This window comes from Dicentrarchus labrax, unplaced genomic scaffold, assembly GCF_905237075.1.
Source record: "Dicentrarchus labrax unplaced genomic scaffold, dlabrax2021, whole genome shotgun sequence".
In the NCBI taxonomy this organism is placed as follows: domain Eukaryota; kingdom Metazoa; phylum Chordata; class Actinopteri; family Moronidae; genus Dicentrarchus; species Dicentrarchus labrax.
This window is the reverse complement of record NW_026136767.1, coordinates 1-60954: the sequence shown is the minus strand read 5'-3', so window position 1 is coordinate 60954 and position 60954 is coordinate 1. Positions and strand designations below refer to the sequence as shown.

The following is a 60954-nucleotide window of genomic DNA, read 5'->3' as shown; positions in this document are numbered from 1 at the left end:
ACATATCTCAATACATTGTGACATCATGAAGAAGATAGTTTGATATCATTATTGTACAAATGAAAAGTGTTTCTGTTACTGACATTAAAATGTTTTTGAAATAAAGGTGAATATTAAAAGCTTGTTTTGCTGAACGCTTCAGTTATTTAATGATTGATAAAGTAGTTCTGTCAGTCTGTCTGTCTGAGGCTGCTTCATGCTGACACAAACCAACAGCTATAACAAATATGAGGAAACTGAACCTCCTCCTGTTTCCTCAGAAGTGATCTGTGGCAGTCGGACTTCATTCCAGAGAGCTGCTTTATCAAACTCTGAACCTGATCCTTCTCTGCCTCCTTTCAGTCCAGTGACTGCTGTCTGTGTCCGGTGGGAAGCCCTTTACTTATTTCAGCTTTTAAAGGTCCAGTGCGTAGGTCGATAAAAACGTCTCATTCTAAGGTAACGAACACACAACCATTCTTATTTTCAGCTGATTAAACACTAATGAAAACAAACCTATGGATATTATATTTCTGACAATAGATCCTCCTCAGTGTTACACATCAATAAAGTGTTTCTGATTTACATCCCATAACTTACTGATTTTACCCCAAAAATTACATAACCAAGTGCTCTTGTTGCTTCAACCAAATAGTGTGTTTGCTTTATTGTAAGCCACAGTTTTATGTTATAAATGAACAGTGAGGGTCCCCAGCTTTTACACAATACTGGAGGCTAACTTGCATATGTTTTGCATGATTAGCTAAATGAACCAGAAGTGGATCTGTTTATTCTAAAATGCAGGTCTAATGTATTAAGCACATAACCTCAAAATGGACTCAAAAATAATGAAACTCTATAACCACTTCCAGTTTAAAGGGCCAAGCAGCTGCTGGAATATTGTCCATATAGGTGATTATGCTAATGAATGCTTATTGCACAACATATGTAAGTTAGCAGTTTCTAAATGTTGGAGACCCTGACTGTACATTAATAACATCAAACATTTCTCTGTTCACATTATTGTCAACTGGACTAAAACTGAGCGTTTCACAACCCAAACCCAAATGTTTAACGTCCTTCAGGTCCAGTGTGTCTGTCACTGCTCTACTCTCCACCGCTCATATATGTCGTTTTGGGAGTTATTGGCAATCAACCAATAATGTTTGTGTGAAAGCTGCTCAGCCGGTTTCTTTCCATTCCAACGGCTGCTTCTCTGGAAACAGTTTAAAGTGAAACTAAAGTTTTCTCCTCACAGTGTCGGCAGATTATCAGGAGGAGGAAAGTGACAACTGGCTGTGAACTGAATGTGTTTTTCAAGTATTCGTTTAGTGAGAAGCAGGTTAATGAGGACTTTGTGGTTGTTGTAGTTTTTACAGGAAGATGAAGATGTTTGTGGTGTTTGTGATCCTCGTGCACGGTAAGATAACCTTCCTCCCTCTGATCTGATCATTAGTCCAACATCATGTCTTTAATCTGTATTTCTATCATCTTCACTTCATTAGTCTGTTTAAACTCCAATAAAAACATGAAGAACATATTAAAGGCAGCATATTTTCAATGTTTGTGTAAATCATGATGAATGTAGAAGACTGTACAGTCAGACTGTCCTCAGTTCTGTTCTTCAGGATTATATCTCTGGAGGTTGTTCACATTCTTATAGTTTATATTACCAATAGTATTAATGATCCTAACACACTCATTTAAACACCATGTTGGATCAATACAGTCTGTCTATCAGTTTGTTCTGTTATTGCTCCTGTTTGTGAGTCTGATCACAAACAGGAGCAGATTGTGCAGTGTGACCTCACAGTTTCCCAGAATGCCTCGGCTGTGGAGCTGTATGAGGGGGAGGAGTTTGTCCTGCTGCTCTGTGAGTTTCAAACTTTTGAACTGGACGACCCCACAGTGGTGTGGAGCCGCTACGATCTCAATCCTCCAACCGTCCACCAGCGTCAGCAGGAAGGTGATGAACTTAAAGACCAAAACCAGCTTTACAGCGGCCGAACATCCATGATGGCTGACGCTCTGGAAACTGGAGACCTCAGTCTCAATCTGACAAAACTCCGCCTCTCTGACAGCGGCACCTACACCTGCACCGTCAGATCGCTTTGGGAAGAACTGAGAGTGAGAGACATACAGCTGCAGGTCAAAGGTCAGCAAAAAAACTCTAAATCTCACTGTAGATACAGGTCAGAGGTCAGTACTGTAGATACAGGTCAGAGGTCAGGAAGTTATTTTCTTTATGTTTCTCTTTCCCACAGAACGATTTCCATCCTGGGCCAAAGCTCTCCTGGTTCTCCTGGTTCTCGGTCTTATTGTTGGGGGTCTTTTGGTGCATTTTCGGCAGTATTTCATGTCAGGTATGTCACTACTACATTACCCATAATGCCAATCGTCTTTACTCTTGTAGTTGTGTGAAGGTTGAGGCAGAGGTCTGGGATTATAAGAGTAGGATGGGGCAGTGAACTGCTGCTGTCTGTACAGATGATGTTGTGGTTTGTTGTTAGGGTTGCTCTGGGTCAAAGGTCAGTGTCTATATGATTCATATAATAATAATTCAGTCAGACAACTCACGTTTGAAATGTTTATTCCAGCAGTGTAGCAGAGTTAGAGTTTGGCGTCCAGGCTCCAACCTCATCACTCCCTGCAGATATGTTTTTTTAAATTAATGTTTTGATAACAACAACAACAACAACACATACACAGCAACAGAAAAACCAACAACAACAGAACAACACAAACAAGCCAACAAAAAGGGTAAAGGGGGGTGGGGTCGGTACAGTAGTATATCAGTTCTTCACAGCATGGGGATCCTCATGTTTCCTGCAGACAAGATTTAAAAAAGCTCCACAGTTCATCCGGCCTATTATCCTCTACCAGAGTGGAGGCGGCCTGTTCCATCGATAAAACCTCCATGAAGTCCTTGCTCCAGTTCTCCATACTAAAACAGTTTGGCCTAAGTTGTTTCCAGTTCATTAAAATGATCTGTTTAGCTGATAAAAAAGCCAGGACAATCATACTTTGTACAGTTTGGGGTTTTGCAGTGTTCATATTCGCACCTAATACACAGGTTATCAGGCAGGGTTTTATATCTATGTTAAGGACACGTGACAAGCTTTCAATAACATTCAACCAAAACCTCTTAACAGGAGGGCAGTACCACAGTAAGTGCATTAGTGTACCCTCCACCTCACAGCCATGCCAGCAGGATTTGGATAATGTGTTATCAAATGTATTCAGATTGCAAGGTGTAATGTAAGCTCTGTGTAATATTTTTATCTGTATCATTTGTATCTGACACACTTTGACACTTTTGTACAACTTGTAAGTGCTCTATCCCATTGTGGGGGGGAAATGGGTACACGCATATCACGTTCCCATTGTAATTTAGTTTGGGAGTTTCTGTCAGGAGCAGCAGAACATAATAATTTATACATTGCTGAGACTGTACCTTTCCTGACAACAATTCCTCTTCATTTATTTTCTAAATCTTTTTTATTCCCTATCTCTTTGGAGAGTAAAGGTTTCATGACAGATTTTATGTGTAGATATGACAGAAATTCTGTATCTATCAGTCCAAATTGTAATTTTAAGTCATTAAACGGGATCATTTTGCCATCACTAATTACTTGGCCCAACTAACTTATATTATGCTGTTGCCATATTTTCTTGTTAAGAGGTTTACCTCCTGCGGTAAACAAAGGATTATTCCACGGTGGACATGATGGTAAAGATGTTCCACTAAAGCTTCTGGAGAATTCTGACTACATCACATGAGAACTGTAAGGCTGGATTATTAATTCTGGAAATGGCTTTGGGATTATACCATAAAGCTGTTAAAGTTATGCCTCTGTTATAAGCTTTGAAAATGTTTTCCTCAAGCCACTCCCAACTGCCAATCTCTCTAACGCTGGCATAGGCCCACTGCAGGGGATATCTAGAGTTAAATGCTATATAATATTGGTATATATCTGGAAGCCCTAATCCTCTTTTAATTCTTGGGTTGATTCATTTTGTATTACTAATCCTAGGTTTTTTGTCCCTCCAAAGAAAACCAGAGAATAACTTATTTATTTCCTTAAACCAGCTGGGGGGATTTAAGCAGTATAGAAGACATGAGAAAAGCCAACCTTGGTAATATGTTCATTTTTATGACTTCTGATCTTCCCCAGAGGGATAGAGGTAAAACCGTCCACCTTTTAATATCTTCCCTGACAGTTTTAAGAAGTTCTGGCGCATTTATATCAACAATTTTGCTAATTGGAGATTGTATTTTAATTCCTCGATATTTCATACCTTGAAGGGTCCACTTAAAAGGGGTTGTGCCCAAATGTGTTTGTTAAGTGAGATGGTTAAGTGGGATGGCCTCACTCTTACTCAGGGCCAGATTAACACTTCACTGTATCCTGGGCAACAATATTCAAGGGCCCCATCATCACGACCCCAGGATCGCCATAATCTGGCAAAATACAGAATAAATTACAGTAATATACAGTAAATATACTCAATACTTCAATAACTAACTGTCATCAAGTGCATTTTGATGTACAGATGTGCAAATGCTCATAGAACTACAAATGCACCGCTATGTTCTCTTGTCAAGACCACTCACTCACAAATGTTATGAAAACAAACACATCGTCATCAGTTTAATCTGGCAAAACTGACCCACTACATTGAGAGGGAAGGAAGTGTCCTCCATTTTCACAAAAAAATAAATAAGCAACCGCTTTCAAAGCATCCAATATTTATTTAACAACACCTACTCCCAACACAAATGTATTGAACTGATAGAGCCATCACAGAAAAGTTGTTTTTTTTGAGTTTATAAATTAATTCAATAATAAAAACTATGAGTGGCGAGAACCAGAAGGCATTACAGCACACAGGAGGTGCTTGAAATAATCATGGGCTACAAGAGCGAAGATGGCTCCTCATCCTCCTCCTCCTCCGAGTACTCTGATTACTCCACGGAGGAGGCCTCAGAGGTAGAGACAGACGATCCGGTGTTTAGCCCTGACTCATCTGAAGACTCATCTGAAGATGAAATTGATGAAGCAGCAGCAAAATGGACTTAAAAAATTGGAAGAATAACTGGTCTCAAACAAACTCTGAGACTTTCCACAACAGCAGAGTTGTGTAAACATATTGGCCTTTAAAGGGTTAAAATCCCCCAAATATAATAAATGTTTGATATGTATATTTCAAGCTGGAGTAGTTCTAAAAGCTTGACTCATTTAAAGTAGAAAAAAATATTGATTTATAAGATTTTTACAGCAGTTTTTGCGAAGGTGGCAGTTTTCTGCCTTAGGAACTGATGTGTGATTTTTTTAAAGGAACCTCTAAGCAATCTGTTAGGATGATTTAACAGAGCTGGGACGTTCACTGGAGATGAAGGATGCTTCATGTTATTTCCCCACTTTTACAGGATGTAAACAACTACACACATGCAAACAGTTAGAGAATGATACTAATAATAAATAAAGATTTGAGTCCAATGCAAGAAAATGTCACTAAAATGTTCTTTTGACTATCTGCCTTTGCCTCTCTGGCTCACAGCGTAACGTTAGCGGAGCCAAACGATTCTACCATGTCAGAAATCTTGATGTAGTTCTGGACCTAAAAACCAAAACAACAAGATCCTCCTAATACCACCTGAAAAACCCAGACTGAAAGGATTCAGAGCGCTGCTGCCAGAGTCCTCACTGACACTAAGTGGAACACATGAGTCCAGGTTTTAGACACTGGCTTCATACACATCAAATAATTGATCTCAAATACTGTTATTGACTTCCAAACACTGAACGGTTCAGGAAATATTCAGTTTGAAGATAAAGTGTAAAATATAATATCACAGAAGCCAAAAGACTAAAAGTTGAAATAAGATGTTTTTGTGTTGAAAGTTCAGATCTTAAAGTGTCAAAGCATACTGGAGCTCCTGTAGCTAATTCAATTCAATTCAATTCAATTCAATTTTATTTGTATAGCGCCAATTCATAACAGAAGTTATCTCAGGACACTTTTCAAATAGAGCAGGTCTAGACCGAACTCTTTAACATTAATTACAGAGACCCAACAGTACCACCATGAGGAAGCACTTGGCGACAAGGGCAAGGAAAAACTGCCTGTTAAAAGGCAGAAACCTAGGACAGATCCTCCGGCTCTAGGTGGGTGGTCGTCTGTCTCGACCAGTTGGGGTGAGAGAGAGAGAGAGAGAGAGAGAGAGAGAGAGAGAGAGAGAGAGAGAAGAGAGAGAGGCAGAGAGAGAGAGAGCGAGAGGGAGAGGCAGAGAGAGCGAGAGACAGACAGACAGACAGGTGCACAGCAACAACAGTATTGGCAATGGCAGTCAAGCAGGACCATGGCAGGAGGCTCCACCAGGATCCATGAGAACCTGCGAGACGAGAAAGCACAAGAACTCCGGGGAAGAAGTGAAGTTAGTAACATGCATTAATGGAACATGAATGAGTGCAGAAAGAGAGAGGAAGAGAGGAGCTCAGTGCACCATTGGAAATCCCCCGATAGTCTAGGCCTATAGCAGCATAACTAAGGGATGGTTCAGGACTCACCTGATCCAGCCCTAACTATAAGCTTTATCAAAGAGGAATGTCTTAAGCCTACTCTTGAATGTGGTGAGGGTGTCTGCCTCCCGAACCACAACTGGAAGCTGGTTCCACAGGAGAGGAGCTTGGTAACTGAAGGCTCTGGCTCCTGTTCTACTTTTAGAGACTATAGGAACCACAAGTAGCCCAGCATTCAGAGAACGTAGTGTTCTAGTGGGGTAATAGGGTACTATGAGCTCTTTAAGATATGAAGGGGCCTGACCATGAAGAGCTTTATAGGTGAAGAGGAGGATTTTAAATTCAATTCTACATTTTACAGGGAGCCAATGCAGAGAAGCTAGTACAGGAGAGATGTGATCTCTTTTTCTAGTTCCTGTCAGTACTCGTGCTGCAGCGTTCTGAATTAATTGGAGCGTTTTTAATGGACTTATTGGGGCAACCTGATAATAAAGAGTTGCAGTAATCCAGCCTTGAAGTAACAAATGCATGGATTAGTTTTTCTGCATCTGTCTGTGATAGTATGTGTCTAATTTTTATAATATTACGTAATGAAAGAAGGCAGTCCTAGAGGTCTGCTTTATGTGGGAGTTAAATGACAAATCCTGATCAAAGATAACTCCAAGATTCCTGACAGTGGTGCTAGAGGCCAAGTTAATGCCATCTAGAGTGACTATATCTTTAGACAATGAGTCTCTAAGGTTTTTGGGGCCAAGAACAAGAATTTCAGTTTTTTTTAGTTTAACATCAGAAAATTGGAGCTCATCCAGGATTTTATGTCCGTAAGACATGTTTGTAATTTAGATAATTGATTAATTTCATTGGGTTTGATTGATAGATATAACTGCGTATCATCTGCATAACAGTGAAAGTTAATGGAGAGATTCCTAATAATGTTGCCTAAAGGGAGCATATATAAAGCAAATAGTATTGGTCCAAGTACAGAACCTTGTGGAACTCCATGACTAACTGTAGTATTTATTGAAGATTCATCGTTAACATGTACAAACTGCGAGCGATCTGATAAATATGACTTAAACCAGCTTAGTGCGGTTCCTTTAATGCAAATTTGATGCTCAAGTCTCCCCAAAAGAATATTATGGTCAATGGTGTCAAATGCAGCACTAAGATCTAATAATACAAGTACAGAGACAAGTCCATTGTCAGAAGCAGTCAGAAGGTCATTATTAACTTTAACCAGAGCTGTCTCTGTGCTATGATGAACTCTAAATCCTGACTGAAAATCCTCAAATAAACTATTGTTATGTAGAAAGTCACACAACTCTTTGGCGACTACTTTCTCCAGAATCTTAGAGAGGAAGGGGAGGTCTAATGTGTCCCTGTAGCTAAAAATAACTCCAAATAAGATCAAACTGCTCATTAAGACAAGTGACATTTACTTAAATTCAGTCAAACAGCCTTCCATAGTGAGCACTAGATCATCAGTTCACACTCAAAACAAATCCCACTAGATTTTAAATCTAAATATCAGATTATCTAACTGACTTAGAAATAGATTTTCTGCAGTGCAGCTGATGTTGTGGTTTGTTGTCCTCTCAGTCTACCAGGTGGAGGTGTATTCAGGGGTGGAGTCTGTCCTGCTGCCCTGCAAAACCACAGTTCACCTGCCTGAGGACGTCACAGTGGAGTGGAGGGACAGTGACAACATGAAGGTCCATGTGTATCAGAACGGTTCTGATCAGCCTGAAGAACAGAACCAGTATTACAGAGACCGAACAGAGATGAAGAGAAACCTGCTGGAACCTGGAGACCTCAGTCTGACCCTGAAATACCCCACAGACAGAGACATTGACATTTACACCTGCACCGTCTACAACAGGGAGGGAAAGATCCTGATGAAGAAACAAGTGCTGGTCAAGGTCAAAGGTCAGTGCTGTAGATACAGGTCAAAGGTCAGTGCTTTGAATATTGTATCATTGTTAGCATAGCATTAGCTCTCTGGCTCGTAGCATAGCGTTAGCTCTCTGGCTTGTAGCATAAAGTTAGCTCTCTGGCTCGTAGCATAGCGTTAGCTCTCTGGCTCGTAGCATAGCATTAGCTCTCTGGCTCGTAGCATAGCGTTAGCTCTCTGGCTCGTAGCATAGCATTAGCTCTCTGGCTCGTAGCATAAAGTTAGCTCGTAGCATAGCATTAGCTCTCTGGCTCGTAGCATAAAGTTAGCTCTCTGTAACGTTAGTTTGTAATCAGTCAATAAAGTTATTACAAACTGCTGCTGCTGTCTGTACAGCTGATGTTGGGGTTTGTTGTTCTCTCAGTCTGTCAGGTGGAGGTGGAGGAGGGGGCGGAGTCTGTCCAACTGCCCTTCAAGACCACAGCTGACATGCCTGAGGATGCTGGAGTGAGGTGGAGACGCATTGAACCTGAACCCATAATAAATGTCCATGTGTATCAGAACAGTTCTGATCAGCCTGAAATACAGAACCAAGATTACAAAGACCGAACAGAGATGAATGAAGACCTGCTGAAAACTGGAGACCTCAGTCTGACCCTGAAATCCCCCAAAGAGAGAGACACAGGAACATACTACTGCTACGTCTACAACAAGAACATCTGGAGAGAGAAAATAGTGAAGCTCACAGTCAGAGGTCAGTACTGTAGATACAGGTCAGAGGTCAGCACTGTAGATACAGGTCAGAGATCAGTACTGTAGATACAGGTCAGAGGTCAGATGTCTCTGTGTCTGTCTGTGTCTGACTGTCCTCTGTCTCCTCTGCAGGGAGAACCAGGAACAGAAGCAGCTCCATTGATCCAACTCCTCTGATGGCTGATCAATCTGTTTGATTGGTCTGTTGATCAATCTTTGATTATTGATCTTGTTGAAGGGGCTCAAAGGAAGAGAATGTCAACGTTCAGCTTTCAGTGTTTCCTTTCTTCATCGTCTGAATGAACCTGCAGTCCATACTGTGACTGACTGATTGATAGATTGATTGATTGATTGATTGATTGGTCTCATGTAGCTCTATAATGTTTCTCTGATGTTTGTGTATTCAGCTTCTATACATATATATCTGGCTGTGTCTCAGGAGGTAGAGCGGGTCGTCCACTGATCAGAAGGTTGCTGGTTCGATCCCCGGCTCCTCCAGCTGCATGTCGAAGTGTCCTTGAGCAAAATACTGAACCCCAAACTGTTCCTGATGCTGAATCACTGTATGAATGTGTGAATGAGAGAATGTGTGAATGAGTGAATGTGTGAATGAATGTGTGAATGTGTGAATGAGTGAATGTGTGAATGTGTGAATGTGGCCTGCTGTGGAGACGCTGGCCTCACTCGTCTCCTCCTCCTGAGTCAGGTTGGCGAGTGGTGATGTATCCTCAGTTCCCACATTACAATCTGTGACAATAACTTACAATGTGTAACTGAGTCCACTGGGACCAGTTTGCCTTAATCCAATATATATTTTAATCTTTTTGTATTACAGTTCTGCACAAAGGTGCTTTATAAATAAAGTTCTGATTGAATTCAGTCTGCTCTCAATAAAAAGTCTTCTTAGAAATCAATGAACCACTTTGTGTTTTGTCTTCAGACCAGTCAGAGATCCTAGTGAAGCCTGGAGATGATGCTCCTCTTCAGTGTCGGGTTCTGTTGGACTGGATCATCTCTTAATTTATGCCTTAATTATTTATATTTGTGTCCTGCACTGAGCCAAAATACTGTAAAATCACAGGAAATATCTGCCAGCAGCGTGTACAATGTGCAACCTACTGCTTATTTCTAAAGAATACACCTAACTTAAGTTTAAGTTTTTGATTTGATCCCCAGTTATTGTGCTAATATTAAGACTCAGGATTGTTTTATTTGGGATCTATTCTGCCCTCTAAACTTATAAATGTTTTATCTTGTGACAGAATTCAGTGTCGCTCTAACTTAAAGATTATACAACCATAAACTGTTACAATGCACACCCTGTAGCTACGTCATCATTTATGTAACTTCAACTTGTAACAGCAATTTTAACATTTTATAACCGAGATTTGATTGATTATCATTTATTTATAAAACAAGAATCTTATTCTAAGAACAAGTTTCCATAAATGTTACAATTTAAACACATTTAATTGGTTAAACATCTAAAAATCATATTTGAGGATTGCTTTATTCTTAATGACTCTTCAGTTGCAAACAATCAGAAATACAGAATATGTATTATATGTAATATATATGTGATAAATGAGTCTGTAGTTACTGCACTACCTATATATCTGTTTATATCTGTTTATATCGGTTTATATCTGTTTATATTGGTTTATATCTGTTTATATCAGTTTATATCTGTTTATATTGGTTTATGCTAATACAAAGACATTTACATTCTGTATGGTGGGGTAGAAATTACAGACAAAAATATATAAAATACTACACATTATTCATTCAATTAAAATTATTTCTTTATTTCTTTTTATTTACTTCTATTAGAGATTAATATCAGGGGCGGTCCTAGACCATTTGGTGCCCAGGCGAGCTTTACTGATAGCGCCCCATCCCCACGAGAAAAGAACTCCAAAGAATTGCACATTTATTTAAACAATGATAATACAAACAATATAACAATATGTGCAAAAGAATAAACCTGTTCAATAATAAATATACAAAAAATAAACTTTTAAACATATTTTTAAACAGTGGAGCAACATCTGAGAACAAAAAGTTCACACTAAAGAATCAAAACAAAAAATAAACTAACAATAAAACATTGTGTGATAAAGCATAACCTGATATTTTTTTAAAGAGATTAAAGATGAATAAAACAGGACAGTTAAGTTATTGCTAAAATTCTTCACATTCATCAGGCACACACCTGAGACACACTAAGTGTGGAATCAGTGGTGCAGTCAAGATGAGCAGCTTGCACTCACCTGAACATCCAGGCTCAGTGGTTAGAGGCAGGGTGAGGTTGGCAGGAAGAGTCTTCTGGTGGCTCTAGGTCAGAAACATAGAGAGAACACACACCTGAAAAAAATGTTGTGCCATGTCTCATCCAGTCAATGTATTTGCTCTTGCGTGTTCTCTCTATATTTATGGACCTAGAAGAAGAATATTAATTGATATTAATGTCTAATAGAAGTAAATAAAAATAAATAGTGAGGAAGAGTTGGACACAGACACAATCTTCAATTTAACATTTAAAAGCCAAATAAAGATTTTACATAAATACAGTTAAAAACTGTATTTATATTATAGTAAATTACTGTATTTTTACGAGTCAGTTATTCATATTATTATATTATTTACAGTATTTTTTGCGCTCCAGCTGCAGGAATATTACTGTTTTTTTAACTTCTTTAAATGTGATCCTAAAGGTTAACAAGGAATTGTAATCGTTATTATTATTATTAATGTTTGACTCCTCGTGGACGAAGGCTGAAATCAGCTCCTATCAGATATGAATCATAAACACTTTAATGACTAATTATTTGTACAGTGACAGTGGATGTATTAATGAGGAGGCTTCACCACAGACCAGCAGTAATCTGATTTCTTCTCAAACTTATTCAGCAAAGTAAATGAGTAGAAACACCTCTGGCTGTAAACAAGTGTTGCTCCACTGTTTATGATTTGAATAAACTCAGCTCATTTGAATTCTGTCTGATGGAAATGAAGCATGGAAATCTCCACCACCACTCAGACACTTAAAATTAATCAACTTATTGCACATTAACTGATATCAGCCTCACTCTCCTGCAGTCCTATCAGAGCTGCATTCAACGCTTCAACCTTGTTTTCAACCAACTGTTCAGGTTCCCAACCGATTTATTTTTGGTCCAACGCTCCGAACAGTTCCCTGTTGGTGGAAGAGGCCTGTCAGTGCTGTAGTGCAGGTTATACCCACTCCTAAATCCCCCATGATGCTCCTCATTCACTACTGTTCTTTTAGAAGCCATGATGTAGTTCAGTTTTCATGTGGATGTAGTCAGGAATAAGGAATACTTCAGTCAATAAGCATAATGAAGTAGTGGTCTGAGCCTGTAGTCTGTGGGTCAGTATGGATTCTTCTGTTGCTAATGTTCATTTCATAATGATCCTCAGTTAGTGACAATATGAAAATACTAGCAGCACATTTTAGAGTGAGCTAAATATGCAACAGTGGTTTTAATGTGTCACTCTTTATAACACACTGTAAAACTATTTACATGACTAATGTAAAATAAACACTGTGACTGGAAATAATCAGAACATTACTGCTTATTTAATGAACATTTCCTTTTTTTATTTAATAGATTAAATTAATAATTAATAGGTTAAATTCATTCATCATTAATACATTTCTAAAGTTATGTAAAATTAGTGACATTAACAATAGAAATGTTTTATAATTAGTCAGTGTAATCAGTGAGGCCCCGCCCCCAGAAACAGTCTGTTTTCAACCTAATTCTTGTCTCATCTGTGGTCTGATAAACAGTAAATGAAGTCATTGAAGTGTCCATATCACTATTGTCCTGGGTTCATCTACAGTAGGTTAAACAATGATAGATACAGCTACTGAGGCACACACACACACACATCTCTCCTCACACTGCAGATCTGCCACAGCAGAAGCTAAAGTCAGGTGGAGAAAGAGCGAGTTGAGTCCTGCCTGAGTTGGAACTGATGAACTGTCTGTATTTGCAGCTCTTGGAGCAAATACTGAGACTGCTTCATTATATGTATGTACACACTGACATATCTCAATACATTGTGACATCATGAAGAAGATAGTTTGATATCATTATTGTACAAATGAAAAGTGTTTCTGTTACTGACATTAAAATGTTTTTGAAATGAATGAAGGTGAATATTAAAAGCTTGTTTTGCTGAACGCTTCAGTTATTTAATGATTGATAAAGTAGTTCTGTCAGTCTGTCTGTCTGAGGCTGCTTCATGCTGACACAAACCAACAGCTATGACAAATATGAGGAAACTGAACCTCCTCCTGTTTCCTCAGAAGTGATCTGTGGCAGTCGGACTTCATTCCAGAGAGCTGCTTTATCAAACTCTGAACCTGATCCTTCTCTGCCTCCTTTCAGTCCAGTGACTGCTGTCTGTGTCCGGTGGGAAGCCCTTTACTTATTTCAGCTTTTAAAGGTCCAGTGCGTAGGTCGATAAAAACGTCTCATTCTAAGGTAACGAACACACAACCATTCTTATTTTCAGCTGATTAAACTAATGAAAACAAACCTATGGATATTATATTTCTGACAATAGATCCTCCTCAGTGTTACACATCAATAAAGTGTTTCTGATTCTGATTTACATCCCATAACTTACTGATTTTACCCCAAAAATTACATAACCAAGTGCTCTTGTTGCCTCAACCAAATAGTGTGTTTGCTTTATTGTAAGCCACAGTTTTATGTTATAAATGAACAGTGAGGGTCCCCAGCTTTTACACAATACTGGAGGCTAACTTGCATATGTTTTGCATAATTAGCTAAATGAACCAGAAGTGGATCTGTTTATTCTAAAATGCAGGTCTAATGTATTAAGCACATAACCTCAAAATGGACTCAAAAATAATGAAACTCAGAGTTGAAATATAACCACTTCCAGTTTAAAGGGCCAAGCAGCTGCTTGAATATTGTCCATATAGGTGATTATGCTAATGAATGCTAATTGCACAACATATGTAAGTTAGCAGTTTCTAAATGTTGGAGACCCTGACTGTACATTTATAACATCAAACATTTCTCTGTTCACATTATTGTCAACTGGACTAAAACTGAGCGTTTCACAACCCAAATGTTTAACGTCCGTCAGGTCCAGTGTGTCTGTCACTGCTCTACTCTCCACCGCTCATATATGTCGTTTTGGGAGTTATTGGCAATCAATCAATAATGTTTGTGTGAAAGCTGCTCAGCCGGTTTCTTTCCATTCCAACGGCTGCTTCTCTGGAAACAGTTTAAAGTGAAACTAAAGTTTTCTCCTCACAGTGTCGGCAGATTATCAGGAGGAGGAAAGTGACAACTGGCTGTGAACTGAATGTGTTTTTCAAGTGTTCGTTGAGTGAGAAGCAGATTAATGAGGACTTTGTGGTTGTTGTAGTTTTTACAGGAAGATGAAGATGTTTGTGGTGTTTGTGATCCTCGTGCACGGTAAGATAACCTTCCTCCCTCTGATCTGATCATTAGTCCAACATCATGTCTTTAATCTGTATTTCTTTCATCTTCACTTCATTAGTCTGTTTAAACTCCAATAAAAACATGAAGAACATATTAAAGGCAGCATATTTTCAATGTTTGTGTAAATCATGATGAATGTAGAAGACTGTACAGTCAGACTGTCCTCAGTTCGGTTCTTCAGGATTATATCTCTGGAGGTTGTTCACATTCTTATAGCTTATATTACCAATAGTATTAATGATCCTAACACACTCATTTAAACACCATGTTGAATCAATAAAGTCAGTCTATCAGTTTGTTGTGTTATTGCTCCTGTTTGTGAGTCCGATCACAAACAGGAGCAGATTGAGGATCCAGGAGCAATAAGACCTGAAATAAGGCTGATTGAATCTCTCTGACCTCACAGTTTCCCAGCATGCCTCAGCTGTGGAGCTGTATGAGGGGGAGGAGTTTGTCCTGCTGCCCTGTGAGTTTCAAACTTTTGAACTGGACGACCCCACAGTGGTGTGGAGCCGCTACGATCTCAATCCTCCAACCGTCCACCAGCGTCAGCAGGAAGGTGATGAACTTAAAGACCAAAACCAGCTTTACAGCGGCCGAACATCCATGATGGCTGACGCTCTGGAAACTGGAGACCTCAGCCTCAATCTGACAAAACTCCGCCTCTCTGACAGCGGCACCTACACCTGCACCGCCAGATCATTAGGAGGACAACGGAGAGTGACAGACATACAGCTGCAGGTCAAAGGTCAGCAACAAACCCTAAAACTCACTGTAGATACAGGTCAGAAGTCAGTACTGTAGATACAGATCAGAGGTCATGATCTTTATGTTTCTGTTTCCCACAGAACGATTTCCATCCTGGGCCAAAGCTCTCCTGGTTCTCCTGGTTCTTGGTCTTATTGTTGGGGGTCTTTTGGTGCATTTTCGGCAGTATTTCATGTCAGGTATGTCACTACTACATTACCCATAATGCCAATCGTCTTTACTCTTGTAGTTGTGTAACTGTTGAGGCAGAGGTCTGGGATTATACGAGAAGGATGGGGCAGTGAACTGCTGCTGTCTGTACAGCTGGTGTTGTGGTTTGTTGTTAGGGTTGCTCTGGGTCAAAGGTCAGTGCTTTCTATATGATTCATATAATAATAATTCAGTCAGACAACTCACGTTTATAATGTTTATTCCTCCAGTGTAGCATATTTAGATTTTGGCATCCAGGCTAAACCCTGAAAACCGCACAGACTGGAGCCTGACGCTGCTAGTGGGAGGATCTTCTATGTGTGGACTTTGGCACCAGTCGCCATGTGGCCATTCCCCATGAGTACCTCAAACCATCAGGGAATATAATACTTAGTGAAACCTCATGCAGGAACATTTCCCATATAGCAAAGATATAAAAACTCTAAACCCAACAACCACCTGATATGTAAATATATAATTAGGCAGCAGATACAAATATTTAAATGCATTAAGGGGAGCAGGAGCTCATGAGCTTTTGTGTGGTCATGATTCCTTCTTGTGGAGCCTGACCTTGGTAGATTGGTTGATGTGGGCAGATGAAGAGCTGCAGTTGTAGTTGCACCAATCTTAGGTAGTAAAGGAATAGTGTTCACGTTAGGCAGCAGCTCAGCAGAGATCACACAGCTTAAGTAGAACCAGGATCTCATCATGGATTGCAACCATCGACCATGAACAAGGGAGACAACCGATGGGTTGGAGCGATGATACAGGGATTTCATCATAGAAGAGAAAGGACAAATCAGATTGTGAGTGCTTCAAGAATATTGAGTACATGTGATGTGATCTTCTAAGGTTAAATTAGAGAAGGGAAGATCATGCTGAGGATTAAATGTGCGAATTCACACCTGAGAAACACGTAAAACCATTAACAGAACTTCTTCCAACTTTACATCAATATAAGTGAAAAACAATGAATGAACCAGTGAATTATGTGAGGAGTCTTATCGTTACCTTGAGGATGAGCCGTTTAAAGCCATTGAGGAGCAGCTGAAGGGAAGGATTTCCCAGAAGACTCTGGGATGCTGGATCTTTACATTGAATGTGAAACTGAATCCCTCCTAGCATAGCTTTGATACTTTTAATACATTTGAAGATGATAGGATTCAAGTAAAAACAATAATTATTTTCACTGTAGCAGCTCACAAAACACCATCATTTGTTTCTGGGACCATCTGCTGCCCCACAGCAAGCAAACAACGACAATGCGTAGAGTTCATAAAGAGCAATGATTTAGAACTGGTTTTAAGGGATTGAGTTTCAGTAGGCCAGACGTCTGCAAACCTCATTATGAGAACTCTCCAAAACCAACAGAGGCCCTGCATCAGTCAAAACTGGAGGAAATACACAGATTCCACATAGTCATTGAAAAGAAAAATGCTGGTCCATCATCACAGAACAAAGACTAGAACTGAATATCTGAGCAACAGCCTTTGTCTAAAAACACAGCATCTTAAGATTTTAACAGATTTAGCCAAAACCAGCTAGTGTCATATGGATGACCTTGAGGGATAATGCACATAGTGAAGTTACAGAGAATCTTTTAGAGAGAATGGAGGCGGCAGATCAGATTTGATAGCTGTGTTGATGTGAGACAGCTTGTCTTGTTGCAGAGACGCTTGCATGAGCACACTATCAAGGCTTATACCAAGAAATCCCAAACGTGTAGAAGGTCCTACAGTTTCTCTTCTGAAAGCGGTTCCGAACTCCTGGAAAAGCTTCTGACTGCAGAGATACTGTGAGCTGGACGAGGGAAAGTCACCCACTAGAAAATCATCTAAAAGATGGGAGAGGAAACAGAGTTTGCAGGTAGAGAATCCAACATAATGCTTCTGTCAAGAAGGGCTACTGCTGCAACCGAATGTCAGTTTAACAGAAAAGTACAATTTAGAACATTTACACTGAAAAGATGTCATTGAGAAGGGTGAAGTGGTTTGACTTGAAGACATCTGTAATGTCTGTTTTTCCCAGCCATACACCAACCTCTGGGTACTTTTTTTAATTCTACACAAGCATAGTACAAGAAAACAGCTCTTGAGAATTTAAGTTATTTATGCTCGTAATGGAAGAATGGTGAGGAGCTATGGGTTGACTCTAAAGATGAAGAAGGGTGATTTTAACAATGACCTAACATGTATTCCTTTAATAACCTCTTTCAGAAAGTAGATCCTCTACTACTTCTGGCTCTCTAGTATCCGACTGCAGGGTTTTACAGACATGGGTCACTTTTGGGAGCCATCATAGACCTGCTAGGAATCTTTGAACTGAGCCGATGATAACTTAATTAACAATCTGTTAGGATGATTTAACAGAGCTGGGACGTTCACTGGAGTTGAAAGATGCTTCATGTTATTTCCCCACTTTTACAGGATGTAAACAACTACACACAGGCATACAGTTAGAGAATGTATAAATACTCATTGAGACTGATGCAGATAGGAGACCTTTATCCTGAGGAAAGGACCTGTCCCTTTGGAGGCTGGCTGACAGAATTGAGCACAGATAGTTTAATATCTGTGCTCAATTCTGCTGAGATTTGACAGTTGGAGAAGGAACTGCAGATAGAGCAGACTAGGGTTTTAGGACCTATAAAATATCTGCTGATTGGGGGCAGTACGTCTTTAGACCAATCTATTTCTGATAAAAATAACTCCAAATAAGATCAAACTGCTCATTAAAACAAGTGACATTTACTTAAATTCAGTCAAACAGCCTTCCATAGTGAGCACTAGATCATCAGTTCACACTCAAAACAAGTTCCACTAGATTTTAAATCTAAATATCAGATTATCTGACTAACTTAGAAATAGATTTTCTGCAGTGCAGCTGATATGGTTTGTTGTCCTCTCAGTCCCCCAGGTAAAGGTGTATTCAGGGGGAGGAGTCTGTCTTGCTGCCCTGTAAAACTGTTCACCTGCCTGAGGACGTCACAGTGGAATGGACAGACAGATACAGGAAGGTCCATGTGTATCAGAACGGCTCTGATCAGCGTGAAGAACAGAACCAGTATTACAGAGACCGAACAGAGATGAAGAGAAACCTGCTGGAAACTGGAGACCTCAGTCTGACCCTGAAATATCCCACAGACAGAGACAGTAAGACCTACACCTGCACCGTCTACAACAGGGAGAGAGAGATCCTGATGAAGAAACAAGTGCTGCTCAAGGTCAAAGGTCAGTGCTGTAGGTATATTGTATCATTTCTGGTTTCTGGTTCGTAGCATAGCATAGGCTAATAGCGATATTGTTATTAAGCTAGTAGCATTAGCTCTGTAGCTCGTAGCATAGCATTAGCTCTCTGTAACGTTAGCTTGTAATCAGTCAATAAAGTTATTGCAAACTGCTGCTGCTGTCTGTACAGCTGATGTTGGGGTTTGTTGTTCTCTCAGTCTGTCAGGTGGAGGTGGAGGAGGGGGCGGAGCCTGTCCAACTGCCCTTCAAGACCACAGCTGACCTGCCTGAGAGGGTTAATGTGTAGTTGGTGAAAGGTTACAGGACGGTCCATGTGTATGAGAATGGTTCTGACCGATCTGGACAACAGAACCAGGATTACAGAGACCGAACTGAGATGAATAAAGACCTGCTGGAAACTGGAGACCTCAGTCTGACCCTGAAATCCCCCAAAGAGAGAGACACAGGAACATACTGCTGCAACGTCTACAACAAGGAGGGAAACTTACTGAGAGGGGGAAAAGTGCAGCTCACAGTCAAAGGTCAGTACTGTAGATACAGGTCAGAGGTCAGTACTGTAGATACAGGTCAGACGTCAGATGTCTCTGTGTCTGTCTGTGTCTGACTGTCCTCTGTCTCCTCAGCAGGGAGAACCAGGAACAGACCCACTGATGGAACTCCTCTTATGGCTGATCAATAATCTGTTGATCTTGTTGAAGGGGCTCAAAGGAAGAGAATGTCAACGTTCAGCTTTCAGTGTTTCCTCTCTTCATCGTCTGAATGAACCTGCAGTCCATACTGTGATTGATTGATTGACTGATTTACTGATTGATTGATTGATTGATTAATTGATTGATTGATTGATTGATTGTTTGACTGATTGATTGGTCTCATGTAGCTCTATATTGTTTCTCTGATGTTTGTGTATTCAGCTTCTATACATATATATCTGGCTGTGTCTCAGGAGGTAGAGCGGGTCGTCCACTGATCAGAAGGTTGCTGGTTCGATCCCCGGCTCCTCCCGCTGCATGTCGAAGTGTCCTTGAGCAAAATACTGAACCCCAAACTGCTCCTGATGCTGAATCACTGTATGAAGGTGTGAATGAGTGAATGAATGAATGAATGAATGTGTGAATGTGTGTGTGAATGAATGAGTGAATGTGTGAATGAGTGAATGTGTGAATGAGTGAATGAATGAATGTGGCCTGCTGTGGAGACACTGGCCTCACTCGTCTCCTCCTCCTGAGTCAGGTTGGCGAGTGGTGATGTATCCTCAGTTCCCACATTACAATCTGTGACAGTAACTTACAATGTGTAACTGAGTCCACTGGGACCAGTTTGCCTTAATCCAATATATATTTTAATCTTTTTGTATTACAGTTCTGCACAAAGGTGCTTTATAAATAAAGTTCTGATTGAATTCAGTCTGCTCTCAATAAAAAGTCTTCTTAGAAATCAATGAACCACTTTGTGTTTTGTCTTCAGACCAGTCAGAGATCCTAGTGAAGCCTGGAGATGATGCTCCTACGTCATCATTTATGTAACTTCAACTTGTAACAGCAATTTTAACATTTTATAACAGAGATTTGATTGATTATCATTTATTTATAAAACAAGAATCTTATTCTAAGAACAAGTTTCCATAAATGTTACAATTTAAATTAAAAAAATTAATTGGTTAAACATCTAAAAATTATATTTGAGGATTTATTTTTCTTAATGACCCTTCAGTTGCAAACAAGCAGAAATACAGAATATGTATTATATATAATATATATGTGATAAATGAGTCTGTAGTTACTGCACTACCTATATATCGGTTTATATCTGTTTATATCAGTTTATATCGGTTTATATCAGTTTATATTGGTTTATGCTATTACAGAGACATTTACATTCTGTATGGTGAGGTAGAAATTACAGACAAAAATATATAAAATACTACACATTATTCATTCAATTAAAATGGACATTTAACTATATTTTCTATTTTCTATTAAAATTATATCAATATTAAATTCAAAATTAAACAAGGTTGAATGTCGCACACTTAAAAAGGCATTTTTAATAAATCATAAATCATTTATTCTTTATATTCCTCTTGGTGTCAATCAACAATAAAAATAAATGTGTTTTTATTTCTCTAATTTCTGCCAGAGACACAAAAACGTTTTTTCACTTTTATTTTGAAAGTCCGTAAAGAAGGCGGTATCAAACCCCAAACTGCTCCTGATGCTGAATCACTGTATGAATGAGTGAATGAGTGAATGAGTGAATGTGTGAATGAGTGAATGTATGAATGAGTGAATGTGTGAATGTGGCTGTAGTGTAAATGGCTTTGAGTGGTCAGAACACTAGACAGACACTAAGTTCAGTCACTCTCTGTGATTGAATGAAGTTATTGTTTGAGTGTCAGTCAGCTGAACTGTTCTCATGTGTTTGAATCCATAAAGTGTTGTGAGCAGATGAGTTATGGATTCGATCATTTCACACTCTGTTTAGAGAATGATGAATATTGAGGAGAACAACTGTAAATAAAGCTCAAATGTACAGAAATCATTTCTCCACTCTGACAGCATCATGAAAATGGATCTAAAGCTGTGAGAATGATGGATTCAGGAGGCATCAAAACTTTGATTACAGCGCCCCCATGTGGCAGAGCGGGAGCAGATTTCTCTTATTGTATCTAGGTGTGATGATGGAGGCCATGTGTCTCAGATTGATGATTTCCTTTAATAACATAATGAGTGTAAACTGTGTCTGTAGTGACAGCATCCATAAAGCGTTATCAGCAGTGAAATATCTGCAGCTTCCACAATCTAATATTGATTCTCACTAATTACAGTTGCTCAATCACATCAACTGTTAGTTGCCGCCTGTACGGCCTGTTGCTCTGCTCCATGGGGACGGCACACTCGTCACACTCCAGGAACTGTCTGAGTTGATTCTGGCGCCCCCTGTGGACAACAGCGGTAGTGTTTCTACTGCCTGGTTTCATTGATTTCAAGGGGAATCCGACCCGGTGGCAGACATTAACAATAACTATATAGAAATATCCAATCTTCTCTCTGATTGTTTATGTACAATAACTCACTGTAGGACATTTAAAGTAGTAACTCTATGATTCAACAGGTGAAGGTCCCATTGCGTCAAGCCCCGCCCCCTTTTAAGTGAAAGCACTGCCTCTAATTTGACTGGTGGTAAATGTAAATTCTGAGCTCGTAAAATAACATTACTGTATTGTTTGTATCTATTAGGAGCATAAATCCTATATCCAGCAAACAATGCTGTTGTGTTGTTGTTCTATATAAAATACACAAATAGTTATTGATGAGTGTCCTGACATATACAGCGACCTTATTCAATCTCATATTTCTGCTGTCTGTCACTGTTTCTGTGCTTCACACTCTTTATTAACTGTTTGTGTCCAATGTGACGTTACTGTAAACTAATTCCAGGGTTTGTGTTTATTAATCCACCTTTTACTACGAGACCACAGAAGAAGAAAACAGGAGGGTTTATCTCCACTTCCTGTTACTCTCTGCTGTTTCCAAGGTTCATTATTAGAAGGTAGGTCAGCTCAGTTTATGGGAATTATTAAGGTTCAAATCCCCTCTGCTCCACACTGTCACACCAAACTCCGGCTGTTTTAAGGAAGTAAAACCTTTATTTCCACCATCAGTGAGACTCTGATTCTCTTCAGTCTACAGACACAATCTGCTCACATTGACTCAGTAACATCATTAACTAACCTGTGAGGAAGAGTTGGACACAGACACACTCACTGACTGTCTGTCATTAACTAACCTGTGAGGAAGAGTTGGACACAGACGCACTCACTGACTGTCTGTCATTAACTAACCTGTGAGGAAGAGTTGGACACACACACACTCACTGACTGTCTGTCATTAACTAACCTGTGAGGAAGAGTTGGACACACACACACTCACTGACTGTCTGTCATTAACTAACCTGTGAGGAAGAGTTGGACACACACACACTCACTGACTGTCTGTCATTAACTAACCTGTGAGGAAGAGTTGGACACAGACACACTCACTGACTGTCTGTCATTAACTAACCTGTGAGGAAGAGTTGGACACAGACACACTGACTGACTGGTTTTAGTATGTCACTCTTTATAACACACTGTAAAACTATTTACATGACTAATAAATAAACACTGTAACTGGAAATAATAATAGATTAAATTAATAATTAATAGGTTAAATTCATCATTAATACATTTCTAAAATTATGTAAAATTAGTGACATTAACAATAGAAATGTTTTATAATTAGTCAGTGTAATCAGTGAGGCCCCGCCCCCAGAAACTGTCTGTATTTGCAGCTCTTGGAGCAAATACAGAGACTGCTTCATTATATGTATGTACACATTGACATATCTCAATACATTGTGACATCATGAAGAAGATAGTTTGATATCATTATTGTACAAATGAAAAGTGTTTCTGTTACTGACATTAAAATGTTTTTGAAATAAAGGTGAATATTAAAAGCTTGTTTTGCTGAACGCTTCAGTTATTTAATGATTGATAAAGTAGTTCTGTCAGTCTGTCTGTCTGAGGCTGCTTCATGCTGACACAAACCAACAGCTATAATAAATATGAGGAAACTGAACCTCCTCCTGTTTCCTCAGAAGTGATCTGTGGCAGTCGGACTTCATTCCAGAGAGCTGCTTTATCAAACTCTGAACCTGATCCTTCTCTGCCTCCTTTCAGTCCAGTGACTGCTGTCTGTGTCCGGTGGGAAGCCCTTTACTTATTTCAGCTTTTAAAGGTCCAGTGCGTAGGTCGATAAAAACGTCTCATTCTAAGGTAACGAACACACAACCATTCTTATTTTCAGCTGATTAAACACTAATGAAAACAAACCTATGGATATTATATTTCTGACAATAGATCCTCCTCAGTGTTACACATCAATAAAGTGTTTCTGATTTACATCCCATAACTTACTGATTTTACCCCAAAAATGACATAACCAAGTGCTCTTGTTGCCTCAACCAAATAGTGTGTTTGCTTTATTGTAAGCCACAGTTTTATGTTATAAATGAACAGTGAGGGTCCCCAGCTTTTACACAATACTGGAGGCTAACTTGCATATGTTTTGCATAATTAGCTAAATGAACCAGAAGTGGATCTGTTTATTCTAAAATGCAGGTCTAATGTATTAAGCACATTATTGTCAACTGGACTAAAACTGAGCGTTTCACAACCCAAATGTTAAACGTCCTTCAGGTCCAGTGTGTCTGTCACTGCTCTACTCTCCACCGCTCATATATGTCGTTTTGGGAGTTATTGGCAATCAACCAATAATGTTTGTGTGAAAGCTGCTCAGCCGGTTTCTTTCCATTCCAACGGCTGCTTCTCTGGAAACAGTTTAAAGTGAAACTAAAGTTTTCTCCTCACAGTGTCGGCAGATTATCAGGAGGAGGAAAGTGACAACTGGCTGTGAACTGAATGTGTTTTTCAAGTGTTCGTTTAGTGAGAAGCAGATTAATGAGGACTTTGTGGTTGTTGTAGTTTTTACAGGAAGATGAAGATGTTTGTGGTGTTTGTGATCCTCGTGCACGGTAAGATAACCTTCCTCCCTCTGATCTGATCATTAGTCCAACATCATGTCTTTAATCTGTATTTGTATCATCTTCACTTCATTAGTCTGTTTAAACTCCAATAAAAACATGAAGAACATATTAAAGGCAGCATATTTTCAATGTTTGTGTAAATCATGATGAATGTAGAAGACTGTACAGTCAGACTGTCCTCAGTTCTGTTCTTCAGGATAATATCTCTGGAGGTTGCTCACATTCTTATAGTTTATATTACCAATAGTATTAATGATCCTAACACACTCATTTAAACACCATGTTGAATCAATACAGTCTGTCTATCAGTTTGTTCTGTTATTGCTCCTGTTTGTGAGTCCGATCACAAACAGGAGCAGATTGAGGATCCAGGAGCAATAAGACCTGAAATAAGGCTGCTGTGATTGAACCTCTCTGTCTGTGTGACCTCACAGTTTCCCAGCATGCCTCAGCTTTGGAGCTGTATGAGGGGGAGGAGTTTGTCCTGCTGCCCTGTGAGTTTCAAACTTTTGAGATGAACAACCCCACAGTGGTGTGGAGCCGCTACGATCTCAATCCTCCAACCATCCACCAGCGTCAGCAGGAAGGTGATGAACTTAAAGACCAAAACCAGCTTTACAGCGGCCGAACATCCATGATCGCTGACGCTCTGGAAACTGGAGACCTCAGCCTCAATCTGACAAAACTCCACCTCTCTGACAGCGGCACCTACACCTGCACCGTGAGAGTGTTTTGGGAAGAACTGAGAGTGAGAGACATACAGCTGCAGGTCAAAGGTCAGCAACAAACTCTAAAAGTCACTGTAGATACAGGTCAGAGGTCAGTACTGTAGATACAGGTCAGAGGTCAGGAAGTAATGTTCTTTATGTTTCTGTTTCCCACAGAACGATTTCCATCATGGGCCAAAGCTCTCCTGGTTCTCCTGGTTCTCCTGGTTCTTGTTCTTATTGTTTCTGGGGGTCTTTTCGTGCATTTTCGGCAGTATTTCATGTCAGGTATGTCACTACTACATTACTCATAATGCCAATCGTCTGTACTCTCTTAGCTGTGTAACTGTTGAGGCAGAGGTCTGGGATTATAAGAGTAGGATGGGGCAGTGAACTGCTGCTGTCTGTACAGCTGATGTTGTGGTTTGTTGTTAGGGTTGCTCTGGGTCAAAGGTCAGTGCTTTCTATTTGATTCATATAATAATAATTCAGTCAGACAACTCACGTTTATAATGTTTATTCCAGCAGTGTAGCAGAGTTAGATTTTGGCGTCCAGGCTCCGACCTCATCACTCCCTGCAGATATGATAACATAGAGATATTGGGGAGTGATGAGCAAATACCTTAAACCCCCCAAAACCGCACAGACTGGAGCCTGACAGTGCTAGTGGGAGGATCTTCTATGTGTGGACTTTGGCGCCAGCCGCCATGTGGCCATTCCCCATGAGCACCTCAAGCCATGAGGGAATATAATACTTAGTGAAACCTCATGCAGGAACATTTCCCATATAGCAAAGATATAAATACTCTAAACCCAGCAACCACCTGATATGTAAATATATAATTAGGCAGCAGATATAAGCTCATGAGCTTTTGTGTCATCAAGATTCCTTTTTGTGGAGTCTGACCTTGGTAGATTGGTTGATGTGGGCAGATGAAGAGCTGCAGTTGTAGCTGCACCAATCTTGGGTAGTAAAGGGAATAGTGTTCAGATTAGGCCGCAGTTCAGCAGAGATCACACATCTTAAGAAGAACCAGGATCTCGTCATGGGTTGCAACCATCAACGATGAACAATGGAGACAACCGATGGGTTGGACCGATGATGCAGGGATTTCATTATAGAAGAGAAAGGACCAAATGTAGTGTTAGTCTTGGGAATAAAGTTTGAGTGCCTTAGTGAGATCTATCAGATTGTGAGTGCTTCAAGAATATTGAGTACATGTGATGTGATCTTCTAAGGTTAAATCAGAGAAGGGAAGATCATGCTGAGGATTAAGATGAGATCTCAATGAATATTCACACCTGAGAAACCCATAAAAGCCATTAACAGAACGTCTTCCAACATTACATCAATATAAGTGAAAAACAATTAATGCACCAGTGAATGTGTGAGGAGTCTTATTGTTGCCTTGAGGATGAAACTTTTAAAGCCATTGAGGAGCAGATGAATGTAAGGATTTCCCAGAAGACTCTGGGATGCTGGATCTTTACATCGAATGTGAAACTGAATCCCTGCTAGCATAGCTTTGATACTTTGCATTTGAAGATGACAGGATTCAAATAAAAACAATAAATGTACAGACAATGATTATTTCCACTGTAGCAGCTCATAAAACACCATCATTTGTTTCTGGGACCATCTGCTGCCCCACAGCAAGCAAACAACGACAATGGGTAGAGTTCATAAAGAGCAATGATTTAGAACTGGTTTTAAGTGACTGAGTTTCAGTAGGCCAGACGTCTGCAAACCTCATTATGAGAACCCTCCAAAACCAACAGAGGCCCTGCATCAGTCAAAACTGGAGGGAATCCACAGATTCAACATAGTCATTATAAAGAGAAATGCTGGTCCATCATCACAGAACAAAGACTAGAACCGAATATCAGCCTTTGTCTAAGAACAAAGCATCTTAAGATTTTAACCAGCAAGCGTGATATGGATGACCTTGAGGGATAATGTACATAGTGAAGTTACAGAGAATCTTCTAGAGAGAATGGAGGCAGCAGACCAGATTTGATAGCTGTTCTGATGTGAGACAGCTTGTCTTGTTACAGAGACGCTTGCATGAGCACACTATCAAGGCTTATACCAAGAAATCCCAACTGTGTAGAAGGTCCTACAGTTTCTCTTCTGAAAGTGGTACTCCGAACTCCTGGAAAAGCTTCTGACTGCAGAGATACTGTGAGCTGGATGAGGGAAAGTCACCCACTAGAAAATCATCTAAAAGATGGGAGAGGAAACAAAGTTTGCAGGTAGAGAATCCAACATAATGTTCTGTCAAGAAGGGCTACTGCTGCAATGTCAGTTTAACAGAAAAGTACAATTTAGAACATTTACATTGAAAAGATGCCATTGTGAAGGGTGAAGTGGTTTGACTTGAAGACATCTGTAATGTCTGTTTTTCCCAGCCATACACCAACCTCTGGGTACTGTGTATTTTACACAAGCATAGTACAAGAAAACAGCTCTTGAGAATTTAAGTTATTTATGCTCAGAATGGAAGAATGGTGAGGAGCTATGGGCTAACTCTAAAGATGAAGAAGGGTGATTTTAACAATGACATAACATGTATTCCTTTAATAACCTCTCTCAGAGAGAAGATCCTCTACTACTACTGGCTCTCTACATGGGTCACTTTTAGGAGCCAGCATAGACCTGCTAGGAATCTTTAAACTGAGCCGATGATAACTTAATTAACAATCTGTTAGGATGATTTAACAGAGCTGGGACGTTCACTGGAGTTGAAAGATGCTTCATGTTATTTCCCCACTTTTACAGGATGTAAATAACTACACACAGGCATACAGTGAGAGAATGTATAAATACTCATTGAGACTGATGCAGATAGGAGACCTTTATCCTGAAGAAAGGACCTGTCCCTTTGGAGGCTGGCTGACAGAATTTAGCACAGATTATAAACTGCGGCTTAGATTTGACAGTTCTTGGACAGAGGGAGGTTGTGTGGGGGAAGGAACTGCAGATAGAGCAGACTAGGGTTTTAGGACCTATAAAATATCTGCTGATTAGGGGCAGGACGACTATAGACCAATCTAGTTCTGATTGAATTCTGAATGTACATTGCAGCTTTGGCAGAGAAGGACTTATGATACTCATAAATAGAGAGCCACCATAGGAGAGCAAGGTCTGATATTACAGCCATAGTATCAAGCTCTTCTCTACGTTGCAGATAACTTCACATATGGAGTTTCTAAAGATGCCAAAAGCAACGCTGAGTCTCTGACAATCTGGATTACTCTCTTTCTGAAGTACAGAAAATCTCCACAATCCACAAATATTGTGTCAGAAGATCAGAACCACATTACAGAATAATAATAATTATTATACTTATTATTTTATTGATTGATTGATTCCTCATCTATTACTCTGTATTACTTCCTTAAGCCTGTCAATATAGATTGTAAAATGTATTATTTTAATAACTGCAGAGTGAGATTACCTGTTAGAATTTGACTCCTGAGGAATCAGGACTTGCAACTGCAGGGATGCAGGAACCGAGAGCCCATTGTTGGAGCTGGGACTGCAGTTCCCAGAATCCTGTGGGGTGTGATGTCAGCAGGCAGCGGGACAGGTTGAGCAGTCTCACAGGTAGCAGAGGATGGCCCTGTGTTTCTATTACAGATCAAGGAAAACGTGTTGTTTTCCAGGGAATGAACTGATGACAGTCGGATTTCACATCAGGACACAGACAGAATGGAACCTTCAGTATCGGGACCAGGATCGGATCTCCTCGATCTTTCTGAGTTAACATGGTCAGCAGGTGTAGGCGATACTAATGAGAACAGTACACCTCTATGCCACTTTACCTTCACTTTTGATAGTTGATTGTCTGAACTAGCTCCATTAATTGTACTAATAATTATTAATATTCACTTTATTTCATAAGTTTCAGTCCAAGTCCAATAATTTGATATTAATTGTCTTTCAGAGACAGTTAATAAATATTTGAGTCCAATGCAAGAAAATGTCACTAAAATTTTCTTTTGGATATCTGCCTTTACCTTTCTGGCTCTCAGTGTAACGTTAGCTGAGCCAAAGGATTCTACCATGTCAGAAATCTTGGTGAAGTTCTGGACACATCAACAGAATCACAAGATCCTCTTAATACCACCTTAAAAACCCAGACTGAAAGGATTCAGAGCGCTGCTGCCAGAGTCCTCACTGACACTAAGTGGAACACATGAGTCCAGGTCTTAGAGCTCTGCACTGGCTTCATACACATCAAAGAACTGATCTCAAATACTGTTATTGACTTCCAAACACTGAATGGTTAAGGAAATATTTAGTTTGAAGGTAAAGTGTAAAATATAATATCACAGAAGCCAAAAGACTAAAAGTTGAAATAAGATGTTTTTGTGCTGAAAGTTCAGATCTTAAAGTGTCAAAGCATACTGGAGCTCCTGTAGCTAATGTGTCCCTGTAGCTAAAATAACTCCAAATAAGATCAAACTGCTCATTAAGACAAGTGACATTTACTTAAATTCAGTCAAACAGCCTTCCATAGTGAGCACTAGATCATCAGTTCACACTCAAAACAAGTCCCACTAGATTTTAAATCTAAATATCAGATTATCTGACTGATTTAGAAATAGATTTTCTGCAGTGCAGCTGATGTTGTGGTTTGTTGTCCTCTCAGTCTACCAGGTAGAGGTGGATTCAGGGGAGGAGTCTGTCCTGCTGCCCTGCAAAACCACAGTTCACCTGCCTGAGGACGTCACAGTGGAGTGGAGGGACAGATACAGGAAGGTCCATGTGTATCAGAACGGCTCTGATCAGCCTGAAGAACAGAACCAGGATTACAGAGACCGAACAGAGATGAAGAGAAACCTGCTGGAACCTGGAGACCTCAGTCTGACCCTGAAATACCCCACAGACAGAGACAGAGACACCTTCACCTGCACCGTCTACAACAGGGAGAGAAAGATCCTGATGGAGAAACAAGTGAAGCTCTGGGTCAAAGGTCAGTGCTGTAGATACAGGTCAAAGGTCAGTGCTTTGAATATTGTATCATTGTTAGCTCTCTGGCTCGTAGCATAACATTAGCTCGTAGCATAACGTTAGCTCTCTGACTTGTTGCATGACGTTAACGGTTGTGTTGTAATTAAGCTAGTAGTAGCTGTGTTGTAATGTGGTATCTGACATACAACAACTGTTGATAAAATATGAGGATTATATAATATGCTTCTTCACAGGAATGTCAGGGGCCCTCGATGGCCTTTGACCTCCCCCTCGAAACCCTCCTTGATCTCACTTCACATTCAGCATTCTAGTATATTATTTATTAGAACAGGTGTTTTTTTTCTGGAAAAACAACCAACATATATAAAGCCTATGTTCGATGCAAATAGGACAGGGTTGTCCATTTGGCTGGATGCTCTCCAAGCTCCGCAGCGCTTGTATTGATGCTGGACTTTTTGTAATAAACCTATATATACAATCAAGACAGTGTCAGCGAACTTCTCTTCAATACATCTTTACATCATCGCTACTTAATATACAACAAGAATTAAGCCAACGGTTGTGTTGTAAGTAAGATAGTAACTATATTGTAATTAAACTAGTAGCTGTGTTGTAAGTGAGAGGCAGGAGAGGAGCTTGGTAACTGAAGGCTCTGGCTCCTGTTCTACTTTTAGAGACTATAGGAACCACAAGTAGCCCAGCATTCAGAGAACGTAGTGTTCTAGTGGGGTAATAGGGTACTATGAGCTCTTTAAGATATGAAGGGGCCTGACCATGAAGAGCTTTATAGGTGAGGAGGAGGATTTTAAATTCTATTCTACATTTTACAGGGAGCCAGAGCAGAGAAGCTAGTACAGGAGAGATGTGATCTCTTTTCTTTGATTGTGTTCAATGTAAGAAAATGTCACTAAAATGATTCTTTTGAATATCTGTCTCCTGTTGATCTTTGTTCTTACAGGCCACCATATATATTCACTGTCGATTATCTGCACTGAGTTTGACTGCATACTTATGGTTGGTGACAACCCCCAGGATATTACTGCCATTGAATTAACTTACATTGTTTACAGTTATGGACTGACTCAACATGTGACAGACACATAATGAGGATCACACTCTGACCTAGTTGTTACAAAACCTGTGAATATTTCCAGTGTTGTGGTTACAGATGTTTTCTTTGAAATCAATAATCAAAGTTACAGACGGTGAAAAACTTAAAAACCAAAACCCACATCAACAGAATCACAAGATCCTCCTAATACCACCTTAAAAACCCAGACTGAAAGGATTCAGAGCGCTGCTGCCAGAGTCCTCACTGACACTAAGTGGAACACATGAGTCCAGGTCTTAGAGCTCTGCACTGGCTTCATACACATCAAAGAATTGATCTCAAATACTGTTATTGACTTCCAAACACTGAATGGTTCAGGAAATATTTAGTTTGAAGATAAAGTGTAAAATATAATATCAGAGAAGCCAAAAGACTAAAAGTTGAAATAAGATGTTTTTGTGTTGAAAGTTCAGATCTTAAAGTGTCAAAGCATAGTGGAGCTCCTGTAGCTAATGTGTCCCTGTAGCTAAAAATAACTCCAAATAAGATCAAACTGCTCATTAAGACAAGTGACATTTACTTAAATTCAGTCAAACAGCTTCCATAGTGAGCACTAGATCATCAGTTCACACTCAAAACAAGTCCCACTAGATTTTAAATCTAAATATCAGATTATCTGACTGACTTAGAAATAGATTTTCTGCAGTGCAGCTGATGTTGTGGTTTGTTGTCCTCTCAGTCTACCAGGTGGAGGTGGATTCAGGGGTGGAGTCTGTCCTGCTGCCCTGCAAAACCACAGTTCACCTGCCTGAGGACGTCAGAGTGGAGTGGACGGACAGTTACATATTCAACAGGAAGGTCCATACATATCAGAACGGTTCTGATCAGCCTGAAGAACAGAACCGGTATTACAGAGACCGAACAGAGATGAAGAGAAACCTGCTGGAACCTGGAGACCTCAGTCTGACCCTGAAATACCCCACATACAGTAACACCTTCACCTGCACTGTCTACAACAGGGAGGGAAAGATCCTGATGAAGAAACAAGTGAAGCTCAAGGTCAAAGGTCAGTGCTGTAGATACAGGTCAAAGGTCAGTGCCTTGAATATTGTATCATTATTAGCTCTCTGGCTCGTAGCCTAACGTTAGCTCTCAGGACAGAAGAGGTTGTCTTCATTCACTCTGCAACATTAAACAGGAGAGCACGTATACACAGAATAATAAAGTTCATTAAAGTAATAATTAAACACAATATGAAAGCTGTGTGTGTGTGAGTGTGTGTGAGTGATCTTAAAGCTAACTGTCGACCTAAGATTCATTCACTGTTACATTTGAGCAACAGACAGCAGTTCAACACTGAGATGAGACATTACTGTGAAGCAGCACATGGACAGAAAATCACAACATGTCCAACAGCTTGAAAACCTGCTTTTAGTTCCTATATTTCTGTCCCCTGTTACCTGCTGCTCTCATCTGGTTCTGTCCTTCAGGGTTCTCTACAACTTTGTAATCAGTCAATAAAGTTATTACAAACTGCTGCTGCTGTCTGTACAGCTGATGTTGGGGTTTGTTGTTCTCTCAGAGCATAAGGTGGAGGTGGAGGAGGGGGCGGAGTCTGTCCAACTGCCCTTCAAGACAACAGCTGACCTGCCTGAGGACGCTAAAGTGGAGTGGAGCCGCTATGAACCTGAACCCATAATGACAGTGAGGTGGGAACTCCATAAACCCAAATACAGGAAGGTCCATGTGTATCAGAACGGTTCTGATCAGCCTGAAGAACAGAACCAGTATTACAGAGACCGAACAGAGATGAAGAGAAACCTGCTGGAAACTGGAGACCTCAGTCTGACTCTGAAATACCCCACAGAAAGTGACAGTAACACCTTCACCTGCATCGTCTACAACAAGGAGGAAAACTTACTGAGAGGGAAAACAGTGCAGCTCACAGTCAGAGGTCAGTACTGTAGAAACAGGTCAGAGGTCAGATGTCAAAGATCTCTGTGTCTGTCTGTGTCTGACTGTCCTTTGTCTCCTCTGCAGAGAGAACCAGGAACAGAAGCAGCTCCATTGATCCAACTCCTCTGATGGCTGATCAATCTGTTTGATTGGTCTGTTGATCAATCTTTGATTATTGATCTTGTTGAAGGGGCTCAAAGGAAGAGAATGTCAACGTTCAGCTTTCAGTGTTTCCTCTCTTCATCGTCTGAATGAACCTGCAGTCCATACTGTGATTGATTGATTGACTGATTTACTGATTGATTGATTGATTGATTAATTGATTGATTGATTGATTGATTGTTTGACTGATTGATTGGTCTCATGTAGCTCTATATTGTTTCTCTGATGTTTGTGTATTCAGCTTCTATACATATATATCTGACTGTGTCTCAGGAGGTAGAGCGGGTCGTCCACTGATCAGAAGGTCGCTGATTCGATCCCCGGCTCCTCCCGCTGCATGTCGAGGTGTCCTTGAGCAAAATACTGAACCCCAAACTGCTCCTGATGCTGAATCACTGTATGAATGAGTGAATGTGTGAATGAGTGAATGAGTGAATGTGTGAATGAGTGAATGAGTGAATGTGTGAATGAGTGAATGTGTGAATCAGTGAATGAATGAATGAATGAATGAGTGAATGTGGCCTGCTGTGGAGATGCTGGCCTCACTCGTCTCCTGCTCCTGAGTCAGGTTGGCGAGTGGTGATGTATCCTCAGTTCCCACATTACAATCTGTGACAATAACTTACAATGTGTAACTGAGTCCACTGGGACCAGTTTGCCTTAATCCAATATATATTTTAATCTTTTTGTATTACAGTTCTGCACAAAGGTGCTTTATAAATAAAGTTCTGATTGAATTCAGTCTGCTCTCAATAAAAAGTCTTCTTAGAAATCAATGAACCACTTTGTGTTTTGTCTTCAGACCAGTCAGAGATCCTAGTGAAGCCTGGAGATGATGCTCCTCTTCAGTGTCGGGTTCTGTTGGACTGGATCATCTCTTAATTTATGCCTTAATTATTTATATTTGTGTCCTGCACTGAGCCAAAATACTGTAAAATCACAGGAAATATCTGCCAGCAGCGTGTACAATGTGCAACCTACTGCTTATTTCTAAAGAATACACCTAACTTAAGTTTAAGTTTTTGATTTGATCCCCAGTTATTGTGCTAATATTAAGACTCAGGATTGTTTTATTTGGGATCTATTCTGCCCTCTAAACTTATAAATGTTTTATCTTGTGACAGAATTCAGTGTCGCTCTAACTTAAAGATTATACAACCATAAACTGTTACAATGCACACCCTGTAGCTATGTCATCATTTATGTAACTTCAACTTGTAACAGCAATTTTAACATTTTATAACAGAGATTTGATTGATTATCATTTATTTATAAAACAAGAATCTTATTCTAAACACAAGTTTCCATAAATGTTACAATTTAAACACATTTAATTGGTTAAACATCTAAAAATTATATTTAAGGATTGCTTTATTCTCAATGACTCTTCAGTTGCAAACAATCAGAAATACAGAATATGTATTATATATAATATATATGTGATAAATGAGTCTGTAGTTACTGCACTACCTATATATTTGTTTATATCTGTTTATATCTGTTTATATTGGTTTATGCTATTACAAAGACATTTACATTCTGTATGGTGAGGTAGAAATTACAGACAAAAATATATAAAATACTACACATTATTCATTCAATTAAAATGGACATTTAACTATATTTTCTATTTTCTAATAAAATGATATCAATATTAAATTCAAAATTAAACAACGTTGAATGTCGCACACTTAAAAAGGCATTTTTAATAAATCATAAATCATTTATTCTTTATATTCCTCTTGGTGTCAATCAACAATAAAAATAAATGTGTTTTTATTTCTCTAATTTCTGCCAGAGACACAAAAACGTTTTTTCACTTTTATTTTGAAAATCCGTAAAGAAGGCGGTATCAAACCCCAAACTGCTCCTGATGCTGAATCACTGTATGAATGAGTGAATGAGTGAATGTGTGAATGAATGAATGAGTGAATGTGTGAATGAGTGAATGAGTGAATGTGTGAATGAGTGAATGAGTGAACGTGTGAATGAGTAAATGAGTGAATGTGTGAATGAGTGAATGAGTGAATGTGTGAATGAATGAATGAGTGAATGAGTGAATGTGTGAATGAGTGAATGTGTGAATGAGTGAATGAGTGAATGTGGCTGTAGTGTAAATGGCTTTGAGTGGTCAGAACACTAGACAGACACTAAGTTCAGTCACTTTCTGTGATTGAATGAAGTTATTGTTTGAGTGTCAGTCAGCTGAACTGTTCTCATGTGTTTGAATCCATAAAGTGTTGTGAGCAGATGAGTTATGGATTCGATCCTTTCACACTCTGTTTAGAGAATGATGAATATTGAGGAGAACAACTGTAAATAAAGCTCAAATGTACAGAAATCTCCACTCTGACAGCATCATGAAAATGGATCTAAAGCTGTGAGAATGATGGATTCAGGAGGCATCCAAACTTTGATTACAGCGCCCCATGTGGCAGAGCGGGAGCAGATTTCTCTTATTGTATCTACGTGTGATGATGGAGGCCATGTGTCTCAGATTGATGATTTCCTTTAATAACATAATGAGTGTAAACTGTGTCTGTAGTGACAGCGTCCATAAAGCGTTATCAGCAGTGAAATATCTGCAGCTTCCACAATCTAATATTGATTCTCACTAATTACAGTTGCTCAATCACATCAACTGTTAGTTGCCGCCTGTACGGCCTGTTGCTCTGCTCCATGGGGACGGCACACTCGTCACACTCCAGGAACTGTCTGAGTTGATTCTGGCGCCCCCTGTGGACAACAGTGGTAGTGTTTCTACTGCCTGGTTTCATTGATTTCAAGGGGAATCCGACCCGGTGGCAGACATTAACAATAACTATATAGAAATATCCAATCTTCTCTCTGATTGTTTATGTACAATAACTCACTGTAGGACATTTAAAGTAGTAACTCTATGATTCAACAGGTGAAGGTCCCATTGCGTCAAGCCCCGCCCCCTTTTAAGTGAAAGCACTGCCTCTAATTTGACTGGTGGTAAATGTAAATTCTGAGCTCGTAAAATAACATTACTGTATTGTTTGTATCTATTAGGAGCATAAATCCTATATCCAGCAAACAATGCTGTTGTGTTGTTGTTCTATATAAAATACACAAATAGTTATTGATGAGTGTCCTGACATATACAGCGACCTTATTCAATCTCATATTTCTGCTGTCTGTCACTGTTTCTGTGCTTCACACTCTTTATTAACTGTTTGTGTCCAATGTGACGTTACTGTAAACTAATTCCAGGGTTTGTGTTTATTAATCTACCTTTTACTACGAAACCACAGAAGAAGAAAACAGGAGGGTTTATCTCCACTTCCTGTTACTCTCTGCTGTTTCCAAGGTTCATTATTAGAAGGTAGGTCAGCTCAGTTTATGGGAATTATTAAGGTTCAAATCCCCTCTGCTCCACACTGTCACACCAAACTCCATTCAAAAAACGGCTGTTTTAAGGAAGTAAAACCTTTATTTCCACCATCAGTGAGACTCTGATTCTCTTCAGTCTACAGACACAATCTGCTCACATTGACTCAGTAACATCATTAACTAACCTGTGAGGAAGAGTTGGACACACACACACTCACTGACTGTCTGTCATTAACTAACCTGTGAGGAAGAGTTGGACACAGACACACTCACTGACTGTCTGTCATTAACTAACATGTGAGGAAGAGTTGGACACAGACACACTCACTGACTGTCCCTCAGCAGATGCATTTATTTTATTCCACAGGAAACATATTCAGTCTTTGACACACATAGATTATATATATATAAATATATATATATATATATATATATATAAGATAATATATATTAACAGTCAGTAACTTTGTGGAGGTTTGTTCACACAGTTTTGGGTTGTGAGGTCTTGTGGCTCATGGATGTCATTGTGGAGTAGGTTGTGATGGAGCAGCCGGTCTTTATCCTTCATATAATTCAGAGAGGAGCTAAACCCCCCAAACACTCTGTATATGGGTGTATAGTAGTGTGGCTGACTGATTCAGGCAGATCTTGACATTGTAGTGCAAACTATTAGAATTCTAGATATCTAGCTATAAAAGTGCACAGCGACGCCCTCTGCTGGTTGAAAGCTGCTTTTACAGTTGAATAGAAAAAGCTGTGAATGGCTTTGTTCACTTTTTCAGTCCAAACATTTGAGGAAACGTTGCTCGTTGTGTTGAAAACAGGAAGTGGGACAGTTTGCTCTTCCTGTGAATGTCTCTTATTTTGATGTTGTCCAGGTTTTATTGTCAGCGTGTCCTTGCTCAATCAGTTTATATTGTTAGAAGAACACAGAACCAGTATTCCTACTAGAGACTGTATTCTACTGGATGGGTTACAGCAGTGTAGTTAACATGTGCTGCCAGCATTATTGTGTGTGTTTTTGGGTGGCTGGTTGACTTTATTTGAGTCTGTTGGTTAGTGAGTTGCTGTTGTTCACATTTTAAAGCTAAAGCTTACTATTGCTTTTTTCTCCTTCCTTCTCCTCAGGCCCACATCCATGTCAGTGTGGGTTCTTCACAGTCCAACGATGAAATCCACACAGTTCTCGTGGATGCTGATCCTAACAGCAAACTAACCTGAGTAGTCTGTCTAGTTAGTCTGTTTTAAGGCTCTATAATGTGACATTTGTATAACATATAAAACGTGTCTAAAGTGCCCTCTACAGTGGTGAGGAAGCGCTATATGTGCCCTTTTATTTCTTTCCGCCCCTGCCCTTCAAAAAGTCTGTGCACGCCACTGCACACACACACACACACACACACAGTTTATGAGAGTTTATGGGCTGTCTTGTTCTAGTTCTGCCTGCAGAGCCTGGTAAAAAAGTATAAAGGTTTGGAAATTTGTGTTACTTATTTATTTTATATTTATTATTATTTTATTGATTTTATTTTTTTAAGTACTTGAATTTACCTGGATTATTTTAATTTAAGCTATTTTGTAATTAATTAATTTATTTTAATTTATTTTATTGATTGGATGAATTATAATTTGCCTAAAGATGATTATTTTGTATTTTTTTCTGATTGAATGCTTGTGTTTAAAAATAAATCAGACATTACTCAACAGTTACTCAGTACTTTAGTAGTTTTTCCACCAAGCACTTTTTTTTTACTCTTACTCAAGTAATTATTTGGATGACTACTTTTTACTTTTACTTGAGTCATATTATTCTGAAGTAACAGTACTTTTACTTGAGTACAATTTTTGGCTACTCTACCCACCTCTGGTTATTAAGAAGGCCAAGGTACTGTTATCTGTGTATGTTTAGGTTCAGTTGGAGAACAGATCTAGTTGGTATCACTTATTCTATACGTTGTAAAGAAAACTATAAAGTGGCCTGAGCCCCATGAAGTCTAGGAGTTTGATATAGAGTATAGCAGAAGAGAGAGAGGAGGTGCTCTGGAAACTCCACAGGTTGGAGCTCTTGGGATGGGAAAGGGAATATGTTGGGTTCTATGTGTTATGCTTTTGTTGTCTTGTCAGTGTGTTTGTATTGTGGTTCACATCATCACCTTCCCTCTGAGCTTCTATTAGTCATAAAAAAGACTGTGTAGGCCAGGTGTATTCTCCATCTTACTCCACTGGAAGTAGAGGCGTGGCTCTTCTCATTAGGAAACAGTTAGTTGTTCCCATTGAGACAGTCTGACCCAAACGGATGCTATGTGTTGATCCAAGATTATTTACAGAGAGAAAATATTGAATATATATGCCCCCCCAAACTGTCCAAATACAGTCTTTATCAGTGTAAACAGCAATAATTACTGTAATCTCACGGATAATGACTTTTATTACAGTTCTATAACTTTTAATATCCAAACCAAAATTTTAAATGAATAAATAAAATAGCACAATAATTTGTTTTATAGCAGTGTTCACCTGTATTTATAGCTCATTACATTGTTTTTACATGTAATATTTATGTAAAATTCAATCTAAAATCTGTATTTTAATTACAGACTGTGTTTTTAAGAGTCTGAACCATCTTGAGGAGGTGTTTCAGGCCCTCGGTGGTTACGGCCTCAAGCTTCAGAAGGAAGTTCCTGGGACACAAAGTCAGCAGCTGAGGAGTCGCTCCTGACCCAGAGAAAGTGACAGCTGTATAAAACTGGTTGGAGAGGTCAAATAATTGATTTTTAAACAATGCAAATGACTTAGAGAATACATATTTAATAAGCACAGAACTGCAGTTCTACCTAAAACATTCGACTGGACAGGTAAAAACAATGGATGCTTTCAGTTTCATTTTGTCTCAGTAGTTACCACAATCAGCCTCTAGAGGGCAGTATAGGGGTCGCATGTGGAACAGCAGACTTTAAACCTGTAAATATAAAGCTAAAACTCAAAGCTACAAGCAGCAATGGTCGGACCCTCGCTGCCCACACACATCAGGGTTTGCTGCACCAGTGTATCATGTGTGGACCACACCATGAACATCTCATGTAAATCAGATCAAGATCACCACACAAAGCTTACTTCCTGTTTAGTATGTGGCACTATGAGTATCACTCAATATGTGCATGTGTGTGTGTGTGTTCAGGGTGGGATTCTTATCAAACATTGACAGTTTCACTGAGGTTAGACAACTCCCTGTTTCTTGGCAATACGTCAAAGTTCAACACCACGGACCCGCCGTTTAACGTCCTTCAGGTCCAGTGTGTCTGTCACTGCTCTACTCTCCACCGCTCATATATGTCGTTTTGGGAGTTATTGGCAATCAACCAATAATGTTTGTGTGAAAGCTGCTCAGTCGATTTCTTTCCATTCCAACGGCTGCTTCTCTGGAAACAGTTTAAAGTGAAACTAAAGTTTTCTCCTCACAGTGTCGGCAGATTATCAGGAGGAGGAAAGTGACAAGTGGCTGTGAACTGAATGTGTTTTTCAAGTGTTCGTTTAGTGAGAAGCAGATTAATGAGGACTTTGTGGTTGTTGTAGTTTTTACAGAAGATGAAGATGTTTGTGGTGTTTGTGATCCTCGTGCACGGTAAGATAACCTTCCCCCCTCTGATCTGATCATTAGTCCAACTTCATGTCTTTAATCTGTATTTCTATCATTTTCACTTCATTAGTCTGTTTAAACTCCAATAAAAACATGAAGAACATATTAAAGGCAGCATATTTTCAATGTTTGTGTAAATCATGATGAATGTAGAAGACTGTACAGTCAGACTGTCCTCAGTTCTGTTCTTCAGGATTATATCTCTGGAGGTTGTTCACATTCTTATAGCTTATATTACCAATAGTATTAATGATCCTAACACACTCATTGAACACCATCAAATCAAATCAAATCAAATTATATCAAGTTTATTTGTATAGCCCTTTACAATAGCCGAAAGGTACCCAAAGTGCTTTACAACAAAGCCATGAAACAATACATAACACGTATATAATATACAAATACAATTTAAAGTGCTGTAGTGCTGCAGCACTGCAGGGTATTAAAAGCCTTCCAGAAATGCACAGAAAGGAGCAGATAAAAAGAGTACACCTAAGAGATAGTACTGTCCTAGTCAGAATTAAATGCTAATCTAAAAAAGTGGGTCTTAAGCTGCGATTTAAAAAGGCCGAGATCAGTAGTGGTGCGAATGTCAGGGGGCATTGTTTGTTCCACAGTCTAGGAGCAGCGACGGTCCACTGTTTAAGTCTGGACCTAAGGACCTCTAACAGAAGCTGACCCGAAGAGCGCAAGGCTCTGCCACAATTGCGAAAAGTTAAAATCTCTGACAAGTAAGAGGGGGCCAAGCCATTAATGGTGTTAAAAACAAACAACAAAAGTTTAAAATCAATTCTAAAACGGACTGGAAGCCAGTGGAGTGACGACAGCACAGGGGTAATGTGTTCGCATCTGGACGTGCTAGTTAAAAATCGGGAAGCAGCGTTCTGCACAAGTTGGAGATGATAAATTGAGGACTGACTGAGGCCGACGTAAAGGGCATTACAGTAGTCCAGCCTTGAGCTGAGGAAAGCATGGATTGCCTTCTCAAGATCCTGCCGACAGAGAAAAGACTTTGGCCAAAAGACGGAGCTGAAAAAAAGCTCGTACTGACAACAGAGCTAATCTGTTTGTCAAATTTGAGCCCAGTATCAAATGTTACCCCAAGATTTTTGACATGTGATTTAAAAAGAGGGGCCAGGGTGCCAGAATTTGTGGTGAGAACATTCAACATAGCTGGTGAACCAAACAAAATGCATTCAGTTTTGCTGTCATTTAAGTACAAAAAGTTCTGTGACAGCCACTGTTTTATATCTGTGATGCAGTCCAGCAGCTTAGTAAGTGCAGTGTTTTCGTTTGGTGTCATGGGCAAATATATCTGCAAGTCATCGGCATAAAAGTGAAAAGACAGGTTGTGTTTTTTTATAATTGATCCCAGAGGTAGCATATACAATGAAAACAGAATAGGGTCGAGAATAGATCCCTGTGGCACCCCACAGGGCAGCGATGCATTTGAGGAGCAGTGGTCACCAATCAAGACAGAGAAACTCTTGTTTGCCAGGTATGACCTAAACCACTGGAGAGCGGTGCCACGGATGCCAACGTGCTGCTCTAGGCGAGATACAAGGACTGCATGGTCAACTGTATCAAAGGCTGCCGTGAGGTCCAGCAGCACCAGCACAGCAGGATTCCCAGCATCCACAGACAAGGCAATATCATTGTGCACCTTTAACAGTGCTGACTCGGTGCTATGTCGGGATCTAAAACCAGACTGAAATTTATCAAGAATAGAATTGATCTCCAAAAATGTCTGTAATTGAATAAAAACAACTTTTTCTAAAACCTTAGAAAGAAAAGGCAAGTGGGAGACAGGTCTAAAATTGGAGAGCACAGAGGGGTCAAGATGCGTTTTTTTTAGGAGGGGCCTAACCATAGCGTGTTTGAAGGCAGCTGGAACAGACCCTGAGCTAAGACAAGTGTTTATAAAAACAAGCAGACTTGACCCAACAGAACTCAGAACCTCCTTCAAAAACTTGGCTGGAATAATATCTAAGGTACAGTTCGTGGGTTTGTGCCGGAGGAGCACAGACATCATCAAGAGACATATTCATATTACAGATATTCTGCCTGACAGATGCCACTTTATCAGTGAAAAAAAACACAAACTCTTCACAGGTTGCAGTGGAGGCATCAGACAGGAAAGTAGGGCGTGGATTAACGACAGAATCAATAGTATTAAATAGCAGTCTTGGATGATGAGAGCTGTTAGCTATAATGGAGGACAAATATTTGGACTTGGCTTCCTTTAGAGCTCTCTGATAGGCAGCCAAACTGTCCCTTAACCAGCCCAGGGATACATGTAGTTTATCATCATGAAGAAGGAACAGCCGGGAGGGAGGAGCTCCGAAAAGGCGCTGTTCTCACCTGGTTTCAACCAGGTCTCTGTCAACAGGAGGAAATCCAGATCATGTGTTGTAAAAAAATCATTTAAAATAAATGTCTTATTTGTAAGAGATCTGGTATTTATCAGGGCCGTGTGAACTGAGCATCGGTCAGTCTGGCAAGAGAAGCGACTGAGCGAGCGAAGATTTCCCGGCACACAGCCGCGCTGGGAGATCCGCACTGGCCGACAACACGGGAGCAGTGCCCCGGTGTCCCGAAGAACAGGCCGGAGCCACCGATATCTGTACTCCGTGGAACTCCGCAAATCGTAGCCACTGTAGTCTGTGAAGGATCCAGCTGGTAGACGACAGGGATCGTGGAGGGAGGAAGCCAGAGACATTTTCAGTTTAATGAGGACTCCCCCTCGCTTTCCGCGTTTTCTGCGGCTACTGTTACGAGGTAACCAGCAGGAAAGACGCCGTAGATGTAGTGGTATAGACTCCAGGAAAGGCGGAAGCGTCTTTGAGTGTCCAGCAAAGCTGCAAATTGGCAGCTTTTCCAGAGATTCACGAATATTAAGAAGTGTCAGGCGATCATACACCTGCAGCGGTGACACACTCCGTACAACAAACAGCAGATACAAGAAAAACAGTAGCACTTTCAGCAGAGGGAGACGGCCAGCCAAACACAGGGGCGCCATCTTGCACTTAGTTCGACAGGTATAATAGACTGACTGTATGTTGGATCAATACAGTCAGTCTATCAGTTTGTTCTGTTATTGATCCTGTTTGTGAGTCTGATCACAAACAGGAGCAGATTGAGGATCCAGGAGCAATAAGACCTGAAATAAGGCTGCTGTGATTGAACCTCTCTGTCTGTGTGACCTCACAGTTTCCCAGCATGCCTCAGCTGTGGAGCTGTATGAGGGGGAGGAGTTTGTCCTGCTGCCCTGTGAGTATGACACTTTTGAACTGGACAACCCCACAGTGGTGTGGAGCCGCTACGATCTCAATCCTCCAACCGTCCACCAGCGTCAGCAGGAAGGTGATGAACTTATATACCAAAACCAGCTTTACAGCGGCCGAACATCCATGATGGCTGACGCTCTGGAAACTGGAGACCTCAGCCTCAATCTGACAAAACTCCGCCTCTCTGACAGCGGCACCTACACCTGCACCGCCAGAGCATTAGGAGGACAACGGAGAGTGAGAGAAGTACAGCTGAAGGTCAAAGGTCAGCAACAAACCTTAAAACCTACTCTAGATCTGTGATTCCCAAACTGAGGGTCCTAAAAGTTTAATGGGGGCGAAGCTTTCTTGACTTTATGGCATGTAAGAAAACTAAATGAAAATATACACAGTAGGCCTAGATCTCAGCATTTGGTTCACTTATATAAAGAAAATTAAATATATAATTTTAAGTTAATTGTCTGATAGAACAATGGCCAAGCATCAGGGACAAGAAAACACTGAATTTGTCAGAAAAGAAGCCTATTAAGTTGTATGATTGTTACAAATAATGAATAAATATATAAAACAGACAGAGAATCATATAAAAAGTTCCCTAAACAGGAAATAATCTGCTCAAAATTCATTTAAATCACCTGTTTTACACAAGCTTCTTGCAGTGACTGAATTCACTGTTTGGCTAAATTGTAAATTTTTTTATAAAATATGTCACTTAGTCAGGGATTGTCAGTTTACTAAATGATAGAAAAGGGGTCCCTCAAAGGAAAGGGCTTGGAACCACAGCTCTAGATATAGGTCTGTAGAAAGGTCAGCTTTAGACACGGGTCAGAGGTCAGTTTTCTAGTTTACAGGCTACACACACTTTAGACGACATTAACTTTGTTACAGTGCTTCAACAACTGAACATCATTTAGTACAAGATGGACACAGATGGTCCCAATCACTCAGGGTGTGTCTCATCTGTATGAATGTCTTCACGTGTCCATCAGTCCTGTCTTCTCCCTGAGTATCTGTGGCTCCCACTGAAGACGTGATGGAGAGATAGAAGGAAAAGATGTGAGGAAAGAGGAGTTCAGACAGTAACACACTCATTTAAACACCATGTTGAATCAATAAAGTCAGTCTATCAGTTTGTTCTGTTATTTGTCTTATTGGTATTAAAATGTGCTCATGTGGTTTCAAAGTCCAATCACAAACACGACCAGATCCAGAAGCAATAAGACCTGAAATAAGGCTGCTGTGATTAAACCTCTCTTTCTGTTTGACCTCACAGTTTACCAGCATGCCTCAGCTGTGGAGTTGTATGACTGGGATGAGTTTGTCTTGCTGCCCTGTGAGTTCCAAACTTTTCAACTGGACAACCCCACAGTGGTGTGGAGCCGCTACGATCTCAATCCCCCAACCGTCCACCAGCGTCAGCAGGAAGGGGATGAACTCAAAGACCAAAACCAGCTTTACAGCGGCCGAACATCCATGATGGCTGACGCTCTGGAAACTGGAGACCTCAGCCTCAAGCTGACAAAACTCCACATCTCTGACAGTGGTACCTACACCTGCACCGCCAGAGCATTAGGAGGACAACGGAGAGTGAGAAACATACAGCTGCAGGTCAAAGGTCAGCAACAAACCCTAAAAACTAATATATATAGGTCAGAGGTCAGTACTGTAGATATAGGTCAGAGGTCAGAACTGTAGATATAGGTCACAGGTCAATACTGTAGATACAGGTCAGAGGTCAGTACTGTAGATATAGGTCAAAGGTTCATGTTCTTTATGTTTCTGTTTCCCACAGAACGATTTCCATCCTGGGCTAAAGCTCTCCTGGTTCTCCTGGTTCTCCTGGTTCTCAGTCTTATTGTTGGGGGTCTTTTGGTGCATTTTCGGCAGTATTTCATGTCAGGTATGTCACTACTACATTACCCATAATGCCGATGGTTATCGTCTTTGCTCCTTGACTGCTCCTTGACGGTTTTGTGGTTTTCATAGAAGTATGGGACAGTGAGGTCTGGGATTATAAACCGAGGGTCACACTGTCTACCTGAGCAGCTGCAGCATAAAGAGACAGTGAAAATAGTCTGTTCATAGTCATATCAACATTATACAGGCAACATATTCACCTTTCACTGTAGTTTCAATGTCTGTATCTGTAGAATGTCGCACACAAGAAAAATATAAGTTTAAATTACTGAATACATTTATTTTTTATAAATTTTTATTAAAAGCTCTCAGGCGTTTCTATGGACAGAATCACTTCATATGTTAACAGAGCTTTTATTCGGCCCGGAGCACAAATCGTGCGAAAGCCCTGTTTTATTAGTAGGAATAATTATTATTATTCATAAAATGTAATGGCCTTTTTGGAGCCTTTATCATATGCCAGAAGTCCTGAAAATCTGCCCACAAGTGCTAAAACTTAAGGAGCTGGTTTCTATAAACTTTCTTAATGAGGTTGAAGCTGGCTCTTCTGTCTGTACATGCACTGTTTGACGATGTTCTGACTGTGACTCTATTTATATGTTCTCTGTTGTTTTTAAATGATTGTCTGTAACTGTGGAACTGTGCTGCTGCCTGTCTTGGCCAGGACTCTCTTGTAAAATAGATTTTTAATCTCAATGAGACTTCTGGTTAAATAAAGGTTAAATTAAAAAAAATAAAAATGTCAGTCGTGGTGAAGAATTTAATGGGTCTCTAACACGTGCACGGAAGCACTGCCTATTGAGCAGCCCCAACGGCACATTTCACCTATGAGTATGAAAAGTGGTACACATGTAGATCACGTCCTGACGTCCTGACCATAAATTGCTCTTGGAGCCATATCCCAAACCCAACAGAAGTCGGACATTTTGGATTTACCAGCAATTTCTGGCGATTTGCACACATTGTATTTGAACAAATTCCTCCTAGGGAACTGTACGGTGGAATATAATATAATGTAATATAATATTATAATAGTATTATAATATAATTATAATATTATAATATTATAAAAGATTACGGCCAAGTGCTTAAAAAAGAAAGGAAAAGAAAGGAAAACGTTTTTACTGCCCTCTCCAAAACTTAGCCAACTTTCTTCTTCTTCTTCTTCTTCTTCTTCTTCTTCTTCTTCCATGTCTTTCGGGTCTGGTCCCACAGGACTGGTCCATCCCTCAGGTCGGGTCCCCCCTAGTGGCCTGGCGCACTTCCGTTTTGTCGAGCGAATTTGCAGCGTTTCTCTCGCAGTTGTTTTGTTGTTTTGTGTGTTTTTGGTATTTGGAGCATTTTTCTGTTGCATTTGTTTTATGTGTTTGTGTGTTTTTGGATTTACATTATTCCCGTGTTTGCAGCATTTTGCCGTTTGCAGCGCGTTTGCCCTTGTCGGCCACCGTAGAATTGATCTGATCAACTTCAAATTTGGTCAGTATGATGTAAACACCATCACATTAAAAGTAGTGCTGCTTGTGAGTTGAATCTGAAGGGTGTGTCTCTGCCGTGGCGCCAAGATTTGACGTTTCGCCATGAAACAAGAAGTTGTCATAACTTCGTTGTCCAATCTGCACCATAATGCACGTGTCTGATAAGCCTGAACACATCTGTGTGATAATATTCAGTAAAAGTGGTAGCGCCACCTAGTGGTAACCAGAAATATAATTTATTACACTTTTATGTATTTCTCCTAGCAGATTGACCGCATCCAGCGGAAATTTGGTCCTTAGACTGTTGACAATGACATCTTATGAATCTTATGACTTGTTATTGAACCATGTTGCCGACATGGTGAATATCACCTTGTTGTTTTAACATTTGATCGCATTTTGGGGGCCAAACTGACTCAAAAACTCATGAAACTTGGCACACACGTCCCACATGTTAGCATTTTAAATTTCATCTGGGTGTTAACTGTGGGTGTGTCAAAATGGCTCGATAGCGCCTCCTACAAACTTTTAAAAAACCAGCCCTGGTGTCCTGTTTCACAAACACTATGTTGGGACATACAAAAAGCCTCTTTGAGCCATATCCTAAACCCAACAGGAACTCAGCCATTTTGAATTTAATGTCAAACTGTGAGGCCATCCGGCAATTTCAGGGTTTCTATTTTAACAAACTACTTAGAGTAGTAACTACTTGATCAGAACAACTTCAAAATTGGTGAGTACAGTCCAGAGAAGTTCAGGATGCAACAGTATTGAAATCTTAACAACACAATTTGTACTGCGCTTCCATCAATACACCTGGAGAATGTCCGCTCTCTGGCCAACAAGATGGATGAACTGCTGCTCCTCAACAGAACAAATATAGACTTTTACAGATCTGCTGAGATATCTCTATCAACTACTGAATGCACTGACATCAAGTTTGGTACATTTGGTACATTTTCACTGGATTGGGACAAAATGTGGTTCAGATGTTCATGTTCCATCTCCAGGTTAAAATGAGTCTAATACTTTGGTTTCTGACTGAATGCTGAAAAAACTGATGACCAGAGTTATTATAGTTTGCTTTTTTCAGTAGGTTTGTTATTTATAGTCTGTTATAATCAATGTAATGTGACAGGTTGAAAAATAATGAAGGAACGTGAACAAAATGAAATATTTAGTTTGAAGATAAAGTGTAAAATATAATATCACAGAAGCCAAAAGACTAAAAGTTGAAATAAGATGTTTTTGTGTTGAAAGTTCAGATCTTAAAGTGTCAAAGCATACTGGAGCTCCTGTAGCTAATGTGTCCCTGTAACTAAAAAAACTCCAAATAAGATCAAACTGCTCATTAAGACAAGTGACATTTACTTAAATTCAGTCAAACAGCCTTCCATAGTGAGCACTAGATCATCAGTTCACACTCAAAACAAGTCCCACTAGATTTTAAATCTAAATATCAGATTATCTGACTGACTTAGAAATAGATTTTCTTCAGTGCAGCTGATGTTGTGGTTTGTTGTCCTCTCAGTCTACCAGGTGGAGGTGGATTCAGGGGTGGAGTCTGTCCTGCTGCCCTGCAAAACCACAGTTCACTTGCTAAAGCACGTCACAGTGGAGTGGACGGACAGATACAGGAAGGTCCATGTGTATCAGAACAGCTCTGATCAGCCTGAAGAACAGAACCAGTTTTACAGAGACCGAACAGAGATGAAGAGAAACCTACTGGAACCTGGAGACCTCAGTCTGACCCTGAAATACCCCACATACAGAGACATTGACATCTACACCTGCACCGTCTACAACAGGGAGAGAGAGATCCTGATGAAGAAACAAGTGCTGCTTGAGGTCAAAGGTCAGTACTGTAGATACAGGTCAAAGGTCAGTGCTGTAGATACAGGTCAAAGGTCATTGCTTTGAATATTGTATCATACTAACGAAAGCTGCAATAGAATGTTGTACAGAGAGAGAGAGAGAGAGAGAGAAAGAAAGAGAGAGAGAGAGAGAGAAAGAAAGAGAGAGAGAGAGAGAGAGAGAGAGAAAGAAAGGAAGAGAGAGAGAGAGAGAGAGAGAAAAGGAAAAAACAGAGAGAGAGAGAAAGAAAATCATCACTTTAGATCTAAACAAAACAAAACAAACAACAAAAATAAATAAATATAAAAACAAAAGAACCCGTCGACCAATCTTTCATCAGAAAGTCATATTTAGCTCTCCACCCCCACAGAGCATAAACCCCCCAACAGCCCATATATGACTGAAGGCCTGCAAATTGTCCACCATCTGTGGTAAGCATGTTCCACCCTCAGATGTGCCTTCAGTAGTCCCTTCAGAACCAGCACCGGTTCCACACTGCTGGCACCCTGAGTCCGGTTCCTGCGGGTCAGCCAGATTGCCAACTTAGCAGAACCAGATAAAAAGTTCATCAGTGTTATTACAATCTTATTTGTTGCATGCTATTTCTGACCAAAAATAAACCAATCAAAAGAAAACTCTTCCCCCAGACCCTGAAACCCCTTTTTAAAAGCTGGAACAGCGCCGACAACCGAGGACACTGAACAAATAAATGAAACAAGGTCTCAGTCTGAGAACAGAACACACAGTCCTCCTCCTGCTCTGGATCCAGGTGCGCTCTGTATCTTTTTGTAGCTATTGCCCCGTGTACAACCCTCCACTGGAGGTCTGCTGTTCGCTTTTCAACAGGCAGCTTGTACAGGGACCACCAGCTGCCTTTTGGGGAAATGTCTGGACCAAAAAACTCAGTCCACCTCCACTCCTTCTTCCCTATCAAAGAGCGCAGGTTCAGAACCTTGACGCAGATCTGGTAGACTGCCTTCTTCCCTGCATCCTAAAACTTGTCCAGCTGAGGAGTTATGAGGGACAGCAGCTCACCTCCTCCCTCCTGCCACTCCCCCACAGCTGGGGTGAGAGTCAGAGAGGGGAGACTGTACTCATACTCCTCACTCCACTGGTCGCACAGAGCATGGTCTTCTGCAAATGCTCTCACGGGTTGTGGCAGTGCAGACTTCCTCCAGCACTCTGTTGATCAACCTGATGGAGGTGATGTTGCTGTTCTCCACCATTGTTGCTGTCATCTTCATCAGATGGCCCAGTTTGGTGCAGCCAGCCTCTCTGAGATTGGCTCTCAGGCTGGCAGACTGCAGTGTTTGAGTCTTGATGAAATTGTTGAAAAACGATTCTTTAAACAACCACATACCTGGAGTTTCGTTTGTGGCACGCATGGCTTAAAGATCTGCCAAGCCTGCAGCACAGAGCTGTAAAAAGGTGTCAGTCCAGTTAGATCCAGGTCCTCGGGCCGCAGGAGGAAGAGCTGTTTATCGTAGCCCAAGCGCCCAGCTCTCCTCAGGCGAGCTGTATCAAACCAGCTTGGGCCACAGTCATATAGTAGTCTTTTTGCAGTCTGTATTCTAAAGGAGGCAATCTTAGACTGGATGTTGATCAGTCCCTGACCTCCTTCAGTCACAGGCAGGTAGAGGGCTGCTGGCCAGACCAGAAAAAGTCAAGGATGGGTCTCTGAATGTCCTCCATCAGGCCTCTTGGTGGTGTCAGAGCAATGAGTCTGTGCCACAGAGTCGAGGCGACCGGGTTATTAGCCACCAGAGCTCTTCCCTTATATGACAACAGGGGTAGCAACCATTTCCATTTAGACAACTGAGCGCACACTTTCTCCTGAACTCCCTCCCAGTTCTTTACCTGAAAGCCCTCGGTGTCCAAAAAACACTCCTAGCACTTTCAGACCCTTCTTCCCCCACTCAAGTCCTCCAGGCAGACTGGGCACTGCCTGGTCCCTCCACTGCCCCATCAACAAAGCCTCACTCTTTGCCCAGTTCACCCGTGCAGCTGAGGCCTTTTCATACAGCGACAGGGTGTCCTTCAAACATTGAACGTCCTCCTGATTGGTGACAAAAATATTTACATCATCTGCATGAGCAGAAACAGTAGGAGGACCATCAAGATTTGAGGACCCAGGCAGTGAGAGACCACTGAGACGATCCCTCAACCTGCACAGCAACGGTTCAATAGCTAAGCTATACAGTTGTCCTGAGATTGGACAACCCTGTCTTATCCCACGCTGTACAGGGACTGGCCGACTCAGCCCTGCCCCCATCTTCACCATACATTCAGCAACACTGTAAAATAAACCCACCCAAGCCAGAAAACCATCACCAATACCAAAAGCCCTAAGTGCAGAAAACAAATAAGAGTGATCCACCCGATCAAAGGCTTTCTCCTGGTCCAAAGAGACAATATCAAAATTAACATTATCAAATTTACACAATCTATAACATCACGAATGAGGAATATGTTGTCCATAATTGTCCTGTCAGGTACACAATAGGTCTGATCTGCATGCGCAAATATTTCCAAGACGTCCTTTAGTCTATTTGATAAGGCTCTAGAAAGCATCTTATAGTCTGTGCAGAAACAACACATCCATCCTTTTTTGAGTTGAGACTTCAGATATTAATGCTCTTTTATATCTGTCTCTCCCACCGTTAATGTTTAAAGATCCTATTTGAGGTCGGAGAGGAGAAACAGGTAAAAAGAAACAAAGAACAGTAAAAAGAGGAAATCACCATGTGGTACATGATCATTTTACCTTCTTATCCTTTTGGTAGTTTTACCTTTTATTGCTTTTCTCAGAGTAGTGAGATGTTTATTCGGACGGAAGCGTTTCTTTTCATCCAATAAGTCAAACCCAACCAGTTTTTTTAGTACATTGACGGATCTGATGAACTTTTCAGTGTCGCTGAAATAATCAATTACTCTGACAGATTTGTTAAAAGTTACATCCAGAAAATGACTGATTTCGTCTAAAGAATATAGATCTGTGTTCCTGTTAGAGGTTTCACCGATGGATGTAGTGTCTGATTCAGTGTCATACTCCATGTCTTCTCCTTCACATGATACCTGACTGAAACCCTGTCCTTCCTGTGTGCTCACAGTGTCTCTGTCTGCACTGATGGAAGCTTCCTCAGTGTCTGCAGACTGAGAACTACCCAGGTTCTTTGCAGCCACAGAGGCATGTTGCTCCTCAGGGTTGCTCTGATCTACCATAACCAAATCATTAGTGTTACAATGTGAACCAGTGGCACCGGCTGCTGCGCGGGAACATCAAGATCTGCCACGGGCGCCGCCACAGGCGTGTTTTGTGCATAGTTTCTTCATCGGCCTTGTGCAGGCTTCATTTTCCCCATCACGGAGTTTCAGTAGGGGGCCGCTGAGCTCCGTGAACCCAGGGCCCAAGTGGATCTCTGGATACGGGTCTGTAGGCTCAGGCTCAGCTTCTCCCCTGCAGTGTTTGAGGAGAAGGGCTCTCTCCTTCTCTGTCAGCCTCTTCTTCCAGAGCTCCAGGCTCCTCTGCATCAGACGGACAGAACACACCCCAAGCACAGAGCCCAGAGCGTGGTTATCTGTGTGTGCCAGTCCTGCTGCATCTACCAGCTGATTCAGGCAGACAATTTTTGAGCTGCACAGCGCCCCCATCAGCCTAGGCACGGTGCTGCAGCACACGTCCAGTTTGGCACCACAGATTAGAGGCTCCTTCAACAACCAGTACAGAGAGTCACACTTCTCACTTCTTTTACATTTAAACAGTGTCTAGGATTTAAAAACACCCTGGTAAAAAGGAGGCAACCCACCTAACTTTAAGAATTTAAAATCAGTTAAAAACTGAGCAGCATCCAGCCCCAGGTTATTGACACGCCTGAGTATGCAGCTGGCCACGTCTCTCCACACCAGATCTTCAGGTCCAGTCAGATACTTTTGAATAAACTGGAGCCAGAAGGTGGCTGTCCTACTAGCCAGGTGGACCCTGGCCTCCCTCATCTCTGGATAAAAACAACACCGATTGTGGTATCCAGTGCAATTTATCCCAGAAGAAATTGACCATCTTTACTTGAATCTGAGCAATGAGACCTGTTGGATGGTCCAGACAGCCGGTGCCATAACATGGAGGCCACCCAGTTATTTAAGATTAGGACCCTCCCTCTAAAAGATATTTGTGAGTGGAGCCACCTCCACTTAGCCAGTTTGTTATCCACTTTCTCCATGATGTTTTCCCAGTTTTTTTTTTCCCATGTCTGTCCCGAGATAAACACCAAGATGCTTTAAGCCTTCTCTTCTCCATGTCAGGCTTTGAGGGAGAACAGGGAGGCCCTCACGCCACTCACCAACAGCAAGGGCCTCACTCTTCTTCCAGTTCACCCTCGCAGCCGACACAACAGAAAACTTCTCAATTACAGAGTTTAAAACACATACATCCTGTTGATCTTTGAAAAAACAACGACATCGTCAGCATAAGCAGGTAAAACAACACTACTGTTAAAACGAGGTAAAAACAGGCCTCGAACAGATGATCTTATCTTTTGTAGGAGGGGTTCTAGGGAGAGTGCATAGAGAATCCCAGACTGGACGCCTCTGTGCACTCTAAAAGGAGCACACAAGCCACCATTAAACTTCAGCACACTCTCAATGTCACTGTACAACACCTTGATCTTGGATATGAGACCAGCGCTGAACCCAAACCTCTCCATGACCTTCCAAAGGAAGTCGTGTTCAACACGGTCAAAAGCCTTTTCTTGATCTAATGAGATCAATCCAGTGTTTATGCCTAATGAACTGGAGACCTCCAAAACATCCCGAATGAGGTAGATATTATCTACCATAGACCTGCCGGGCACACAGTACGTCTGGTCCCGGTGGAGAATCTGCTCCATGGTTCCTTTCAGCCTATTGGCCAGGACTTTAGACAGTATTTTGAAGTCAGTGCAGAGGAGAGAGACAGGACGCCAGTTTCTGATTTCTTGCAAATTACCTTTCTTGGGCAAGAAGTTGATGATGCCTCTCCGACATGAGAGTGGCAGTGACCCAGACACCAGGCTCTCATTAAACACATCAGTGATTTCATGGGCCAAGATGTCCCAGAAGGCTTTATAAAACTCAACAGTGAGGCCGTCGATGCCTGGAGCCTTTCTCCCCTGCATGCTCTGCAGTGCAGCGTACAGCTCTTGTGGAGTCAGTGGGCTGTCGAGCTGTGAGTTAGCCTCTCTAGACACCTGAGGAAGTCCACCACAGACCTCCTCCATCAGTTCTTCATTTTCTTTAAATTTGCTTTCAAACAACAAGGCATAAAACTCGACAGCTCTTTTCCTTATCAGGCCTGGCTCTGTTAGCTCTTCCCCTGTCTCAGAGAGCAGAGAGTGGATTTGTCTCCTCTGCCCTTGTTTCTTCTCAAGCCCAAAGAAGAAACTTGATGGAGCATCCAACTCTGTGATGTTTTGAACCCGGGACCGGACCAGCGCACCCTGTACTTTAGTGTCCAGCAGGTTGGCTAATGCCATCTTTTTAGTCTTGAGGATTTTAATATATCCTTGATTTCCTGTGGACTCACTTATACACTCGAGATCCACAATATCAGTCTCCAGATCTTTGATAGATCTGGTGATGTCACGTGTGACATTGAGCATGTGCTGCTGACATAAAAGTTTAATGTGAACCTTTCCATGGTCCCACCACTGCCTCAGACTGACAAACTCGTTTTTTTCTGTCTAAAATCGTTCCAAAATTAGCTTAAAGCTAAGATTTATCAACAGTTAAAACAGAGTTAAAATGCCAATAGGCGCTTTTGGATAAAATGTTTCTGATAAAAACGTTACACAAAACCAAAGAATGATCGGTAAAACCAACTGGTAAAATCTTACACATTTTTATAACACTGACTTTGTGCTTAAAAACATAAAAACGATCAAGTCTGGCCAAAGACATTCTGTTTTCTCTAACGTGGGACCATGTGTACTGTCTGCAGCCTGTGTGCATCCTTCTCCACACGTCCACCAGGCCATGGGAGGAGACCAGCTGCCTCAAGGCATGCTGGGATACTGGATGAGGCTCTGCATGGTTGCGATCTAAAAATCTCATTTTCAGTACAATTAAAATCCCCACCCACGAATAAATAATCCTCCGGGCCACAGCTGTTTAAAATATCATTCATCTTTCCAAAGTGTTTCCTCTCTGCACCGTTGTTTGGAGCATAAATGTTGATAAAAACCACATTAAAATGTTCAAAACGAGCTCTGACTGAAAGACACCTCCCCTCCACAACATGCCTGACCTCCAGAGAGGTTGGAGTAAAACCTCTGGAGAACAGGAAGCCCACTCCTCCACTGAGGGTGGTGTTATGGCTTAAAATCAGTTCTCCTTCCCATTCTCTGCTCCAGTCTGCCTCGTTTCCAACATCACTGTGAGTTTCTTGTAGAAACATCAATATGTTTCATTTTAGCCATTTCAAACACTACTGCTCTCTTTCTTGTTTCTCTGGCACCATTGACATTCAGACTGCCTACTTTAAAAACATTCATAATGATAAAGATGTTAAGAACAAGACTAAAAACAATCAATGAAATAAATAAAAGTAAAATCTGTACATTCACCATCATTAAAGAACGAGTTGTTTCCTGACTTTAATCATCAGTTTTTTCAGTCTGAATACTTCTTGGTCTGCCAGGTCTGACTCTGCTCTGTGTTTTACAATATACCTGGCTGAATTATAGAAACCCTGCTGTTGCGGAGAGAAGGACTGTATGTTGTTTTAGGTGGATTCGCTGGAACACCTCATCCACACAGACACTCCGACTAGAGAGCGAGGCCGGACACAGTAGAACAGTTAACGTGGCTTTAATGAAGAAGCACGACTCCAATTACATACAGCTCGGTGTTTCTGGTTTACTGCTTACAGTCTGACTCTATTGTCTGCACTGTTTGAGGCTTTACATTGGTCTGATTGACTCTCTTCTGTATGGTATCTGCAATGGACAAACACAATATACATGAGAAGGTGCGCTAGCTTAATGAGCACATATTAACTTCGCCTCAACTTAGTCAACAGCTGCCAGTCAGTTAGCACATTAAACATCAAATAAACACTGCTACACAAGTAACGTTAGCTTATAGAGCCGAAATTCAACGCTTCATTTGCATATCAAAGAACTTTATTATCACAAACGCAGACAGGTATCAATGTAATGAACCAGAAGGCCGCGAACAGCTCAACGTCACGTTCCCAAGGACCCCTTAGCTGCCCAACGAGGTGCCTGATGTAAAAACACTGAATTCAGCACTGACCAGTTCCTGCACAATAAAACACAGTAATAATGGGGAATTTACAACAGCTGCATATCAGGGAAGAACTGTTCTAACATTAATTACCTCATCCCTTTGGTATGTTGTAAAAAAGACTTCAGTACATTGGCAGTATACACCTGAGCAGCAGCCTGCTGAGTGTGAGACAGGTCACTGCTGTCAGACACACACCCTTCACTGTCACTGCTGTCAGATAGAGCTGCTCTGTTCTCTGCAGCACTCGGTTTACCGGCCAGACGTCCGGCTTTACCACCCACCTCCACGGTCAACATGCTTCTCCTCTTACTGCGCTGTTTAAGAGGAGCAGACCCCCACCCAGACTCACAGGCCTCCATCTCTTGAGCCTCAGCTACTGTGCTCCCCTCACTCAGCTCACCTGCTAGTTTACCTGTCTCACACGACTCACCTACAGCCTCACCTGCCTCTCTCTCCTTACCTGCTTCACACTGGTCACCAGAGACGGGTTGAAAAATAATGAAGCAACGTGAACAAAATGAAATATTTAGTTTGAAGATAAAGTGTAAAATATAATATCAGAGAAGCCAAAAGACTAAAAGTTGAAATAAGATGTTTTTGTGTTGAAAGTTCAGATCTTAAAGTGTCAAAGCATACTGGAGGTCCTGTAGCTAATGTGTCCCTGTAGCTAAAAATAACTCCAAATAAGATCATGCTCATTAAGACAAGTGACATTTACTTAAATTCAGTCAAACAGCCTTCCATAGTGAGCACTAGATCATCAGTTCACACTCAAAACAAGTCCCACTAGATTTTAAATCTAAATATCAGATTATCTGACTGACTTAGAAATAGATTTTCTGCAGTGCAGCTGATGTTGTGGTTTGTTGTCCTCTCAGTCTACCAGGTGGAGGTGGGTTCAAGGGTGGAGTCTGTCCTGCTGCCCTGCAAAACCACAGTTCACCTGCCTGAGGACGTCAGAGTGGAGTGGACAGACAGTTACAACTGGAAGGTCCATGTGTATCAGAACGGCTCTGATCAGCCTGAAGAACAGAACCAGTATTACAGAGACCGAACAGAGATGAAGAGAAACCTGCTGGAACCTGGAGACCTCAGTCTGACCCTGAAATACCCCACAGACAGAGACACCTTCACCTGCACCGTCTACAGCAGGGAGAGAAAGATCCTGATGGAGAAACGAGTGGAGCTTGAGTTCAAAGGTCAGTGCTGTAGACACAGGTCAAAGGTCAGTGCTGTAGATACAGGTCAAAGGTCAGTGCTGTAGATACAGGTCAAAGGTCAGTGCTTTAAATATTGTATCATTGTTAGCTTTCTGGTTCGTAGTAGCTATATTGTTATTAAGCTAGTAGCTATATTGTTATTAACAATTTGCACCAATACACTTGGACAATGTCCGCTCGTAGCATAGCATTAGCTTGTAGTATTCCATTAGCTCTGTGGCTCGTAGCATAAAGCTAGCTCTCTGTAACGTTAGCTTGTAGCATAACGGGTTTGTTGTTCTCTCAGAGCATAAGGTGGAGGTGGAGGAGGGGGCGAAGTCTGTCCAACTGCCCTTCAAGACCACAGCTGACCTGCCTGAGGACGCTGAAGTGGAGTGGAGACGCATTGAACCTGAACCCACAATAACAGTCCATGTGTATCAGAACAGTTCTGACCAGCCTGGACAACAGAACCAGGATTACAGAGACCGAACTGAGATGAACGAAGACCTGCTGAAAACTGGAGACCTCAGTCTGACCCTGAAATGCCCCAAAGAGAGAGACACAGGAAGATACGGCTGCAGAATCTACAACAAGGAGGGGAAACATCAGATACTTACTGAGAGGGAAAACAGTGGAGCTCACAGTCAGAGGTCAGTACTGTAGATACAGGTCAAAGGTCAGTGCTGTAGATACAGGTCAAAGGTCAGTACTGTAGATACAGGTCAGAGGTCAGTACTGTAGATACAGATCAGAGGTCAGTGCTGTAGATACAGGTCAAAGGTCAGTACTGTAGATACAGGTCAAAGGTCAGTGCTGTAGATACAGGTCAAAGGTCAGTACTGTAGATACAGGTCAGAGGTCAGTACTTTAGATACAGATCAGAGGTCAGTGCTGTAGATACAGGTCAGAGGTCAGATGTCTCTGTGTCTGTCTGTGTCTGACTGTCCTCTGTCTCCTCTGCAGAGAGAACCAGGAACAGAAGCAGCTCCATTGATCCAACTCCTCTGATGGCTGATCAATCTGTTTGATTGGTCTGTTGATCAATCTTTGATTATTGATCTTGTTGAAGGGGCTCAAAGGAAGAGAATGTCAACGTTCAGCTTTCAGTGTTTCCTCTCTTCATCGTCTGAATGAACCTGCAGTCCATACTGTGATTGATTGATTGACTGATTGATTGATTGACTGATTGATTGATTGATTGATTGATTGATTGATTGATTGATTGATTGGTCTCATGTAGCTCTATAATGTTTCTCTGATGTTTGTGTATTCAGCTTCTATACATATATATCTGGCTGTGTCTCAGGAGGTAGAGCGGGTCGTCCACTGATCAGAAGGTTGCTGGTTCGATCCCCGGCTCCTCCCGCTGCATGTCAAAGTGTCCTTGAGCAAAATACTGAACCCCAAACTGCTCCTGATGCTGAATCACTGTATGAATGAGTGAATGAGTGAATGAGTCAGCTGAACTGTTCTCATGTGTTTGAATCCATAAAGTGTTGTGAGCAGATGAGTTATGGATTCGATCATTTCACACTCTGTTTAGAGAATGATGAATATTGAGGAGAACAACTGTAAATAAAGCTCAAATGTACAGAAATCATTTCTCCACTCTGACAGCATCATGAAAATGGATCTAAAGCTGTGAGAATGATGGATTCAGGAGGCATCAAAACTTTGATTACAGCGCCCCCATGTGGCAGAGCGGGAGCAGATTTCTCTTATTGTATCTAGGTGTGATGATGGAGGCCATGTGTCTCAGATTGATGATTTCCTTTAATAACATAATGAGTGTAAACTGTGTCTGTAGTGACAGCGTCCATAAAGCGTTATCAGCAGTGAAATATCTGCAGCTTCCACAATCTAATATTGATTCTCACTAATTACAGTTGCTCAATCACATCAACTGTTAGTTGCCGCCTGTACGGCCTGTTGCTCTGCTCCATGGGGACGGCACACTCGTCACACTCCAGGAACTGTCTGAGTTGATTCTGGCGCCCCCTGTGGACAACAGTGGTAGTGTTTCTACTGCCTGGTTTCATTGATTTCAAGGGGAATCCGACCCGGTGGCAGACATTAACAATAACTATATAAAAATATCCAATCTTCTCTCTGATTGTTTATGTACAATAACTCACTGTAGGACATTTAAAGTAGTAACTCTATGATTCAACAGGTGAAGGTCCCATTGCGTCAAGCCCCGCCCCCTTTTAAGTGAAAGCACTGCCTCTAATTTGACTGGTGGTAAATGTAAATTCTGAGCTCGTAAAATAACATTACTGTATTGTTTGTATCTATTAGGAGCATAAATCCTATATCCAGCAAACAATGCTGTTGTGTTGTTGTTCTATATAAAATACACAAATAGTTATTGATGAGTGTCCTGACATATACAGCGACCTTATTCAATCTCATATTTCTGCTGTCTGTCACTGTTTCTGTGCTTCACACTCTTTATTAACTGTTTGTGTCCAATGTGACGTTACTGTAAACTAATTCCAGGGTTTGTGTTTATTAATCTACCTTTTACTACGAGACCACAGAAGAAGAAAACAGGAGGGTTTATCTCCACTTCCTGTTGCTCTCTGCTGTTTCCAAGGTTCATTATTAGAAGGTCGGTCAGCTCAGTTTATGGGAATTATTAAGGTTCAAATCCCCTCTGCTCCACACTGTCACACCAAACTCCATTCAAAAAACGGCTGTTTTAAGGAAGTACAACCTTTATTTCCACCATCAGTGAGACTCTGATTCTCTTCAATCTACAGACACAATCTGCTCACATTGACTCAGTAACATCATTAACTAACCTGTGAGGAAGAGTTGGACACAGACACACTCACTGACTGTCTGTCATTAACTAACCTGTGAGGAAGAGTTGGACACAGACACACTCACTGACTGTCTGTCATTAACTAACCTGTGAGGAAGAGTTGGACACAGACACACTCACTGACTGTCTGTCATTAACTAACCTGTGAGGAAGAGTTGGACACACACACACTCACTGACTGTCTGTCATTAACTAACCTGTGAGGAAGAGTTGGACACACACACACTCACTGACTGTCTGTCATTAACTAACCTGTGAGGAAGAGTTGGACACAGACACACTCACTGACTGTCTGTCATTAACTAACCTGTGAGGAAGAGTTGGACACAGACACACTCACTGACTGTCTGTCATTAACTAACCTGTGAGGAAGAGTTGGACACACACACACTCACTGACTGTCTGTCATTAACTAACCTGTGAGGAAGAGTTGGACACACACACACTCACTGACTGTCTGTCATTAACTAACCTGTGAGGAAGAGTTGGACACAGACACACTCACTGACTGTCTGTCATTAACTAACCTGTGAGGAAGAGTTGGACACAGACACACTCACTGACTGTCTGTCATTAACTAACCTGTGAGGAAGAGTTGGACACAGACACACTCACTGACTGTCTGTCATTAACTAACCTGTGAGGAAGAGTTGGACACAGACACACTCACTGACTGTCTGTCATTAACTAACCTGTGAGGAAGAGTTGGACACACACACACTCACTGACTGACTGTCATTAACTAACCTGTGAGGAAGAGTTGGACACACACACACTCACTGACTGTCTGTCATTAACTAACCTGTGAGGAAGAG

At 40.9% G+C, this 60954-nt stretch overlaps 1 protein-coding gene and 2 long non-coding RNA genes across 22 annotated transcripts; 1 reads left to right on the top strand and 2 right to left on the bottom strand.

Moving 5' to 3' along the window:
• The first annotated feature begins 1053 nt into the window (after positions 1-1053).
• Positions 1054-58909, top strand: LOC127359770 (uncharacterized). Of its 14 annotated transcripts, none has more exons than XM_051393886.1 (10): positions 1054-1321; positions 14553-14630; positions 15064-15343; positions 43787-43848; positions 44857-45198; positions 45376-45483; positions 48507-48830; positions 56989-57309; positions 57617-57962; positions 58276-58909. In XM_051393886.1, exons 2-10 carry the CDS (start codon positions 14594-14596, stop codon positions 58304-58306), a joined length of 1851 nt encoding a protein of 616 aa, XP_051249846.1. In that variant the 5' UTR covers positions 1054-1321; positions 14553-14593; the 3' UTR covers positions 58307-58909. The 14 variants fall into 14 exon arrangements, with proteins under 14 accessions (XP_051249846.1, XP_051249847.1, XP_051249843.1 ...); XM_051393887.1 differs by lacking the exon at positions 14553-14630 and adding an exon at positions 25113-25162 and having other exon boundaries at positions 1054-1399; positions 15064-15293; XM_051393883.1 differs by lacking the exons at positions 14553-14630; positions 15064-15343; positions 43787-43848; positions 44857-45198; positions 45376-45483 and adding exons at positions 1793-2134; positions 2244-2342; positions 8103-8314; positions 18730-18844; positions 29811-30134 and having other exon boundaries at positions 1054-1399.
• Positions 22487-60954, bottom strand: LOC127359771 (uncharacterized). 7 transcript variants are annotated; one of them, XR_007882842.1, is made up of 4 exons: positions 60887-60954; positions 60282-60831; positions 22704-22923; positions 22487-22648 (listed from the first exon to the last, which is right to left on the bottom strand). It is a non-coding gene; the product is annotated as an uncharacterized LOC127359771 (long non-coding RNA). The 7 variants fall into 7 exon arrangements; XR_007882843.1 differs by having other exon boundaries at positions 22487-22593; XR_007882845.1 differs by having other exon boundaries at positions 22759-22923.
• Positions 36738-37045, bottom strand: LOC127359772 (uncharacterized). Its single transcript, XR_007882846.1, has 2 exons — positions 36900-37045; positions 36738-36844 (listed from the first exon to the last, which is right to left on the bottom strand). It is a non-coding gene; the product is annotated as an uncharacterized LOC127359772 (long non-coding RNA).

Coding starts and splice junctions, on each gene's coding strand:
- LOC127359770 (XM_051393883.1), top strand. CDS start 1,363: ATGAAGATGTTTGTGGTGTTTGTGATCCTCGTGCACG. Junction 2,135..2,243: donor CATACAGCTGCAGGTCAAAG/GTCAGCAAAAAA, acceptor TCTTTCCCACAG/AACGATTTCCATCCTGGGCC. Junction 2,343..8,102: donor TCGGCAGTATTTCATGTCAG/GTATGTCACTAC, acceptor TTGTCCTCTCAG/TCTACCAGGTGGAGGTGTAT.